At 35.8% G+C, this 69607-nt stretch overlaps 8 protein-coding genes across 14 annotated transcripts in view; 3 read left to right on the plus strand and 5 right to left on the minus strand.

Moving 5' to 3' along the window:
- Positions 1-5883, plus strand: part of LOC130231739 (serine/threonine-protein kinase pim-3-like) — a 6123-nt gene extending 240 nt beyond the window's left edge. Inside the window, exons 2-8 of the mRNA XM_056461139.1 lie at positions 2924-2973; positions 3195-3452; positions 3570-3652; positions 3766-3816; positions 3889-4261; positions 4386-4565; positions 5801-5883. Coding sequence (XP_056317114.1) covers positions 2924-2973; positions 3195-3452; positions 3570-3652; positions 3766-3816; positions 3889-4261; positions 4386-4565; positions 5801-5883 — 1078 coding nt within the window. The remainder of the gene's footprint in view (positions 1-2923; positions 2974-3194; positions 3453-3569; positions 3653-3765; positions 3817-3888; positions 4262-4385; positions 4566-5800) is intronic.
- A 2999-nt stretch (positions 5884-8882) lies between these two features.
- On the minus strand, positions 8883-11190 carry LOC130231763 (uncharacterized). 3 transcript variants are annotated; one of them, XM_056461178.1, is made up of 5 exons: positions 11019-11190; positions 10560-10940; positions 9826-9987; positions 9268-9311; positions 8883-9158 (listed from the first exon to the last, which is right to left on the minus strand). In XM_056461178.1, the coding sequence occupies exons 1-5, from the start codon at positions 11047-11049 to the stop codon at positions 9045-9047; spliced, it is 732 nt and encodes a 243-aa protein (XP_056317153.1). In that variant the 5' UTR covers positions 11050-11190; the 3' UTR covers positions 8883-9044. The 3 variants fall into 3 exon arrangements, with proteins under 3 accessions (XP_056317153.1, XP_056317161.1, XP_056317146.1); XM_056461186.1 differs by having other exon boundaries at positions 9826-9984; positions 10560-11190; XM_056461171.1 differs by having other exon boundaries at positions 10560-11190.
- Positions 11191-19615: 8425 nt separating this feature from the next.
- Positions 19616-21586, minus strand: LOC130231747 (uncharacterized). 2 transcript variants are annotated; one of them, XM_056461159.1, is made up of 5 exons: positions 21541-21586; positions 21018-21398; positions 20753-20906; positions 20005-20054; positions 19616-19755 (listed from the first exon to the last, which is right to left on the minus strand). In XM_056461159.1, the coding sequence occupies exons 2-5, from the start codon at positions 21087-21089 to the stop codon at positions 19627-19629; spliced, it is 405 nt and encodes a 134-aa protein (XP_056317134.1). In that variant the 5' UTR covers positions 21090-21398; positions 21541-21586; the 3' UTR covers positions 19616-19626. The 2 variants fall into 2 exon arrangements, with proteins under 2 accessions (XP_056317134.1, XP_056317125.1); XM_056461150.1 differs by having other exon boundaries at positions 20753-20902; positions 21541-21580.
- Positions 21587-29724: 8138 nt separating this feature from the next.
- Positions 29725-34277, plus strand: LOC130221223 (serine/threonine-protein kinase pim-3-like). Its single transcript, XM_056453597.1, has 7 exons — positions 29725-29821; positions 32456-32500; positions 32729-32986; positions 33104-33186; positions 33300-33350; positions 33423-33795; positions 33919-34277. Exons 1-7 carry the CDS (start codon positions 29725-29727, stop codon positions 34275-34277), a joined length of 1266 nt encoding a protein of 421 aa, XP_056309572.1.
- Positions 34278-34375: 98 nt separating this feature from the next.
- LOC130221231 (uncharacterized) lies at positions 34376-36649 on the minus strand. The gene is made up of 5 exons (XM_056453609.1): positions 36478-36649; positions 36009-36386; positions 35326-35481; positions 35193-35221; positions 34376-34411 (listed from the first exon to the last, which is right to left on the minus strand). Exons 1-5 carry the CDS (start codon positions 36647-36649, stop codon positions 34376-34378), a joined length of 771 nt encoding a protein of 256 aa, XP_056309584.1.
- A 2081-nt stretch (positions 36650-38730) lies between these two features.
- LOC130215676 (uncharacterized) lies at positions 38731-48098 on the minus strand. 3 transcript variants are annotated; one of them, XM_056447613.1, is made up of 5 exons: positions 47987-48098; positions 47464-47844; positions 46720-46881; positions 39013-39056; positions 38731-38903 (listed from the first exon to the last, which is right to left on the minus strand). In XM_056447613.1, exons 1-5 carry the CDS (start codon positions 48021-48023, stop codon positions 38790-38792), a joined length of 738 nt encoding a protein of 245 aa, XP_056303588.1. In that variant the 5' UTR covers positions 48024-48098; the 3' UTR covers positions 38731-38789. The 3 variants fall into 3 exon arrangements, with proteins under 3 accessions (XP_056303588.1, XP_056303647.1, XP_056303522.1); XM_056447672.1 differs by lacking the exons at positions 38731-38903; positions 39013-39056 and adding exons at positions 45901-46052; positions 46162-46205 and having other exon boundaries at positions 46720-46878; XM_056447547.1 differs by lacking the exons at positions 38731-38903; positions 39013-39056 and adding exons at positions 45901-46052; positions 46162-46205.
- Positions 48099-57260: 9162 nt separating this feature from the next.
- On the minus strand, positions 57261-67381 carry LOC130215881 (tyrosine-protein phosphatase non-receptor type substrate 1-like). Of its 2 annotated transcripts, XM_056447777.1 has the most exons (5): positions 59205-59244; positions 58678-59058; positions 58413-58562; positions 57665-57714; positions 57261-57417 (listed from the first exon to the last, which is right to left on the minus strand). In XM_056447777.1, the coding sequence occupies exons 1-5, from the start codon at positions 59239-59241 to the stop codon at positions 57289-57291; spliced, it is 747 nt and encodes a 248-aa protein (XP_056303752.1). In that variant the 5' UTR covers positions 59242-59244; the 3' UTR covers positions 57261-57288. The 2 variants fall into 2 exon arrangements, 1 of the variants encoding a protein (XP_056303752.1); XR_008835754.1 differs by lacking the exons at positions 58413-58562; positions 58678-59058; positions 59205-59244 and adding exons at positions 66948-67100; positions 67240-67381 and having other exon boundaries at positions 57344-57417.
- Positions 67382-67436: 55 nt separating this feature from the next.
- LOC130221236 (serine/threonine-protein kinase pim-3-like) overlaps positions 67437-69607 on the plus strand; it is a 4584-nt gene continuing 2413 nt past the window's right edge. Inside the window, exon 1 of the mRNA XM_056453624.1 lies at positions 67437-67542. Within this exon, the coding sequence (XP_056309599.1) occupies positions 67437-67542 (106 nt within the window). The remainder of the gene's footprint in view (positions 67543-69607) is intronic.

Raw genomic sequence — 69607 nt, forward strand, 5'->3', positions numbered from 1 at the left:
CAGAAGTTATTTCTTACCTGCATAAGAGAGACATGTTGTTCGGTTTCCATTATAGTACACTGCAGATCCAGAGATGACGCCTCTTTCATCCTTATTTATGGAGTTTTTAACATTTGCACAGTAGTACAGGCCCAGATCAGAGACACTGATGTTAGTAATAGGTAGATCATGGGAATCTAATCTGAAAGCAGTTCAAGTATAATTATTCTTACACATGAGTGCGATGAGATTAAGTCGTGGCCTCTCCATGGCAGTGAGTGATTGTGAATTACTGACACTGCTGAGGGTCTTCATGCAGACCAACGGCTCTTATCTGATTGGTTCACGTCAATGGAAAGTTTTACTTAAAAACATCCTGCGTCAGGAGGGGTTGGCTTCCCATTGGGTTGATCATTGATGTACATTGAACAATGACAAATCACAGCTGCCTTAAACACATCTTTTGGCTTTGTGATCAGGCACTTGATTAACTCATGAAATAAAATGAAGTCAACAGGAAATAAAAATACTGCTCAAACCTTTCATCAGTAAACAGAGACAGATTTAGTTTGTATGACCACAGATGGAGTCGGCATCAGAAATGTTTGATTATAATCACTAAAATAAGTCTTTTACACTGGAATGAAATGATATAATTGATCTTTTTCATTGTGTTGCTGCTATAATTGATGGTTTTTATGTTTGTTTAATTTAATAGGTCAAAACTGGAAGCGATGAAGGAACAGCATCTGAACATGTCAAAACAGGAAACCCACAAGCCTCGTTCAGAGCCTGTACAGTTCATCCTCTTCACATTAGCTTTTACATTTCACTGATCTGATAAGATCTCTTAGATCATTGTCACAAAGCACAGATTTTCCATTAGGCTTTCTTCAGTCTTGTGTATTGATTAATGTGTGCGAGGGCAACTGTTTGTTTAATGAGGGAGTTTTCTGAGAGATAAAGAGCTGTAAAGTGAGTGTTCAATTACAAAAAAAAACAATTTTACAAACTCAGTGTTTCCTTTTTATTAAGATTAACTAAACTGTATTACTAGAAATGTAATTATTAAAGCATAGTCTCCGAATGAAAAAGCCCAACAGGGTTTTTTAATGTAATCGTATTTCATTTTAATTAATTATAAAATAAATATTTAATTAGTCATCACTATTGATGGGTTTGATTTTCAATATTTAACATTTCCAGCAATTATTCAGCAGTAATTAAACATCTCTGTAGCATTTCCTCCTGCAGATGTGCTTCAGTCAGTTGAGCACTGCAGGGAGCTGTCCATTGTGCTGAATTTACTCCACACTAAACTCTCTTCTCACATTAAATTCATTACATTTCATAAGTGTCTGATCAGTGAACAGATACTGTCCTTTCTCAAGAACTAAATGTCTAAAGTAGTAATTAAAACATAATAGAAAACACAAATAGATGGATTTGCTTTATAAAATGATGTTTTGTTCGCAAAAGCATTCTTGGATGATTATTACAGATGGGTTTAAAATGTCAAATGCTGCACACTTATATGTTGCATTGCTCTGCTCTTCTTTAAATAAAACAAACCCCAGTTGGTGGTTTTTTAACTAAGCTGAAAATATAGAAACCTGTTTACCTTTAATATATTTTTACTACAGTAAACTAGTGTCTAAAATCAGGCCGCTGCGATGCACACTAAGTTCAGAAGCACAAAATTAAATCATCAAACGTAATGACAAACGAGAGATGTTTTTCTAAAAAAAAGGAACCTGTTATGTATTTATTTTTGACATAAACAAAGCTAGATAGGTTATAGGAAAATTCTATGCTAATGTATAGGCTAATTGTCATTAGCTAACTTATAGGTTAATTTCTTGGACAGACATTGTGATAGTAACTTAACATATTGAAAGCTGTATATTGGTAATGAAAACAGACATTTAGATTCATACAAACGAGAAATAATGTATTTAGAAACTTGAACCTTCTCTGTTGTGGACGCCATCTTGTGGTCACACGCGGGAATTCATTCGGCGCGTGTACACTTAGAAAACCTTCACATTCATCTAAAATATCGAAAACATTAATAAAATTTAATAATAAAAAATATGAAAACAAGAGCAAATGAAGTACACGACTGTACCATGTACCAGTTGATATCTACGTACGGTCATGTGATCTGAAATCGTGCGTGAACTAAGAAATGGTAAGCGATATAATTTACTTTATATTATTTACAATAATAAACTATTTTGAGCTTATACTTATAGTCCTAATATCTTTATGAGCAGTTAACACTGTACATAAAATTAACTAGAATTGCATTTACATTGTTTAAGCCACCAATAAAAAATATTTCAGTTATTTTATTATTTTAGTTATAAATACACGAAATACATGAAAATTTGACAGAATATTAAAGTTAGTCAAAACGAGTTCTGCTCATTTAGCATTATTATTACAGTTTCGTGAATTATAAATTAATTTATTTAAATTTACTAATATTATAAGAATTGTTATTATTACTACTATATTAATTATAATTATTACATATTTAATATTATTTATATGTTGAGATGAGATGTATCGTTGTTTACTCGCGTGATTCAGACTAGCGATTTAAATTGTGGTTGCTATAGCAACGCGTGTTATGATTTGACTCAATATATAAACACCGAGACTCGACGCTGTCTGTTGATTGAGGAGAGGCGAATTTCTGAGACATTTGCTGGGGATTTCTGTGCTGATACTGCGATTCTTTAAGGAGACTAGAGGATTTCTGACAGAAGACTTTTATTTTACAAGAAGATCGACGCTCAGAGCTGAAATTGCTTCTTTTGACACGTTTTGTTGCTCTTTTGTTGTGTTTTTTTTATTTTGATCTTGTTTTTAGCTTCATTTTCTTTTGTTTTCTCATTTTTATTTACATTTTTATTTGTATTTTATCTTTGTTCTTGTTTTCAGGTTTGCTGGAGTTTGGAGGAGTTTGTCAGATGGGTGAAAACCGCAGTGAGTGAATTAGATTTATATCTGTTTATGATCAATAATGATATGATGTTGTATAATATTTGGGGAAATGTGATGTAAATAAACTAGTACAAATGAAGCTATTTCAACACTACTGTTCCCAACTATAAGTGATCAGATGTCTTTTATTTTCTGTAAATGCAGCTACTAAAATTGATTAATTGTTATAATCTTATAATAAACTTGTTTTGTTGTTGCCTCAGGCCGCTCCAGATCCAGGAGTACTGCTTTCATCCAGGCAGCTGTTCAGGACGTCTGGACACATGATGGTGATGGTGAAACCCAGACCGTGAGCCAAGAGCTTGACGGATTTCTCGCACCTCTGCCTTCCCTGTTGGCCGAGTCTGTGTCCACAGATCAGGGTAACAGGAAGAGGAAGCGGCAGAGCGGCAGCCAGCAAACGCCAAAAGATGAACGTCCGTCCACCTCATCTAGAAGAGCTTTCAAACGCTCTCGCAGAGGTCAGAGTGGCTTATTCAAGAAGTGATCATGATGTTTCATTAATGTTCTTGTACAGTTTTCTCTACTGCAGCATGTTTTCTTTGAACACACATTTCTACTGCTCCTCTGTGTTGCAGACGCGTATGAAAAGGGCCCACTGCTGGGAGAAGGTGGATTTGGCTCTGTGTTTGCTGGGATGCGCAGGTCTGATGGACTGCCAGTAAGACGTTTTCTCTGCTCTTCATTCAAACAGCCTTTAGAAATGCTGATATCAGTAAATGTGATGTGTGATGATCAGGCAGGTGTGATTTATTATGCTTTATCTGTCTACAGGTCGCCATCAAGTATGTGTCTAAAGAGCGGACAGAGAGGAGACTGAGAGTTGTGAGTTCAGTGTGATCCTGTTGTTGTGTTTGATGTTTCATTGGGTCCTGAATCCAATCGTTTGTCCTGCAGGAAGGTCAGGGTCGGCTGCCGCTGGAGGTGGCACTGATGACCCGCGTCACTTCAGCTCCTGCCTGCCCCAATGTCCTGCAGCTGCTAGACTGGTTTGACAGTCCCAGACGCTACATCCTGATCCTGGAGCGTCCGGATCCCTGCCAAGACCTCCAAAGCTTCTGTGAGGAGAACGGCTGTCTGGATGAGCGTCTGGCCAAGAAAGTGCTGGTGCAGCTGATTGCGGCTCTGAAACACTGCGAGAGCCGCGGAGTCCTGCACCGGGACGTCAAGCCAGAGAACCTGCTGATCTCCACAGAGTCCCAGGACATCAAGCTGCTGGACTTCGGCTGTGGAGATCTGCTCAAGCGCTCGGCCTACAAATACTTCTCAGGTGGGTTTGTGTTACAGAAGGAAACACTCTGTGGGTGTTTGTGAGCTTTTGATGATCCACCAAAGGGAATTTGTGTGTACTGGAGTGTTGTGAATGGGTGTTTGTGTCTCCTTATGTCTCTCAGGAACTCTTCAATACGCTCCACCTGAGTGGTTCTGCAGACAGCGCTATCATGCGGCTCCAGCTACCGTGTGGTCAGTAGGAGTGACCCTCTTCAACATCCTGTGCGACCGTTTCCCTTTCAGAGGTGCACTGAGGGTCACGTCCAGAAGCAGACTGACCTTCCCCAGAAATCTGTCAACAGGTAAGAGACTTGCTGAGAGATCAGCAGAAGTGTGTTGCTCTCTGTTTCTGAAGACGGTGTTGTGTGTATCAGAGTGCCGTCAGCTGATTTGCTGGTGTCTCAGTCCAGCGGCGGCTGATCGGCCCAGTTTGGACGATATTGAGCGCCATCCCTGGTTACAGTGAGCAGGTGGCCAGTGACATGACACTTATCTGAGTGACGCACTCATAGCTTTGATTGTGTTGTTAGGGTCAGTCTGGATTAATGATCCTAATGATTTGTGTAGGGTGAGCAGGAGTTACACAGGAAGTGCAGAGAACTGCTTCCTGATCACCTGCAGAATGAGGAGTGGGCATAAACTAATGGCCGACTCACCCAGCGCCCCCTCACCTGCACTAACCCACCGCTTCAGATGACTTTAATGTTAATAGAGATTTTAATAATAAACTTATTATTTAGAAAAATAATCCAGGTGTAGCGTCTTCTAGAGTGACTTGAGAGAGCTCAAATAAAGGGAGAGTTTAGACAGAAATCCAGATTTTCTCACTGTTTACTCAAACTCAAGCGGCTCCAAATCTTTGAGTTTGCACAAAAGAAGATATTTGAAGAAAGCAGTTTTTCAGATATTCATGCTTCACACACATTTATACATTCTGAACAATCAAGAATGTAATTTGAGGATTAAAAAAATCAAATGCAGATGTCAGAACACTGCCATTAACACTCTATTGTAAAAGCACATATTGCATATTAGAACAATTACTTTAGTTTACTCTACTTTACATTCTGCTGGTTCTGACATTAGAATAAATACTGAAGTCTGAACTCTGAACTCTTTTATTCCTCTGCCTTTGTTGCTGTGTGGAAGGCATGTCTAATGAAGCATAACACACTTCATCACCAGCCTGAAACAGAATATATTTCATTAAATTAATAAACAAACAAAAAACTATATTATATTATATTATATTATATTATATTATATTATATTATATTATATTATATTATATTATATTATATTATATTATATTATATTATTTTATGTTGCTGCCAAACAAATGCAAATAAAATATATTAAAATTATTCTCAAAATGTGCTCATACCTCAACATGTCTGTTCTCATATGCAGAACCTACAGCAAATTAACAAAACATAAGAATAATTCACATTTGGTTCATCATGAAATCTAAGGCAGGCAGTCTAAGGCCGTAAAAGTGTTCAGGAGTAAATGATTACCTGTAGTTTTCTTCTGACAGAGGCAGTAGATGCAGATGGAGAAGAAGAGAACACACACCGAACACACACTGAACAGCAGATTCCAGCAGAAAACACACTGTGATGCAGGTGATGTGGAGGTGCTGTTAAACCGTTCAGCACAAGGAGACTCTTGCTCTAAAAATGAACAATAGGCCATGTTTAAAGTAAATAAAAAAATACATTGATTTTATTTTATCTTACTGATTACACAACTCAAAATAATGAAAAATATGAGTTTAACTCTGATGAATTTGATAAAAGTGGTTAGAAAATCAGGAGGTAAAGATTCTGATATAAAAACACATTATAAATCATCGTTTTACAAAATATAATTAATTTGCTGTTAATTTAATTTAAAATATTATTAGAAACTAAGATACACTTTAAAAAACTAATTATAGATAGACTTATTTTACTAATATACTTTTAAATATACATTATTTCTGTATTTAAAGTTGGACTATGGCTGCAGGATTGTGTTGCTTATTTATTTGCAGGACTGCATTAATTATCATGAAAATTCATTGAAATAATATTAAAATAATAAAGCTTTGGTAAACATGTAAACTTTTCATTAAAGCACAACTATATTATGAAGAGATAAACTATAATTTACACTATTATTATAATAAATGACACTATAATTTACACTGTAGATGTTTGCATGTCTCTTCATCAGCTATATTAGAAACACATTTAAAGAATTTGTCTACACAAAACAAAGCAATGAAAGCAGCAGTTGTTTCTCACCCAGGACAGACAGTCTGGTTGTCTTGTTTCGATATTTATACTCAGTGTTTGGTTTGATTCCTTGTTCATTTTTATATATTTTTGTTTCTCTTTTCCCACAGTAGTAAAGTCCCTCATCAGAGACACTGACATTCTCTATATGCAGATCATAGGAGTTACTGGAGCTGTTGGGCACAAAACTGAACCGTGGAAACGTCTCCTTGAAGAGTGTTGAGCGATCTATTGACAGAGATGGATGATTCTCATGTGAGCAGTTTCTCATCCAAATAATGTCTGATCCAGAAGGTAAAGCACAGTAGAGAGTGACGCTTTCTCCTGGTTTTACTCTCATGTCCACTTCTGTCCCAAACACTTTCTGCTCTTCACACAACAAAACACCTGCAGAACAAATGCAAGAGTGTGTTAAATTAAATCTCTAGCACATCATAAAGAATACATCACGACATTCAAACACACAGAAATATTGACTCACACAGAAGTATGATGACTGTAAGTCTCGCTCGCTCCATCTCAGAGACTGTGAATGTGAGGGTCTTCAGCTGCAGTGTGAAGGGTCCGGTTCATTGTGGTGGGAGGAATCTCTGTGGAAGAGCTCTGAATGTTGTTTGTTTTTAGGGTTATAATCTGGTCTGTTCCCTCTCATCTGTTCCTTTAAACACACTTTAAAAGCTCTTTTAGATGTTCAAGTTTAATTATAAAATGCAAGAGTGAACTCCGTTTCATAAATTGTTGGGACTTTTGTTTTGGACAACGTGATGTTTAATGTTGTAATGGAGATGACCTGAAGTGTTGAGCGTCTTTATGACTTTCTTGTTTCGCATCGTTCATCTACATGCTTATTGTTTTCTTTGGCTTCTAAACCTCCAGAATGAATATATTTACTCAAAGTTTCTTTTGCTGTTGGTCTTTAAAAGTTGCTAGAAACTTATTTTTGCTTTTGTCTGTAACCGCAAAGCTTTCCATTCCATATGTGCTCTCTATACAAGCTCAAGTCACAACTAGTGCACTGACACAATCACGAGGCTGTGGTTTCCTGTTTTAGCTTGTCTAAAAATTCCATGGTGAAACAAGAGCGATCATGGTCAGTTTTATCATATCAGTTTAATATGAGATTGATTGATTGATTGATTGATTGATTGATTGATTGATTAATAAAGTGTTTGTGCTAGTATGGTGGTCCTGGTGATAATCTACAGACACTTTACTGTTAAATGTAAATGAATAATGTGTATCAGAGTTACAGTGTGTATTTGATCAGTCTGGATTTGACATGAAATGAGAAATTTACTAAATTGTAAACACAGAATCTGAAAGTGAAAAATATCAAATATATAATTTTAACTTGATCAAAACTCATAAAAACAGAGACGTAAACATTCACAAGAGGACCGTGACAAAGGCCACTGGAAACATTTGTGGTTTGTGTCGTACCCTAGAAAAACAAAGAGCAGGGTGGACTCTCTCCATCACCATAACTAACACTTCAGTCACACATGAAAAGCTCTTCTCACATCCTGTGGCATTTAACAGAATAACTCTTGCACTAAATGACTACAGTACATTTCTACATCAGTGTACTGTAATGATGGCTGGCTCAAAATCACGTACTGTAATTTCCTACTATATAGGACAAATGGAGTCAGGATTTCTAGGGCCTGAATCTTGACTATATTCATGCTTGTTCTTTCTTATCACTTATGATCGGGTAAAATACTAGGCTGATATTGGATTTAGTACTGATCATACGTATATTTTACATTATGAACAATAAGAACTTTGTGTACCAGTTTGAGCTTATTATTACATTATTTTTAATATTTATTATTATTAAAGTCTTAATCCAATTTTACTTAAATCTGAACACATCATATGTGTAGTTTATTGTTGCTGTTTGTTTTGTTTTTGATGAATAAAATAAGAATACAAAAGTAAAGAACCGGTCAGACTTTTTTTCTAATACAGAATCATAAAAACTATCATCGTCATATAAACTGGATGGTCAAGACATCACAGATAGACAAGTGGTCTTGACAAGTAGCTTTGACGTTCCTTCAGCTATTAGCCACCAGATGGAGCCATTGTTCGTGACTCCCTCTTTAAGCTTTATTCATGTTCACAGCAGTCATTGGTTCACAGACGCTAATAACTATTACATATTTTTGTGTTAATATTTGAAATAAAAGTGATCATTCATGAGTGAACATTTACATACTAATTTATTTTGAGATATGCAGATGATCTACAGATACAAACATACACAGCCCTGTGCTGTTATTAACAAAGTGTTTTTCTTAATAACACATACACTCTTATTGAACAGTCTTTGGACACATTAATATTGTCAAAAAATAAAATGTAAAATCCTAAAGAATCAGTGGATCAAACTATTCATTTAAAGACATTTGATTGTAATAGATAATACTGTAAAAACATGTCTAATGATCAAACTCTATCAGAAATAAGACAGAAAGTAGACTAAGAACAGTTCATGTGTCAGATGTTGGTGTAGGGAAGTTTAGATGTCAGTCGTCTATAAGAGACTTCAGTGTGGACGCAGATCTTTCCAGTCTTACTCGCCTCACACTGATGTTTCTCCACACAATCTGCCTGAAATGATTGACAAGGAGAGAAAGGATCATATAAACTAGTCAAAAACCACATCAGTCTACAATTCATCTTTGAAATGGTCAATAGAAAAAGAATATAAAATAGTTACCATAAAAACATTTGCTTTAAGTATCTCAGCACTCATGTCAGAACCTACAACACACAAAATGAAGCCGATTAATATACTGTAGTAATTTATAGTAAATACTAAAGTGTTTTTGATCTATACTATAGTAAAGGACTGAATTAATCTGTTGTGGTAATTCTATAGTTTCTGTGGTTATGCAACAACTATAGTAATGTTAACAAACCAATACTGCACTTAATGCTACTATACACCACAGTTTACTGTAGTAAAAACCAAAGTATACTACAGTATTTGTCCCGGTTGATCAGTTCAGTAGTTGTAGGTTTATATTCTGCTGCAGCATTCATTAACAGTTTTTTTAAATACTATAATATACAGTACAGTATAATACAATTTACAGTAGAATGGTTGAAAAACACTCCAGTATTTACTATAAATTACTGTATTTTCTCATGTGTAAAAGTCTAATAATTACGATTATAGTCAAAATGTTAAAAGCTAAAAGAACAAATGTTTAAAAATGCTCTACAGATTCACTGATTTGTTCAACATGAATGTAAATGTGTCGATGAGCTCTACCTGTAGTTTGAGGACGACAGAAGCAGTAAACACAGATGGAGGACAGCAGTGAGGAGAGGAGAACACACACCGGACACACACTCAACAGCAGCGTCCAGCAGAAAACACACTCTGACACTGGAGGAGAAGTGGAGGCGATGGTGGACTCATGTGCAGAATCTGCTGATAAATAAAACACACAAGACTGAATATACAAATGAAGAGTTTCTGAAGCGTCCATAACATCTAACTTTAGAGGACATCGTCTTATATATTATTTTACAGACATTATATAAGTAAGATCTTTTCTATTTTAATTATAATGTTTAGACCATTTAATGGCATTAATCAGTTGTTGAAGGAATTAATTTCAATTCTGTCTTCAGTTTTTCACTTTCCATTTGCTCCAAACCATGAGTTGAACACAAAATAATAAAACATTTCTGGAATCCTTTAATTTCCATAGTCAGTCAGTGGAAACCAGAAACCACTCAGCTTACCATCATTTATCAAACTATCTGATTCTGTTATCATTTGTGTCTTGAACTAAAAAACTAAACAGGATTAGAGCAATTTTAGAGAGAGTGAGTGATAACAGATCAGAATTATTAGAGTTAGTAATGGTGAATTACCCCTACTTTAGGATTATTTATATCAGATTTACATTTCAGACACACTGAGAAATTCTCAATCACACTGAATTTACCAACATGCATAAAAGCTTTAGATGAGCCACAGCAGGAATATCTCCTCACCCAGGACAGCTAGTCGAGTTGTTTTGTTCCCATATTCATACACATATTTTGTGTTGACGCCGTCTACATCTATAAATGTCTTCTTTCTTTCCGCACAGTAGTAAAGTCCTTCATCAGAGACACTGACATTCTCTATATGCAGATCATAGGAGTTACTGGAGCTGTTGAGCAGGAAACTGAACCGTGGAAACGTCTCTAGGAAGAGTTTTGGGGGATCAATCAACAGAGACGGCTGATTCTCATGCGAGCAGTTTCTCATCCAGACATTGTGAGACCCAAACGGTAGAGCACAGTCACAGTAGAGAGTGACGCTTTCTCCTGGTTTAACTCTCATGTTCACTTCTGTCCCAAACACTTTCTGCTCTTCACACAACAAAACACCTGCAGAACAAACAGGTGAAATAATTGACCTCATAAAGAATAAAGCACAACATTTACAACACTAATAAGTGGACTTACACAGAAGTATGACTACTGTTGGTCTCTCCATCTCAGTGACTGCTGAATGTGAGGGTCTTCAGTGTGGTTAGCTGCTCTTGTCTGATTGGATGACTCTCTCTGCTGGTGGGATGGGTTTCTTCTAAAGGGTTTTGATAAGGATCGGAAATGATCTTGTCTAGTTTCTCACAACCAGGATAAAAAAAAAATGTGTTTTTGTTTTTTTGTAAAACTTTTGCAAACTGATTGATTGACCGACACACATGCACATGTGCATAAGAATGTAGTCATTTGAGGCATGTGTAGGTGTGAAAACCGCAAATCATTCTAATACATTTGTGTGCTCTCTGCAAAAACTGCACACAATGCACATATATAATCACATGGTTGTGGTTTCCTGTGCTTCCTACAAGCAAAGAACATATCTTAAAGATAAGATTACAAATATGGTCGTCCTGTGTGATAATAATAGGGTCTTATTTTGAACCGAATGGACTACAATCAAAATTCTTTTTCCTTCTGATTCCTTGGCTCAAGCAAATTCAAACGGACCCATTGCAAAAACTATTTGTACTAAATCATCCTGAGCAGTTTGTCAGATTTTCACCAAAAATTGATTCACATGATCTACAGACCATGCTGACCAAAAGTTATGGACTTCAAGTTGATTAACTGTTTTCGATTAACTTTAAAAGAAAATGTAACGTAGAGCTTAAAAAAAAATTACTTAAGGTGTTATCTCAGTAACGTATTTACACCAACTTGGTGTGTGTTGTCTCATTTTGCTTATAACTTCTCAACCCTCCCTGTCCAAATATATATAAAATTGCAGAGTCAACATGCCGAGTCGAATGATGTCTGATTTTCCCAGGTCAGCCATTTTGAATTAAGCCAAAAATTGCTATATTTATGGACGCATTTGCAAATTGTTATGAAAGTTGGTATGTGTCTTCGGGACTGTGCCCTGAAGCGCTCAAAAAGTTTCATCACAGCGCCACATTTTAGCCAAACATTATAACAATATTTCTAAAAATGCTAATAACTTGTGACTAATTTTGCATATTGTTATGAAACTTGTCTTGATACATTCCTTGGGTTGTCCTGAGAATATCGATACTAAATATGCCTTAATTAACTGAACTTCCTGTCCACCGTCTAGCCTTAAGTCAAAAACCTATTTTTTCAAACTCCTCTTAAATCGTTTGGCTGATTTGCACCAAATTTGGCTCAGATGATCTTCAGATCATGCTGACAAAACATTATTGAATTTGTGTTGATAGGTGAAACGGTTTTTGTTTACTGCACTGACAAATTGATGGCGTGATACCAAACTACATCTGAGGCTGTCTCTCTGTGATCAAGATAATGAGACCAAATTTTAGGTGTAAAAATATGATCACAGCGCCACCTATGGGGCAACATATAAGACATTCATTAGCCATTATTACAGTTTTTCTCAGTTGCTTTGGTGCATTTCTCACAACACTAGTTACATTTGCACGGCAGTTAATGCATTTCTTAAAACAATTAGTACAAACTGCTAAACCTTGTTGATAACCTGCAAAAGTGCGTCACTTACTCAAAATGGATAGCTCATTCCACAAAAGCAAGTATTCTCGTCAATGAAAGGGTCAGTGTCATCAAGATAAAAAAGTCCATATGATAATGTTATAAAACAGCAGAGCGTTGTATGAACGCAATTAATGCATGTCCAAAAGCATTCGCAAACTCTTGTGCAAATCTAAATAATGTTGTGAGAAATGCACCAAAGCAATTGAGAAAAACTGCAATGTAGCTTACAAATTTGGTAATAACTTTTGACTGCATATGCTTATTTTAGTGAAGTTGGTCTCAAATTATTCCTTGGGTCATGCCGACAACACAGATGCCAATTATGCCATAATCTGCCAAAACTTCCTGTGTATCATTTTGATTTTGTTCAAACCAATATTTTTTTTAACTCCTCCTACACTGTTTATCCAATCTTCACCAAATTTGATTCGGATCATCTTCGGACCATGTAGACCAAAAGTTATGGCATTCATGTCTATATTCTGATGTCATTTAGCACATACGCAAACTTGATGTAATGCTGCCAGATAACATTACAGGCTGAATCACTGCAATGGTTTGAAGTATTGAAACCAAACTTAAAGTGTGTGATTTAGACCTGACTTTGACCAAACCGCATCAGTGTGCTCTACCTTCTGTGTAAAATTGATAAACAAATAATTTCTATCAACAGAAATCATACAAATTTTATCAAATGACTTTTGAATAGTTTTGTCTATTGTCATGAGACTGGTCTAGCTAAATTCCTTGTATCATACAGAGAACATTGACATAATTTATTCCCTAATTGACACGACTTCCAGTCCACCATCTTGAATTAGTTTGAAAATTTGCTGTTTTGAACTCCATAGATTATTAGCCTCATTTCCACCAAATTTGCTCAGACCATGCTGCCAAAAAGTTATAAAAAATTACCCGTTGCTCTAGCTTGTTTATGATGTGGCCGCTGGGCTGCGTGGCCCCGATAATTGCTGCTTGCAGCTATATTTCTTCTTATTATTATTATATAGTATTATATTATACAATTTAACAATACAAATGAGGATTATTATTAGCTTCTCAAACATTGCATGATGAAACAAGGACAATCGTGGTCAGTTTTGTTTAATATCAGTTTAATGTGAGACAGACAGACAGACAGACAGACAGACAGACAGACAGAGACAGACAGACAGACAGACAGACAGACAGACAGACAGACAGACAGACAGATAGACAGATAGACAGATAGACAGATAGATAGATAGATAGATAGATAGATAGATAGATAGATAGATAGATAGATAGATAGATAGATAGATGGATGGATGGATGGATGGATGGATAGACAGATAGATAGATAGATAGATAGATAGATAGATAGATAGATAGATAGATAGATAGATAGATAGATAGATAGATAGATAGATAGATAGATAGATAGATAGATAGATAGATAGATAGATAGATAGATAGATAGATGTGCACACATTCTGGACTGTCACAAAGTCTCTGGAAACATTTGTGGTTTGACCTTAATTGAGCAGGTCTGAGTCTCTTCACTAGAAACGCTTGTTAAAGACAACACTGCTTTCACACAACAAACAAGCTCATATCCTGTGGCAGCTGAGGTCCACTTTATCACTGAGTTTACTTTAATCTGTTTCACAATAAATGAAATTGGCCTGAAGCTTTGCACATTTCAAACAAATGCATTATGCAAACAGAAAGACAAATTCATAAATCAACGAAGGCGACTTTGAATTATTTTTGCATTGTATTAAAAGTACTTTTATAAATTAAAGCACAGGCCTCAACTAACTTGGTGTTAAACATACACAATTTTAGCATTTAGAAAAACTACTTAAATGTAAGAATATAGCTTATTGTGGGAGCCTGTGAAACAACTAAAAACTAAATCTTTAAAACCTTTCTAGGGCCTGTCAGAAATGAACACTTTTTTTTGTTAAATGATTGAATCTGCTTTTTATCACTTAATTGAAAACACCACAACTAAGATATGTAATTCACATATACGGACTACCCTAAGGAAAAAAAAGTTTATTTTTGAGTATTAGGTATTTTAGATTCTAAACACGTCCATCTTCATCCTCACTTGAACACTTGTGTCCAATAGGCCTGGAAATATTGTCAAGCACAAAGACTGGAAGTGTGTCTACACAGATGCTCTGCCCCATGTGGTGAAGTGTAAAATAAAACTGCAGTTCCATTGATATTGATAAATAACCACAATCTCATGTTTAAACTTACTTTGTACTTTTCATGTATATTTATTTATATGTTTATTTACATTAATTCAATTATTGAAATGAATATGTTCCTCAAACATGTTCCTTATCTTTAATACATTTATGATTTGCCAAACACAGTTAGAGACACTCAATTAGTTCACAACATGAATTGATAAAACACTAGTTTACAGCAGTCACATACATAAAATGAATAAATCTGCAGTTTAACAAGCTCACGCTATATTGTTAAAGAAATTAATTGAACAGAAAAACGTTCACTATACAACAAGCTTTTGCAGACGCTGCATGCATACAAACCAATCTGACCACAAAAACACCACATAAGCATTTACACACACTAACCAGCCTCTGTCCGGTCCTGTTCAAGACTCATGCACACAATGAGTCTGAATGGAAACATTTGCGGTTAACAATAATCTTTTGAACACCCTTCCTCAACAATAATAAATAATATTGATTTAACAAAAAACAGACAGGACTCTTGACCAAAACACGTTTAAAGAGAAAATGCCTTATTTAAATATTTTTGAGACTTTTAAGATTTAAATTTAAAATAATGTCTTCTACAGAGGAGCAACTAGATTAAGAAAACTGCAAACATTTTAAACTAAACATCATTTCACACAGGAAAACACACTTCAACATCCTGTTATTCAGACCCTTACTGTGTGTGTGCAAAGACTTCACACTAAACCACTTTTAATTCAGGACAGAGAATGAAACGCCAATTATTCAGGCATGTTTTATGCAGCAGATGCCCTTCAAGCCGCAACCCAGTACTGGGAAACACCCATACACTCTCACATTCACACACATACACTACAGCCAGTTTAGTTTATTCAATTAACCTATAGCGCATGACTTTGTGCAACTCCTCACACGAATGCCAGCTGGCCCAGCCGAGACTCCAGCCGAGAACCAGCGTCCTTCTTGCTGTGAGGCGACATCGCTATCCTCTAAATTATATTTAACTTTTTTTTTTTCCAACTATAAAATGGTAAACGCACAATTAAAAATCAAGAGAAAATGAAACTGAAATTCTTAATTTCTCTATAACTTTACAATTTATAGTTATATGTTTGAGAAGAGAAAAAAAAAAAAAATATATATATATATATATATATACATATTTTTTTTTTGCATAGGATAATAAAAAAAGGACAATCAGAAATGTATATATTTTTTAGCAATCTCAATGCATTTGTTTTTTAACTTTACAAGATTTGAGAAATCAATATTTGTTGGAACATTCCTCATTTTCCATCACAACAAACTCTAATGTGTTACTCTGACCAATCAACATTTTATTGTCTGAATAAGATGGTCGAAATGAAAGATAATTTTGGCCTGAAATTTTAAACAAATGTTATCAGCTCTTAAAAGTACTAAATATATACACTCACAGGCCACTTTATTAGGTACACCTTGCTAGTGCTGGGTTGGACTCCCTTTTGCCTTCAGAACTGCCTTAATCCTTCATTGCATAGATTCAACAAGGTACTGGAAATATTCCTCTGAGATTTTGGTCCAAATTGACGTGATAGCATCTCACAGTTGCTGCAGATTTGTCGGCAGCACATTCATAATGCACATCTCCCGTTCCACCACACCCCAAAGGTGCTCTATTAGATTGGGATCTGGTGACTGTGAAGGCCATTTGAGTACAGTGAATTCATTGTCCTGTTCAAGAAACCGGTCTGAGATTATTTGCGAGTTATCCTGCTGGAAGTAGCCATCAGAAGAGGGGTACACTGTGGTCATAAAAGGATGGAAACGATGTTAAAGGGATGTTGACATGATGCTCAATTGGTACTAATGGGCCCAAAGTGTGCCAAAAAATATCTCCCACACCATTACACCACCAGAACCAGCCTGAACTGTTGATACAAGGCAGGATAGATCCATGCTTTCATGTTGTTGACGCCAAATTCTGACCCTACCATCAATTTCCTGTTCTTAGCTGACAGGAGTGGCACCGGTGTGGTCTTCTGCTGCTGTAGTCCATCTGCCTCAAAGTTCAACATGTTGTGCATTCAGAGATGCTCTTCTGCATACCTGGGTTGTAATGAGTGGTTATTTGAATTACTGTTGCCTTTCTATCAGCTCAAACCAGTGTGGCCATTCTCCTCTGACTGCTGGCATCAACAAGGCATTTGAGCCCACAGAACTGCTGCTCACTGGATATTTTCCCTTTTTCGGACCATTTTTTGTAAACCCTAGAGAAAATCTCAGTAGATCTGCAGTTTCTGAAATACTCAGACCAGCCTGTCTGGCACCAACAACCATGCCACATTCAAAGTCACTTAAATCACCTTTCTTCCCCAAAGTCGAGTAAAGGAGGTCAAGCCTTCTCATTTATAGCTCCTAAACTCTGGAATAGCCTTCCTGATAACGTCCGAGGCTCAGACACACTCTCCCAATTCAAAACTAGATTAAAGACCTATCTGTTCAGTAAAGCATACACTTAGTGCACCACTTAGGGGGCTTCCACACAGGTTATGCATCTTGTTGATATACACTGTGAACATCAGCTACGCTAATTATTTTCTTTATTCTCCATTTCCACCTGGGGATACTCTTCCCGAGGCCCTCAGACTATACAGAGTCACTGATTCGATCCAAGACCAACAACGAGATGATCCCAAGGTTTTTTATATCCTGGACCTGGCCGAATCCTGAGCAGCTACTGTGATGGTCATGGAAAAGTGGAGAACATGAGACTGATTCCTGTGACGCTCCAGAGACAGACGAGTCTTCGCTGAGGCCAGCCTCCGCCACTGAGACTGCAGCTCTGCACAAGACGTTTGGCCAGCGGAAAATTAAAATGATCGTGCCCAACTGAGCCTGGTTTCTCTCAAGGTTTTTTTTCTTCACTTCCGCCTTTAGTGAAGTTTTTTTTCCCTCTCCGCTGTCGCCACTGGCTTGCATGGTTCGGGATCTGTAGAGCTGCGCATCGTTGGATTTGCTCTTCAGTATTTGGACTCTCAGTAGTGATTATTAAACCACACTGAACTGAGCTAAACTGAACTGAACTTAAACACTACAAACTGAACTACACTGTTCCTATTTACTGTGACCTTTTATGTGAAGCTGCTTTGACACAATCTACATTGTATAAGCGCTATACAAATAAAGGTGAATTGAATTGAATTGAATTCCGATGCTCAGTTTGAACTGCAGCAGATCGTCTTGACCATGTCTACATGCCTAAATGCATTGAGTTGCTACCATGTGATTGGCTGATGAAAAATTTGTGTTAACAAGCAATTTGACTGGTGTACCTAATAAAGTGGCCGGCAAGTGTGTTTGTGTGTGTGTGTGTGTGTGTGTGTGTGCGTGTGTATAAATATATATATATATATATATATATATATATATATATATATATATATATATATATATATATATATATATATATATATATATATATATATATATATTACCAAAAGTTTGGGGTCAGTATGGTTTTTAAATGTTTTAAAATAAGCTTATTCTGCTCCCCAAGGCTGCATTTATTTAATCAAATATACAGCACAAATTGTAAAATTGAGAATTTATTATTGCACTATTATTATGAAAAAACTGTTCAAAAGTAGTTTATAATTTAATTTAATCATTTGGGGTTTAAATATTAATTTTCTGCTTTATTACTCCAGTCTTCAGAATCACATAATCCTTCAGAAATCACTCTAATATTAATTATTATTATTATTATTATTATTATTATTATTATTATTGTTGTTGTTGTTGTTGTTGTTGTTGTTATTCTTATTCTTATTATTCTTATTATTATTATTATTATTAATATTATTATTAATGGTAATAGTAATAAAAGCATTAATGACTGTTATAATAATTTCATTTGAAACTACATACAATAAAAAGCAGTTATTTAAATTTTTTATAAATATTTAACAATTAAAAAAAATTTCATTTAATAAATGCCATGTTGATAGACAGAATAAATTTCTTTAAAAATAAAAAAAAAACTGACCCAACACTTAAAAGTAGTCTCTTTTTTATAGCTGTATATTGATTAGCTGAATTAGCATTAAATGCTCAAGAGATAAATATTTGATTGCTTTGTTTTCTATTCTTTTACGAGTTACAAATCTCAAAAAAGATGTTAAAATAATAACTGAATTGCAAATTGAGCATAGTGATCTTACTAGGACATAAATAGTATAGAATGATACTGACACTTCTATTATATAGTCATACCGTCTTGCATTTTAATTGCTGTTTTATTCATTTGACAGATGTTTTTTAATCTTGGACATTGCATTTTTTGTTTTCCCATTTCAACCAATCTGTTGTGTTATAAATTACTTTATATGTATTTTACATTTCATTACAGATTGAGTCAAGAATTTCTTCACACATTTTTATCGTGTTAGTGTACTTTGAATTATTGAATACATTGTATAAGTATATATAATTGAGTTTACTTAAAGAGAGTAAACCTGTTGTTAAATAATTATTAAGTAAACAAGCTATGCGCATAATTATAAAAGGTAAGTCAATGAGTCCACTGACAAGTAAAATCAACTTGTCGGTTTTAAGGCAATGTGTTAACTAATCACTTTTTACAGTATACTTACTGTAAGCACAATTTAAAGCTGTACTTTTTCAAGTTTTAGTTGAAGTTGACACAAGCTGATTATTTTCAAATTTAAGTTGTACTTATTACTATTTTCTGCCGCATTCTTGCACTATTAATAAAGTAAAACTTTGTATTTTTACATGAAAGTTGTTTTGCATATTTTTACATCCCTGAATGCACCTCAGTTGTTGTTGTTTTAGCTCTATTCAGTTTCTGTTCTGACCTGAGCATATGTACTGAAGTCTGAACACTGCACTCGCTTTGTCTTGCGTTGTTTCTGTCTTCTGTTCTTCACATCTAAAGACGCATAGCACACCTCTTCATCTTCACCCTGAAATAAAAGTTATACATAATACATTATTACACTATAATACATTATTATTACATTATAGTATTACCCACTATTCAGGTCTAAACTCTCTCTAAGCTGTTTTATTATCTGTTCTCTCCAACTATGATTTATTACCTGTTAAAAAAAAGTTTTATTCTATAGCATGCTTCTAACAAATAATTTTCAAAAGCACATCAGAAAAAACAGAGCGAGTGTCCATAATGAACGTGAGTGCTTGTATGTTCATACCTCAACTGTATTTCTTCTTTGCTGTTGGACTTTTTGATCCGTTGCAGCATCTAAAATGTGTTAAATACAAACATCACTTACATGCAGTACTTAAATGGATCAGAATGCAGTTGTGCAATTACGGTTGTTTAAATTTTTAACATTAAACTGTACATGCAGCAGAGTGTAAGCAGTGTGTGTGTTTTTTAGCAGCATTAACAGCTTTATTGGAGCTGGGTCTATTTTTAACAACCAAAAACATTGAAAGACAGTAAAAAGTAGGAATTTTACCCAATAAATCCACTGATAATATTTACAGATTTGTACATAATTAATCAAAAGAACTCAAATGATTAAAAATGCAGCAAATTTTAGTTTGGGCTTACAAAACCAAATTGAAAACAATTTTTAGTATCAGGTTTGCTTAAGATATTAATTATTATTAATAATTATTTAATTTGAAATTATAACTATATTAGTATAATTATTATTATATCCATCATGCTAACAATTGAAACAAAATGACATGATATCACAGGCGATTGTCTTCTGGGCACCTGAAAAGAAACGAATGGCACTCCTCATAGAGCTTGAGAAGCATACAGTTCTTTATGACCTACATAATTATTAAAATAAAGACTTGCAGGTCAAGGAAACAGCAGAAGAGGAAGTTACCGCGACCATTGGTGAAGATGAAAAGTAAAAATAAATAGTGTTTATATGGATGGATGAATGATTAGATAAAATGTGGAGATGCAGTGTGAATTACCTGTAGTTTTCTTCTGACAAAGGCAGTAGACACCGATGGAGAAGAGGAGAACACACACCGAACACACACTGAGCAGCAGATTCCAGCAGAAAACACACTCTGAGACACCAGGAGTGGAGGTGTTGTTCAAGAGCTCAGAACAGGACGTCTCTTTCTTAAGATAAATAAACAGAAATCTGTCAATGCATTTTGATCAATAAAACAGCTTTTTCACTGATGAAGTGTCCTTAAGGACATATAAAATGATATAATATTTTTTTCACACCTGCAAGAGAGAGACGAGTTGTTCGGTTTCCATATTGGTACAACTCAGATCCAGAGATGATGCCTCTTTCATCCTTATTTACCTTATTCTCTGTTTTTACACAGTAGTACAGCCCCAGATCAGAGACACTGATGTTAGTAATATGAAGATCATAAGAATTATTGGCAGTGTTGTGGATGAAGCTAAAATGCTTAGTTGTTTCAAATATCCTATAATCCATTACTAAAGAGGGCTGGTTTTCATGAGAGCAGTTTCTTATCCATAAAATGAGGGAACCAGTAGGTATAGAGAGATCACAGTAGAGAGTGATGTTTTCTCCTGCTCTGACTTTCATCTCCACTTCTTCTCCAGAGATTCTTCTCAGACTGCACAACACAACACCTTTAAAGTAAGAAAGTAACAGTGCAAAGTAACTATAAAATACTAAACGATACTGTACATAGATATATTATAAACATTGACAGTTGATACTCATTAAAATACTTAATATTTTTAGCATTTGTAAACAGGTTTATTTTCTTACACATAAGCAGGATGAGAGTAAGTCGTGGCGTCTCCATGTCAGTGAGTGATTGTGAGTAACTGACACTGGTCTGGTGAGGGTCTTAATGCACACAAACAGCTCTTATCTGATTGGTTCACGTCAATGGAAAGTTTTACCTAAATGTCCATGCCTCATGAGGGGTTGGCTTTACAGTGGGTTTTTGTGTGTGTGTGTGTGTGTGTGTGTGTATACAGAGGAAGGAGGACAGCATTAACCAATCACTGTTCCTTTACAGACTTTTTTGCTATGACATCATGTGATTTGTGCCATCTAATTGGTTCACCAAAAAAGAACATCCTCAAATCATCATCATCATCAAACAGATACGCTGTGGAGGTCAAATATAATCTTTTGATTGACAGATCTATGTCACATAAAAAAAAATCTTAATTCACACACAAAATTGTGTAATTTACACTTCAATTGGGGGTCCACACCACAAATAATAAAATAATTGCACAGAGAAATGATTTTGTTGCAATCAATTTTACAAGAAATAAATACAACGACAGGCAATTTACATAATTGAACAACATAACCGGTGTGGATGTTAATACAGTATAGTTACTACTAGATAAATATAACTACTAGAGTTATCTTTATAGTTATCTTTCTTGGTTTTGATGACCCTTAATTCAAAAACATGTCAACATGTCAAAACAGGAAGTCACAGCTTTAGACCTCTGTCAGCAAACACCTTTGTTAAAGACTTCACAGCTCTAAATTTATCATTGGTCAAATATATTTCCTTTATTCTTTGTGTGCTTTCATATGTTGGTTAGGGTGTACACATCTGCACAGGAAGCTTGCTTTAATAACTGTGTTACTGTTACTTGGCAAAAGTACAAAACTATAGCTTTCTTTTTTCAAACATCTCTCATTTTGTCTTCCTCATCATCACAAACAGCTCCTATAAAATAATGCATGTGTCAATTAATTATATTATTTGAATTTAGCTCTCCTGTGAGAGGAAACTTTATAAAGTATGTTTCTGATGATGGGCTGGTTTCGTAGGCAGTGCTTATGTAATTATTGGTCAGGGAACTCGGGATCCATTTTGCAGCTTTTATTATAAATCAGTGTAATAAAGTAAACAGTGGAGCACAGAATGATTGCAGGTGAATGGTAAACACAATACAATAGTGCACATGAGTAATGACGATGATCTAATCAGACAGTAGATAATCGTAGATGATGATACAGGCTATGGTCAGGGGCAGACAGCAAACGCTCACAATGAGGAAACAATCAAGATCAGCAACAGACAAACTAAGAAAGATTGCAGGAGAAAGAGGTCAGTAGTGTTTGCGAGGCAAAACAAGACTTCAGAGTGAGTGAACAGGAGAGAGCAGTATATATGGGGTGAACCATATATATTTATGGTGGACCAGTATATATTGAGTTCAGCTGTGCCCTAATCAGCGCCAGGCACAAGGTTTTGGCACATTTAGTTTATAAATAGTTCAACCCAGTCTCATTCTGAAAACATGACTCTATATACATTTCTGAAGAGCACCAAATACGTTCCAGAAGCTACGTTTTTTTTTTTTTTGCAGTTTTTGTTTACACGAATCCACCAGAGGGCGCTGTTTATGCTTTGAGATCGCAAATTTCTCACGTAAACCTACCAGAGGCCGCTGTCGACTGACTGACTGTGACTTACTGAATGTCCGATCGACTGACCCACCCTCCTCTTTTCCTAAATCCAACCAATTTTATTGATTGACTCGCTCACCCACTTCCCTAAACCCAACCAACAGTTGTCAAAAACAATACGGATAAAAGAAAAGCCTTCGCCAGATTTTTACCACGCTTTCAGATTTTACCACATTCTCACCCTGTTATTTACTTGTTTATTTTATATTTTGGATTCTGTTTTTGTTTTACCTGCTTTCTGGAACCGCTCTTTGTCAGACTCTAACCCCGTCGTCGTGGTCAACTCCTCTTTGCATCTCAAGTTCACCGACGTACATGGCGAGCTAACGGGACAAACAGCAGGAAAGCCGTCTACATGGCTTCTGCTGGTTTTCTATATATAACACATACCCCGTAGCGTTCGTCCTAAAGATGAAATGCAGCCATGTGTACTTCTGGCTACATAATTCGTGATCTCCAGAAACGTGTATAGGGCTACATTTTCAGAATGAGCCTATGTTGGATTGTTGGTATTCTGGAGGGTGACCATCTCTGTACAGAAAAAGTAAATATGGGGCAATAGTTTAGGAAACTGAAGCACCCAGAGAAAACACACGTAGACACGAAAGAAGATGCAAACTCTACACAGAAAGGCCTCCTAGTCCAACCAGGACTCAAACTTGCAACCATAATGCTGTGAGGTGACAGTGAAAACCAATAAGCCACCATGCTACCCCTAGATTATCATCTACAGCAAAATGACACAGATGCTCCTTTTTAACCCAGCAGATGAATAAGTTTACTGAGTCAAACAGTTCCCTGCAGTGTAGCTTGAGTTAAAAGTAGAAGCGTCAAAATGTTATCACCTCTTGCGAAGGGGAGTCATTTACAGAGAATTAACCACTAAACAACAAATGTTTCTTTGACCTTTTTTTGCAACAAGTCTATGCTTCATTCTGAGAAAACTGCGATACTTCCTGATCAATAAATTAATCCTTTGCAGACACTGCATACATGCAAACCAATTTCCCCACAGCATAAACATTTGCACACAACCTAACCACTGTCCTGTTTGTGCATCATAATGTCTGCACACAAGCAAGACTGAGTGGAAACATTTGTGGTTTAGATGTAATCTTTTAACTGAGATCAAGACCCTACCTTCAGAAAAAAAGACCCACATAAACAGTCATAAAGTGTCACATAAACACTATGATAACTCAGAGAACAAAGAGAACAATAAACACTTTAAAATAAGCAAACTTTCACCTTCACTGTGGATCCACTAAGAGTGCACTTTAATACAGAGTTTTATTGAGTTTTCATTCATTCATTGCGGCTTAGTCCCTTATTTATCACGGGTTGCCACAGCAGAATGAACCGCCAACTATTCCGGCATATGTTTTTACCCAGCGAATGCCCTCTCAGCTGCAACCCAACACAGTGCTGGGAAACACCCATACACTCTTGGTGTAAAATTTGGTCGGCCACACCCAGAAGGCCACTTCTAAAAAGTCTCTCCACTGATTCATTTGTAGAAAATTTGGCTCAGACTGTGGTTTACTTCAGTCACAAAGCTTTAGTAATCTATAACCTTTTCCAAACGGGTAGATCTCAATTAATTTCTTTCGCATTTGTTTTTGAATCTTGGATCTTGGCATGATGTCCAGCTTTTGAGTATCTTTTGGTCTACCTCTCTTTGTCCAGCAGGTTTTATTTAAAGGGCACATAGTTTACCTCTTTTTTATGATTTAATATTAATATTATGGTTCTTCTGGGTGTGTCAGTTTAGGTTCAGTTCAAAACACAATTCAGATTGTTTTATTATAATGTGTTAAAAAGTGTCATGTTGGGGGCGTGTCCACAGTTCGCTGATTTAGGGGTGTGTTGCTTCACGTGTAAATTAGTTTCGGCGTCCCGCCCAACGTAACAAGGGGGCGGGGCCATGAGCTCACCCGCTCTGTGTTTGCAACAGAGGCAGACTGAGAGGAGCAGGAGTGAGAGGATCCGCATTCAGTCGTACATGTACGGCTCGGACACAAACCAAGCAGAGAGTGCAAAATCATTTGTGTCTTTGAACAGTTTTACAGCCAACTGTGTGCTAGTTTCAAGTGCCGAGCTTGTACACAGAAACTACTAACCACGCACACTAAATTTACTTTGACTGAGGCACCGGATGCGCCGCTCGAAGCCGCGACACGGCACACCAGACACTCTCTGTGGCGCGGCAGAAACATGAAGTGTCCCGAATCGTCGCGCCACGCATTTTTGAATTCTAAACATAGGTTTCTATCAGGGTACACACAACGGCGCTTCAAGTCTGCAGCGGTCGTGGCCCCCAGACGTCGACTTGAGTGTACCCTTATAGAAACCTATGTTTAGAATTCTAAAACGCATGCTAGTTAAGATCACAGGGAGCTTCTGTGATCGCGAGAAATGCAAATGGCTGAAGTATAAGGTAGACTCAATGAGAAGTACACATGTTTGCAAACCTACCTAAAGATACAACCGATAATTCCGATTAGAGCGATAATGTGGAGAATATTGATCTTGTGTTGAGCCCAATGAGCCGTGCATTTAAAAATAGAGCAAGGGTGTTCCTTTAGTGATATTGCTTCAACTTGCGCTGCAAATGACGGTCGTGAATCAACAAACTTAGGATATAATGACGCGCCTGTCAATCAATATTGGTGGGCGGGGGGACCGCACTCCTATGGAAAGTTGCGGTCGGTTTGAAAACCGCTCCAATTGGTCCACAGTTTTTTATGTTGTTAAATTGAAAAAAAAGCACTGGGTGTGCTTATATCACCCCAATATGACGGTCTATACACCATTCATGCACATATGTCAGTCCAAACAGCTTGAAAAGTAGATTTTTTACCATAGGTGCCCTTTAAGTGGTTTCTTGATTGTAAACTGGTGTGGCAGTAATCAGGTCTGGGTGTAGCTAGAGAAATTGAACTCAACACAGTTGCAATCATTTTCAGAAGAATGTTAAACACTGACGGCCATCTTGCAATCTAATAAATCCAATCATACATTAAAGCTTTCAAGTGTTTAAAAGAATATTGTTATCCAGTATGAATGCTAATATAGCTAGTAATCTTATTGATACAGTTATCTCTATGGTTAGTTCTTTATATGATCAAGACCTAATTTAGCAACAGGAAACCACAAGTTATATTTAGAGCACTGAGAGAAAGCACTGCTATCTTTGGAAAAAAAACAAGTGTTCCATCAGCATTTCAGGGGTTTTATTTGTTGGTTAGAGTGCACATATTTGCATGAAGGAAACTTGCTTAAATAACTGTTGACTATGGTTCTATACCTGGGTTCCCCAAACATGGTCCTGGAGCGCTGGTTTCCTGCAGAGTTTAGCTCCAAATTGCCTCAACACATGATTAGGGATGGAACTAAAATCTGAAGGACACTGCTGTTCTGTGACAACTCTAAATTAGTTTAGAATTTTTATTTTTGTGCATATGGAGAGGAGAAAACGTGTCCTACATGTTGTTTGTGAAGCCCACTCACCTGCATGAAGCAGATTCAGAATTGCATGCTGTTTGCCAGAAATCTTGAGTGTTGATAATAAAAAAGAGAGAAGAGATGAAACAGTAGTGTGTCCTACACCCTAAAAAAATATTGTAAATTTACTATGTGTGTGTTATACTGTCATAATTTTTAAATCGTAATATTAAGAGTCAAGGATGACTAAGTAAAATTGTCAGTATGTACAGGTTTACTTTATGTAGTAAATGAACTGAGAGGAAAGAGTTCAATATTAGTATTCATTTGCTTGTAATATTTAAATGTTTTCTAATCTTTGTAAATTGCAATTGAAAAGTAGCCACTGACTTGGTTGGCATGGCAGAGAACGTCTACAAAAACATTGATGAGTTTTGTGCATATAAAAAACCCTGCTGGTTTGTGGTTTGACCGTCCTCAGACCACTGGTAAAAGTTCAACCCACAACGCCATCACAATCTGGCACTTACTTCAGTAAATAGCATTTGATGCTTTTAATGATTTGATGATTTAATGACCATTTCATCTTATATATACATATATGTATATGTGCATGAATATATATAACACATATTTTAGCTATAGCTGCCATGGACATACTGTATTTCACACTTTAAACTTTATGCACTGAAATAACTCAAATAAAAATAAACTTCACAAAACACTATAGAGACGTAAAACGAAACTACTGACTAAAACATGCAGACAGAAGATAAAAACTTTGACTTAAATAAAAAAGGTGTAAATTCATAAACATCCACAGAAGGTTTTAACGCACATGTAGATTATCCAAACACTTAACCAACAAACAAACACAAGCACACATACTTTTTTCTGCAGAAATACATGTCTGTAGCTCAGCTGGAGCTGTCCAATGTGCTGAAGTTATACTGGGTTTCCTTACAGTTTTAGCATAAAGGAATGATTCATTCTGAAATAAGTTCCATAACTTTTCCTAATCAAGATTAGAGATCAGATATTGTGTTATTTTAGTGACTAATAAAAGAAATTTCCATGTAAGGCCAATTCACAGACAGTTTCACATTTGGCTGTTAGATGTAGACCAATGCACAGAAAAACTTCATAAAATAAACAAGTCATTTAGAGTTGTTGTCCTTGGGTCATCATAAAATATGTTGGTCTCAGGACGACTAGCACTTGGCAAAAACAGGACGAGCGTCAAAGATGTTCCTTTTTACATTCATGGATGGATTTAATCCATTAATAGACTCAGACAGTCCTCTGCAGTGACCTCTGGACTTCAGTAGCTTTAAAGTTGGTATAAAATGTTCAATGTTTTTTTTAATTGACTCCCTCACTGTGTTCCATTCATTAGGGCTCATCCCCATGCCCTAATCTCTTTGAAAGGATGAAGGGTAAGCAAGCACTTCCGAGTCATCTTAACGAGACGATTAAGGAGGTGTGCCTGTTGACTCCCACAAAACATTCTCAGAATGAGGAGTAAAGTGTGCAGGATGCACCATATTGATCTATTAATGCATACATGTACATATAATTATAATAAAATTTTGTAATTATTTTAATTTAGAATTTGTTTATAGTTTTTTATTCATAAATATTACAGTAGTTGCCTATAGATAAATAATATACATTGATAGGTAAAATCAAACTTAGAGACTCCAGCTGACACCAAATAAATTCCTGTGCAAAGGATCATGGGTGCTTGAAGTGTCCTGCAGTTGTACCCTTCCAAATCATTAATTCTGAAGGGCCCTTTGAAGTGGCTACAACACTTCAACATGGTGGTCACGTTTGTGTTCACTCCGAACTGCCCTTCAGGGCAGTATATGCCAGTTGAAACACACCACCTGACAGGAGTTAAGGACTCTTATTTTGAAGAGTTTTTTGGTCCCCTTGCTTCTGTTCTCAGTTCTAGTCTTTAGTTTTTGTTTGGTTCCTGTTCTTAACACCCGCTCTTTATCTCATAGATTTATACCCCAGTAATCTCTCAACTCTGCTGTTGCACTTTTTGTCTTATTTTTTAACTTTTTGAATTTTGAACTAATTTCTATAACTCTTTCTTTTGTCTTTACCATGATGACAGTGCATAGCGTTTTAATAGTTATTCTGCAAGACACTAACCAGTACTATTACAAGATACAAGGTTCTATATACACAGAAATACAGGCACTCTGTTCTGTAGCCAAAAAAAATAAGGGGGATTACAATATTGACCTTAATTTTTTTTTTCTTCATTAAAATCTGCTTTCATTCCAACTAAACTAAAAGGAATAAAATAATAATAAAAGAGAAAATAATAATAAATACTGTTCCAACAAAGTCCCTTGCTCTGTTGAACATCACTTGGAAAATATCTAAAAAATAATTAAGATTTCACAGTACAGCTAATCATTTCACCTTCAACTGTACACTTTTGTCATTACAGGTTATATAACTATACGATGCTTTTCAGTTCCTACATTTTTAAAAGAAAGGGTGTGCATGCACAGACAAAACTACCTCTCTGTATATTAAACCAGGCAGCAAAGTGGATTAATCTGTGATAATTACCTGTAGTTTTGATGGAGAAGAGGAGAACACACACCGAACACACACTGAACAGCAGATTCCGGCAGAAAACACACTCTGAGACACCAGGAGGAGTGGAGGTGCTGTTCAAGAGCTCAGAACAGGACGTCTCTTTCTCAAGATAAAACAAACACAAATAAATCAATGAATGATCATTAAAATATGTTTGTTCTGTTTGTCTTGCGTCTTGAAAGCTCTCCAGAAACTACATAAGCAGAGACAAAACAACTATCAGAAGTTATTTCTTACCTGCATGAGAGAGACGTGTTGTTCAGTTTCCATTATAGTACACTGCAGATCCAGAGATGACGCCTCTTTCATCCTTATTTATGGAGTTTTTAACATTTGCACAGTAGTACAGGCCCAGATCAGAGACACTGATGTTAGTAATGTGTAGATCATGGGAATCTAATCTCAAAGCAGTTCAAGTATAATTATTCTCACATGAGTGCGATGAGAGCAAGTCGTGGCCTCTCCATGGCAGTGAGTGATTGTGAATTACTGACACTGCTGAGGGTCTTCATGCAGACCAACGGCTCTTATCTGATTGGTTCACGTCAATGAAAAGTTTTACTTAAAAACATCCTGCGTCAGGGGGGGTTGGCTTCCCATTGGGTTATTCTTTGATGTACAATGATGTACAATGAACACACACATCTTTGGCTTTGTGATCAGGCACTTGATTAACTCATGAAATAAAATGAAGTCAACAGGAAATAAAAATACTGCTCAAACCTTTCATCAGTAAACAGAAACAGATTTTGTTTGTATGACCACAGATAGAGTCGGCATCAGAAATGTTTGATTATAATCACTAAAATAAGTCTTTTACACTGGAATGAAATAATATAATTAATCTTTTTCTTTGTGTTGCTGCTATAATTGAGGGTTTTTATGTTTGTTTAGTTTAATAGGTCAAAACTGGAAGCGATGAAGGAACAGCATCTGAACATGTCAAAACAGGAAACCCACAAGCCCCGTTCAGAGCCTGTACAGTTCATCCTCTTCACATTAGCTTTTACATTTCACTGATCTGATAAGATCTCTTAGATCATTGTCACAAAGCACAGATTTTCCATTAGGCTTTCTTCAGTCTTGTGTATTGATTAATGTGTGCAAGAGCAACTATTTGTTTAATGAGGGAGTTTTCTGAGAGATGAAGAGCTGTAAAGTGAGTGTTCAATTACAGAAAGAAAGGATTATACAAACTCAGTGTTTCCTTTTTATTAAGATTAACTAAACTGTATTACTTTAAAAGAATTATAATTATTAAAGCATAGTCTCAGAGTGAATAAGCCCAACAGGGTTTTTTATTGTAATCGTATTTCATTTTAATTAATTATAAAATAAATATTTAATTAGTAATCACTATTGATGGGTTAGATTTTCAATATTTAACATTTCCAGCAATTATTCAGCAGTAATTAGACATTTCTGTAGCATTTCCTCCTGCAGATGTGCTTCAGTCAGTTGAGCACTGCAGGGAGCTGTCCATTGTGCTGAATTTACTCTACACTAAACTCTCTTCTCACATTAAATTCATTACATTTCATAAGTGTCTGATCAGTGAACAGATACTGTCATTTCTCAAGAACTAAAGAAGGTCAAATGAAGTAATTAAAACATAATAGAAAACCCAAAATGGTGTCAGCATGAGCAAATGTTATGAAATTAAATGATGTTCGCAAAAGCATTTATGGTTCTTGGATGATTATTACAGATGGGTTTAAAATGTCAAATGTTGCACACTTATATGTTGCATTGCTCTGCTCTTCTTTAAATAAAACAAACCCCAGTTGATGGTTTTTTAACTAAGCTGAAAATATAGAAACCTGTTTACCTTTAATATAATTTTACTACAGTAAACTAGTGTCTAAAATCAGGCCGCTGCGATGCACACTAAGTTCAGAAGCAAAAAATTAAATCATCAAACGAAATGACAAATGAGAGATGTTTTTCTTAAAAAAAAAAAAAGGAACCTGTTATGTATTTATGTATTTATTTTTGACATAAACAAACAAAGCTAGACAGGTTAGGAAAATTCTATGCTAATTTTTAGGCTAATTGTCATTGCCTAACTTAAAGGTTAATTGTTTAAGGTGTGCTGTTCTGTTTGTTGTGATTTCTTGGACAGACATTGTGATAGTAATTTAACATATTGAAAGCTGTATATTAATAATGAAAACAGACATTTAGATTTATACAAACGAGAAATAATGTATTTAGAAACTTGAACCTTCTCTGTTGTGGACGCCATCTTGTGGTCAGACGCGGGAATTCATTCGGCGCGTTTACACTTAGAAAACCTTCACATTCATCTAAAATATCGAAAACATTAATACAATTTAATAATAAAAAATATGAAAACAAGAGCGAATGAAAGTACACAAATATGACTGTACCATGTACCAGATGATATCTACGTACGGTCATCTGATCTAAAATCGTGCGTGAACTAAGAAATGGTAAAAGCGATATAATTTACTTTACATTATTTACAATAATAACCTATTTTGAAGTTATACTTATATTCCTAATATCTTTTTACACTGTACATAAAATTAACTGGTTTGAGCTACCAATAAAACATATTTGAGGTAATTTTATAATTTTATTATTTTAGTTGAATTATTTCCTAAATAGCTAAAAATTTAATAGAATATTAACGTTAGTCAAAACGAGTTCTGCTCATTTAGCAGTTTTATTACAGTTTCGTGAATTATAAATTAATTAATTTAAATTTACTATTATTATAAGAATTATTATTATTAATACTATATTATTTATAATTATTACCTATTTAATATTATTTATATGATGAGATGAGATGTATCGTTGTTTACTCACGTGATTGCGATTCCTATTGTGGTTGCTATAGCAACGCGTGTTATGATCTGACTCAATATATAAACACCGAGACTCGCCGCTGTCTGTTGATTGAGGAGAGGCGAATTTCTGAGACATTTGCTGAGGATTTCTGTGCTGATACTGCGATTATTCAAGGAGACCAGAGGATTTCTGACAGAAGACTTTTATTTTATAAGGAGATCGACGCTCAGAGCTGAAATTATTCCTTTTGACACGTTTTGTTGCTCTTTTGTTGTGTTTTTTTATTTTGATCTTGTTTTTTTTTTTGTTTTTATTTACATTTTTATTGATATTTTATCTTTGTTCTTGTTTTCAGGTTTGCTGGAGTTTGGAGGAGTTTGTCAGATGGGTGAAAACCGCAGTGAGTGAATTAGATTTATATCTGTTTATGATCAATCATGATATGATGTTGTATAATATTTGGGGAAATGTGATGTAAATAAACTAGAACAAATGTAGCCATTTCAACACTACTGTTCCCAGCTATAAGTAATCAGATGTCTTTTATTTTCTGTAAATGCAGCTACTAAAATTGATTGTTGATTAATTCTTATAATCTTATAATAAACTTGTTTTGTTGTTGCCTCAGGCCGCTCCAGATCCAGGAGTACTGCTTTCATCCAGGCAGCTGTTCAGGACGTCTGGACACATGATGGTGATGGTGAAACCCAGACCGTGAGCCAAGAGCTTGACGGATTTCTCGCACCTCTGCCTTCCCTGTTGGCCGAATCTGTGTCAACAGATCAGGGTAACAGGAAGAGGAAGCGGCAGAGCGGCAGCCAGCAAACGCCAGAAGATGAACGTCCGTCCACCTCATCTAGAAGAGCTTTCAAACGCTCTCGCAGAGGTCAGAATGGCTCATTCAAGAAGTGATCATGATGTTTCATTAATGCTCTTGTACAGTTTTCTCTACTGCAGCATGTTTTCCTTGAACACACATTTCTACTGCTCCTCTGTGTTGCAGACGCGTATGAAAAGGGCCCACTGCTGGGAGAAGGTGGATTTGGCTCTGTGTTTGCTGGGATGCGCAGGTCTGATGGACTGCCAGTAAGACGTTTTCTCCGCTCTTCATTCAAACAGCCTTTCGAAATGCTGATATCAGTAAATGTGATGTGTGATGCTCAGGCAGGTGTGATTTGTTATGCTTTATCTGTCTACAGGTCGCCATCAAGTATGTGTCTAAAGAGCGGACAGAGAGGAGACTGAGAGTTGTGAGTTCAGTGTGATCCTGTTGTTGTGTTTGATGTTTCATTGGGTTCTGAATCCAATTGTTTGTCCTGCAGGAAGGTCAGGGTCGGCTGCCGCTGGAGGTGGCACTGATGACCCGCGTCACTTCAGCTCCTGCCTGCCCCAATGTCCTGAAGCTGCTAGACTGGTTTGACTGTCCCAGACGCTACATCCTGATCCTGGAGCGTCCGGATCCCTGCCAAGACCTCCAGAGCTTCTGTGAGGAGAACGGCTGTCTGGATGAGCGTCTGGCCAAGAAAGTGCTGGTGCAGCTGATCGCGGCTCTGAAACACTGCGAGAGCCGCGGAGTCCTGCACCGGGACGTCAAGCCAGAGAACCTGCTGATCTCCACAGAGTCCCAGGACATCAAGCTGCTGGACTTCGGCTGTGGAGATCTGCTCAAGCGCTCGGCCTACAAATACTTCTCAGGTGGGTTTGTGTTACAGAAGGAAACACTGGTGGATGTTGGTGAGCTTTTGATGATCCACCAAAGGGAATTTGTGTGTACTTGTGTGTTTTGAACGGGTGTTTGTGTCTCCTTGTGTCTCTTAGGAACTCTTCAATACGCTCCACCTGAGTGGTTCTGCAGACAGCGCTATCATGCGGCTCCAGCTACCGTGTGGTCAGTAGGAGTGACCCTCTTCAACATCCTGTGCGACCGTTTCCCTTTCAGAGGTGCACTGAGGGTCACGTCCAGAAGCAAACTGACCTTCCCCAGAAATCTGTCAACAGGTAAGAGACTCGCTGAGAGATCAGCAGAAGTGGGTTGCTCTGTGTTTCTGAAGACGGTGTTGTGTGTATCAGAGTGCCGTCAGCTGATTCGCTGGTGTCTCAGTCCAGCGGCGGCTGATCGGCCCAGTTTGGACGATATTGAGCGTCATCCCTGGTTACAGTCAGCAGGTGGCCAGTGACATGACACTTATCTGAGTGACGCACTCATGGCTTTGATTGTGTTGTTAGGGTCAGTCTGGATTAATGATCCTAATGATTTGTGTAGGGTGAGCAGGAGTTACACAGGAAGTGCAGAGAACTGCTTCCTGATCACCTGCAGAATGAGGAGTGGGCATAAACTAATGGCCGACTCACCCAGGGGCCAGAACCCCCTCACCTGCACTAACCCACCGCTTCAGATGACTTTAATGTTAACAGAGATTTTAATAATAAACTTATTATTTAGAAAAATAATCCAGGTGTAGCGTCTTCTAGAGTGACTGGAGAGAGCTCAAATAAAGGGAGAGTTTAGACAGAAATCCAGATTTTCTCACTGTTTACTCAAACTCAAGCGGCTCCAAATCTTTGAGTTTGCACAAAAGAAGATATTTGAAGAAAGCAGTATGTCAGATATTCATGCTTCACACACATTTATACATTATTAACAATCAAGACTGTAATTTGAGGTTTAAAAAAATCAAATGCAGATGTCAGAACACTGCCATTAACACTCTATTGTAAAAGCACATATTGCATATTAGAACAATTACTTTAGTTTACTCGACTTTACATTCTGCTGGTTCTGACATTAGAATAAATACTGAAGTCTGAACTCTGAACTCTTTTATTTCTCTGCCTTTGTTGCTGTGTGGAAGGCATGTCTAATGAAGCATAACACACTTCATCACCAGGCTGAAACAGAATATATTTCATTAAATTAATAAACAAACAAAAAACTATATTATATTATATTATATTATATTATATTATATTATATTATATTATATTATATTATATTATATTATATTATATTATATTATATTGATGTAATTTATGTTGCTGCCAAACAAATGCAAATAAAATAAATTAAAATTATTCTCAAAATGTGCTCATACCTCAACATGTCTGTTCTCAGAAGCAGAATCTACAGCAAATTAACAAAACATAAGAATAATTCACATTTGGTTCATCATGAAATCTAAGGCAGGCAGTCTAAGGCCGTAAAAGTGTTCAGGAGTAAATGATTACCTGTAGTTTTCTTGTGACAGAGGCAGTAGATGCAGATGGAGAAGAGGAGAACACACACCGAACACACACTGAACAGCAGATTCCAGCAGAAAACACACTGTGATGCAGGTGATGTGGAGGTGCTGTTAAACCGTTCAGCACAAGGAGACTCTTGCTCTAACATGAACAATAGGCAATGTTTAAAGTAAATAAAAAAATACATTGATTTTATTTTATCTTACTGATTACACAACTCAAAATAATGAAAAATATGAGTTTAACTCTGATGAATTTGATAAAAAGGGTTAGAAAATCAGGAGGATACACTAATTCTAACTAAGAAAACTAATTATAGTTAGACTTATTTTACTAATATATTTTTAAATATACATTATTTCTGTATTTAAAGTTGGACAATGGCTGCAGGATTGTGTCGCTTATTTATTTGCAGGACTGCATTAATTATCATGAAAATTCATTGAAATAACATTAAAATAATAAAGCTTTGGTAAACATGTAGACTTTTCATTAAAGCACAACTATATTATAAGGAGATAAACTATAATTTACACTGTTATTAGAATAAATGACACTATAATTTACACTGTAGATGTTTGCATGTCTCTTCATCAGCTATATTAGAAACACATTTAAAGAATTTGTCTACACAAAACAAAGCAATGAAAGCAGCAGTTGTTTCTCACCCAGGACAGACAGTCTGGTTGTCTTGTTTCCATATTTATACTCAGTGTTTGGTTTGATTCCTTGTTCATTTTTATATATTTTTGTTTCTCTTTTCCCACAGTAGTAAAGTCCCTCATCAGAGACACTGACATTCTCTATATGTAGATCATAGGAGTTACTGGAGCTGTTGGGCACAAAACTGAACCGTGGAAACGTCTCCTTGAAGAGTGTTGAGCGATCTATTGACAGAGATGGATGATTCTCATGTGAGCAGTTTCTCATCCAAATAATGTCTGATCCAGAAGGTAAAGCACAGTAGAGAGTGACGCTTTCTCCTGGTTTTACTCTCATGTCCACTTCTGTCCCAAACACTTTCTGCTCTTCACACAACAAAACACCTGCAGAACAAATGCAAGAGTGTGTATTAAATCTCTAGCACATCATAAAGAACACATCACGACATTCAAACACACAGAAATATTGACTCACACAGAAGTATGATGACTGTAAGTCTCGCTCGCTCCATCTCAGTGACTGTGAATGTGAGGGTCTTCAGCTGCTGTGTGAAGGGTCTGGTCCATTGTGGTGGGAGGGATCTCTGTGGAAGAGCTCTGAATGTTGTTTTGTTTTTAGGGTTATAATCTGGTCTGTTCCCTCTCATCTGTTCCTTTTAAACACACTTTAAAAGCTCTTTTAGATGTTCAAGTTTAATTATAAAATGCAAGAGTGAACTCCGTTTCATAAATTGTTGGGACTTTTGTTTTGGACAATGTGATGTTTAATGTTGTAATGGAGATGACCTGAAGTGTTGAGCGTCTTTATGAGTTTCTTGTTTCGCATCGTTCATCTACATGCTTATTGTTTTCTTTGGCTTCTAAACCTCCAGAATGAATATATTTACTCAAAGTTTCTTTTGCTGTTGGTCTTTAAAAGTTGCTAGAAACTTATTTTTGCTTTTGTCTGTAACCGCAAAGCTTTCCATTCCATATGTGCTCTCTATACAAGCTCAAGTCACAACTAGTGCACTGACACAATCACGAGGCTGTGGTTTCCTGTTTTAGCTTGTCTAAAAATTCATGGTGAAACAAGAGCGATCATGGTCAGTTTTATTATATCAGTTTAATATGAGATTGATTGATTGATTGATTGATTGATTGATTGATTGATTGATTGATTGATTGATTGATTGATTAATAAAGTGTTTGTGCTAGTATAGTGGTCCTGGTCATAATCTACAGACACTTTACTGTTAAATGTAAATGAATAATGTGTATCAGAGTTACAGTGTGTATTTGATCAGTCTGGATTTGACATGAAATGAGAAATTTACTAAATTGTAAACACAGAATCTAAAAGTGAAAAATATCAAATATATAATTTTAACTTGATCAAAACTCATAAAAACAGAGACGTAAACATTCACAAGAGGACCGTGACAAAGGCCACTGGAAACATTTGTGGTTTGGGTCGTACCCTAGAAAAACAAAGAGCAGGGTGGACTCTCTCCATCACCATAACTAACACTTCAGTCACACATGAAAAGCTCTTCTCACATCCTGTGGCATTTAACAGAATAACTCTTGCACTAAATGACTACAGTACATTTCTACATCAGTGTACTGTAATGATGGCTGGCTCAAAATCACGTACTGTACTTTCCTACTATATAGGACAAATGGAGTCAGGATTTCTAGGGCACGAATCTTGACTATATTCATGCTTGTTCTTTCTTATCACTTATGAACAAGTAGACTGGGTAAAATACTAGGCTGATATTGGATTTAGTACTGATCATACGTATTATTTACACACTATACATTTGATTTGTCACAGTTTCATGCCGTTTATCTCATAAACAACAGCAGAACTTTGTGTACCAGTTTGAGCTTAAACAAGATTGTGTTTACATGCACTTTTATTATTTATTATTATGAGCACAATCCCATAAGTTTAGAAATGAAGTAAAGTCTTAATCCAGTCTTACTTATAAACACATCATGCAGTATGTGTAGTTTATTGTTGATGTTTGTTTTGTTTTTTGTTGAATAAAATAAGAATAAATCTGTAAAGAAGCGGTCAGACTTTTTTATTTCTAATACATAGCATAAATCATAAAAACTATCATCATATAAGCTGGGCTGATTTTTATTTAGTGTAAAAATGTTGATACATCCATGAACACAATCCAGTCATGGAGGTAATGCATGAGGTTTAAACATTTGCAATCAATCATTAAAGTTTCACTCAAAAATAAGATAATTGACCATTGTTTCATCTTAAGCTATGTATATAACATCAATAGGCCTGTGGTTACAATTTAGAGGGCAGAACTGGTGCTGTTAAAATGGTTTGTAGTGGTTTTGACGTCTCTTCAGCTATTAGCCACTAGATGGAGCCATTGCTAGTTCATGACTCCCTCTTAACGCTTCATTTACGTTCACAGACACATTTGACTATTGAATATTCTTGTGTTCATTTTTAAAAATAAAAAGTGATCATTCATGAGTGAACATTTACATACTAATTTATTTTGAGATATGCAGATAATCTAAAAATACAAACATACGCATCCTTGTGCTGTTATTAATAATGTGTTTTTCTTAATAACACACACTCTTGATGAAAATAGTCTTTGAACACATTATTATTGTCAAAAAATAAAATGTAAAATCCTGAAAAATCTGTGGATCATACTGTTCATTTTAAATACAGTTGATTGTAATAAAGAAATTATAAATAAAACCATGTCCACTCAAACTCTATCAGAAATAAGAAAATGTAGACTAAGAGCAGTTCATGTGTCAGATGTTGGTGTAGGGATGTTTAGATATCAGTCGTCTATAAGAGACTTCAGTGTGGACGCAGATCTTTCCAGTCTTACTCGCCTCACACTGATGTTTCTCCACACAATCTGCCTGAAATGATTGACGAGGAGAGAAAGGATCATATAAACTAGTCAAAAACCACATCAGTCTACAATTCATCTTTCAAATGGTCAATAGAAAAAGAATATAAAATAGTTACCATAAAAACATTTGCTTTAAGAATCTCAGCACTCATGTCAGAACCTACAAAACACAAAATGAAGCCGATTAATATACTGTAGTAATTTATAGTAAATACTAAAGTGTTTTTGAATTATACTTTAGTAAAGGACTGAATTAATCTGTTGTGGTAATTCTATAGTTTCTGTGGTAATGCAACAACTATAGTAATGTTAACAAACCAATACTGCACTTAATGCTACTATACACTATACTATACTATACTATACATGTTTTTACATTGAGTATTGAAGAGATCAACAGCAAAAAACTATTTATGAAATATGAAATATTCTGTAAATAAAAAATTTAAATGAACTATATTATCTATTATCTATATTATGTATATATTTATATTATGTTATATTATCTTTTTTTTTTAAATAAGAGGCTGAATAAAACAGAGATCGGACAGAGATGATGGCAATTCTACTGGCCTGCAATGGGTGAAAACCCAATCAAGATATATAGTACAATGTTCCGACTAGCTATCGGCATTAAATCATTTAAACAGTAGAGCATCTTCAAGACAGGACTTTGTAAATATGTACAAAATTTATACTAAAATCAAAGAGAAACACAAGTTAAATGCTTTATAAATACTTATGTACAGTAGGAGTAGAAGTGAACAAGATGGCAGAGAATCTGCTAAAACATGGTCAGATAAAAATGTTGCTATCAAACATTGTTTACTTCACTGAGTCAGATCAATAGTGAAGGGATTGATCCAATAAACCTATTGATGGAGGGTTTGTGAAAAATGTCATCATAAAAGTATTTTGTAGTATTTTTATAAGCATTTTATTTTGATACATGTTGTTGCTGCTATATTTTGTAGTTTATTTCCTTAAATATTTACTTAAAATTGAAGTATTCTGTATTTTATTTTAAAATACATTTAAATGTTTTATGCCAAGCCCTGATAAATCTGAAATAATAATGATAATAAGAGTGCTGACATAATCTGAATAAATGTGATTACATATGTAATACAAATTAATGATGGCATATAAAGCATACAAAAAATGTCTAGGATTAGCTCATGTCTTATTTAGTAGATTAGTGACAAAAATATATCAGAAAATTAAATCTTTATTTCTAAAAAAATATTAAGGGAAAAAATTGTTTAGAATATAAAATTTCATCAGAATAGAGAAGAAAAAGATATATAGTATATAACTAGAAAAGTAAAGTTCGTAGACAAACTTTATGGTGGCTTGAGAAAGCTTCGTCTGAAAGTTTGAAGTAGCTATAAAGTTTAAATACTTGAAGAAAAATTTAAACCGTTAAAACTACATATATGTTAGCATGTTTCTTGCTAGGCTATTGATAGGGGGTTCTGAGTGGTTGCTAATGTGTTGCTAATTGGTTGCTAGGGTTTTCTGAATGGTTGCTAGGGTGTTCTAAGTGGTTGCTAGGTGTTGCTAGGCGGTTGCTAGGGTGTTCTGAGTGGTTGCTAGGTGGCTGCTTAGGCGTTGCTAGGGTGTTTAGACTGGTTGTTAAGGCGTTGCTAGGCAGTTGATAGGATGTTCTGGGTGGTTGTTAAGGCGCTTCTAAGGAGTTGCTAAGGTGTTGCTAGATGGTTGCTAGAGTGTTGCTAGGCAGTTGCTAAGGTGTTGCTATATAGGCGGTTGCTAAAATGTTCAGAGTAGTTGCTAGGCAGTTGCTAACATAAATTAGCATGGTTCTTGTATGAATTAGCATATTGCTAGCATGTTTCTAGCATAAATTAGCATGTTGTTAGCATGGTTCTAGTATGAATTAGCATGTTGCTAGCATGTTTCTAGTATAAACTAGCATGTTGTTAGCATGAATTTAGTACGATTTAGCATGTTGCTAGTATGATTAGTATGTTTGTTGGTATGTTTATAGTATGGACTGGTATGTCATTAGTATGTTTCTAGTATGGATCAGTTTATTGCGAGTATGGATTGGTATGTTGTTAGTATGTCCAATGTAAGGTTAATGGCAGTTTATACAATAGAAGTCCATAGGACAGTTGCTAGGGTGTCATAATGTTTGCTAGTGTGCAGCTAGTAAGTTGAAAGGTCATCAGTGATTGGCAGATTGGTAGCCTGAGTTAAATGAGCCCAACCTTAAGTCTGTGTGACAGTCTGGTGCAAATTTATGAGGTCACAAAGCTTGGTCCAATGTTAAGTCTATGGGACTTTTCCAAATTTCCTCTGTCAGTTTTCGGAAAACCGTAAGTCGGATCAGTTGGAAAAGATATAGCAACTTAACTCAGTATAGTTTGTAGTTAGTTTAGTGGTTTAGTATGAACGGTCTAGGAGGAGATGCGTTCTTAAAATAAAGAAGAAGAAGAAGAAGTTTATGTAGTATAACAGTATGTTGGCTTCAGGGAAACACGGGGCACCTGATTGGCTGGTGACTGGTTATGATGACGTCTTTGGGATTCACACGCTAGTGACTGCTTGCACGGAAAGTTCGTGGTGACCCAATCGCGTCGCAGCGCGGTGTCCGGGCAGGCGAAAGGGGGCAGATAGCAACAGCAAGCTAGAGCCAGCTAATGCAAAAAACAACGTTTCTTTGTTGCAGCGTGTTTTTAAGTGACCTGGTTTGGTCCATCCCCATGACACTGTCTTCCAATATGCCTTTTTCACACTTCCAGGTTCCGGTAAGCGGAACGGCGTATCACAACATCCGGTTCCAATGCAACAGAGTAAGAATAGCGGAGTAGTCTCGTCGCTTTATTTTATAATAAAGATGGTATACTTTTCTAATAACGAATTCCTTTCTCATTACAATATCTCAATAACCCTGCAAGTTTTTAACTGTTATTGGTTCAATTCCTTCAGAGACCCATGTGGTATTAATCAAGACCATCGTCTTTTGATTTGACTAAATCTTATGTTATCAAAACTTGTTTTACAGTAAATACCAAGAGTAATAATACAGCTTTTCGAACTATTTTCCAAATAGAAATCACTACTGTTCCTTATATAAAGTTTTATTGGATGTCTTTATTAAAGGGTGACTTGATTTGCTGAAAAAAAGTGTGGCTGTTACTACAGAAATATTAGGTTAGAAACAAAATTAAAGGAATATCCTATAAACTTCTCCACCGATTTTATCCAGCAAAACATTATGTACAAAAATTAAAAGTGGAATTGATGTAAATTGTATTTCTGTAATGAATACGAGGAGACTCAGAGGTTTTACTCTTATTTTGGCATTGTACATAGTCAAAAGGAAGAGCTGCAAACAATTATGTACAATTTTCAGTGTTCAAAACCTCTTTTATCATTGTGGGAAAATGTACTTTTTGGCTTTACTGTCTAATTTACTAATAAGCAACCAAATTTTAAGGTATTGATCACTGAAATATGCTTGTATATTACCAGTATCAGAGACTCTTTGAACAAGGAAGCATACCCACTTAAAAAAATGTGACCTCTATAATGTATTTATTTAATTATTACATATGTACATTTTGTATATCTGTACTTTATTTATAATTAACCCTGGCATGTATATTTTTTGTGTTGTAAAATGTTATTTGCTGTTCTTTAAATAAACAACAAAAACATTCAAAGCAGATGAACAAAATGAACTGGAACATGAACTAACTTTAACCTGAAGATTCAGAAACACACCCTATACGCTAGAGATGGACTGTTTTGAAGATATCTGCTTTAAAATTAAAAAACTGAGTAATTAGTGGAAAACTGAAGTGCTTTAATAGAATCGTATTCAAACACTGAACACAACAACAAATATCTTTATTTTTTCCGGTGAGTTGGAGCTAAATTATGTTTCCAGACTTGAGTAAACCTTACGAGCATTAAGCAACCTGTCATTATAGGGCTCCTCGTTCTTTTGCATTGATCGATAGCAACTCGCCTGTATATGACCCTGAATACAAAGGAAGGAGGGGGTTAGCACAGCTTACGGACAACTACTAACATAAAACGAATCCTGCTGGATGTTAAATAGTTATTTTTGCTAACGAATGGCTTGAGTTAGCAGATCTTATGCTGTTGGCTGCGCACCTTACTGTAACCTAACGTTGCAAACGCTTCGTGTAAGACGCATTTTCTGCACAAATTCCTTTTAAATGCTGATTTATTTAGGCTACTTCAGTTTTACACATTAACCAAGCGAACAACCTGTTCTTGTCCAAATTACGGAAAAGTTGACAGTGAAAATGTCATCCAATGTCCTGAGGTGGCATGTTTCTGCGACTGTTAACGAAACCGGAAAAAGCGAAACATTGCTTACGAGGGCGCTTCCGGTATTCAATTCCGCTGTGAAAAAGGTCTATGGCCCTGTACCGTCGTAGTAAGGGTCAATCATTAACAGACTACATGTTGATTCCACATGGTTAAATCTCTTGTAAGTTTGTAACTATATTACATCAAATGTTACAAGACGAATACGGTTCGTACTACTGGCTTTTCATTTTCATCATTGTATTGCAAATGTCACTAGCTTTCGTTCAATACCAGACATCATACATTTCAGACACATACAGATCATTTTAATCTGCTATAAGTGTTAAAACAACACATTGATTAACCTGGTTGGTTGGAATAAACACAGCAGATGAGGAAAACTATGGCATATTATTCAAAGATACATCTGCCTTAGTTCTAACATTTAAGAGATTCGTATTTCATTCCTATGCATTAATCTCTCTTTGTCTCTACGAAATTGTACGACTGGCAGGTGTACCACACATGCCCCGGCACATGACCCGGGAGTCATGAAAGAGTCTCATGGGGCAATTAGTTGAGTTTTCCCGCTGAAAATTCTGTAAAGCCCCATTGTGGGTAATTGAATCATTTACTAAGTTGGCTGAAAGGTACCAGAACATCTACGGCCAAAGTATTAGTCAAAATAGTCAAAATCAATTGCTGCTCTGTTATCGTGATGGTATAAGCCCTCAAGCCAGTTCAGTGACTGAGACAATTTGGCGCCCAGTTTCCAAGCCTGATTCGAATTGGTTTTGAGTCCTGCAACATTCTTTGCATTGAGTTCCAACACAGTAGTTATAGAGAGATCACAGTAGAGAGTGATGTTTTCCCCTACTCAGACTTTCATCTTGATTGTGAGTGATTGTGAGTAACTGACGCTGGTGAGGGTCTTAATGCACACAAACAGCTCTTATCTAATCTTACCATCTTATCTGCTTCACGTCAATGGAAAGTTTTACCTTAAAGTTCATGCCTCATGAGGGGGTGGCTTTACATTGGGTTATTTTCTAGTTTCAAAGAGTTATTGCATTAACCAATAACTGGCTTCTTTTGCTGTGACGTGTGATTTGTGCAATGTGATTGGTTCACAGAAAAGAAGATCATCAAATCATCATCATCATCAAACAGAGGAAGTAAAACGTTATCTTTGACAGATCTGTGTAGTATCCAATAAGTTTACTTCACTCTCAACATTGTGTGATTTCCGTTTCAATTGGGGGTCCATACCACAAGTATTAAAATAATGGCACTGAAATTATATTGTGGCAATCACTTTCAGAAGAATTAAATACAGTCACAGCCATCCAGTCATCTAACAAATCCAATCTTACATTACGTTAAAGTATTTACATATTTAGATTCATATTGAACTACATAACTGATGCCAGTGCTATAATCACCGTAGAGTTATCTTTATAGTTATCATTCTTGGTTTTGATGACATGTCAGCAACATGTCAAAACAGGAAGTCACACCTTTAGACCTCTGTCAGCAAACACATTTCCTTCCTGTTGTGTGCACATGCACTCAGGTGGCCAAGAGTGTCAAAGAGTGTTTTCAACATATTGGAGGCTGAGAATGTTAAAATGCCACTGAACCAAACAAAACTCACATATTTTGATGATTATTGCTGCAAAAATGATAAATTATCATCATGTTTTGGGCTGGAATAGTCGATCAGACAAAACATTGAATATTAAAATATTATAATATATAAATATATTGAATATTAAAGACAAAAAGAACAAAAGATTTATGAAATCAAGCAAAAGAGAGAAAAAACTGAGAAACAATAGGTGTTTGTGGTTGGCCTGCAAAAAGCCAGCATGGGTCCTGCAAAAGCTTGTTTGCTGGGGGATTTCCAATACTAGAATCTTGACAATATGGATGTTTGTTCTAATCATTTTCAGTCAATCAGATGAAATATTAGGCATATACCTTATGTAGTACTACTCATACATATCTTTTATTACATATTAAATTTGGTTTGTCAAAGTTTCATGTTTTCAAAATACTGTGCATCAGTTTGAGCTGGAACATTTGTGTTTACGTCACTTTAATGCATTTTAATTCTTCATTATTATAAGCAAAATCCCATCCGTTTAATTTAAGTGTTGTACATGAAAAAAGGTCACTCAAAAATGAATCACAATGAAGTTTATTATTACTGTTGTTTTACATTTCATAAAGTCCTGTCCGATTTTTCTGAGCTCTTATCAAAAACTGGTCCTGATATGGGTTGTGGATCAGTGGTTTGACCTCATTCTTTTTCCACTATAAGCCACTAGATGCAACCATTGAGTGTTCATTGTACCCTCTTCTCTCTCTTTTTTTTAGCTTTATTCGCAATAAACTTTAATAACCTTTTTGTATAAATATTTGAAAAAGAAGTGATTATTCATCAGTGAACATTTACATAAAAATTTATTTGGAGAAAAAAACATGCACAACCTTGTGTTTTTACAAATCTTTGAGTCACCTTAACAATATTTCTCTTAACGAGACACCTATCTTAGAACACAATCTTAGAACACATTAATATTGTAAAATAAAATGTAAAATCCTTAAGAACCAGTGGGTCATACTATTAATTTTAAAGACAGTTGTAATAGACAATGTACTGTAAATAAAACCATGTCCAAAAACAACTCTATCATAAATAAGAAAATGTAGACTCAGAGCAGTTCATGTGTCAGATGTTGGTGTAGGGATGTTTAGATGTCAGTCGTCTATAAGAGACTTCAGTGTGGACGCAGATCTTTCCAGTCTTACTCACCTCACACTGATGTTTCTCCACACAATCTGCCTGAAATGATTGACAAGGAGAGAAAGGATCATATAAACTAGTCAAAAACCACATCAGTCTACAATTCATCTTTGATATGGTCAATAGAAAAAGAATATAAAATAGTTACCATAAAAACATTTGCTTTAAGAATCTCAGCACTCATGTCAGACCCTAAAACACACAAAATGAACCCGATTAATATACTGTAGTAATTTATAGTAAATACTAAAGTGTTTTTGAATTATACTATAGTAAAGGACTTGAATTAATCTGTTGTGGTAATTCTATATTTTCTGTGGTAATGAAACAACTATAGTAATGTTAACAAACCAATACTGTACTAATTACCACTATACACCACAGTTTACTGTAGTAAAAACCAAAGTATACTACAGTATTTGTCCCGGTTTATCAGTTCAGTAGTTGTAGGTTTATATTCTGCTGCAGCATTCATTAACAGTTTTGTAAATACTATAATATACAGTACAGTATAATACAATTTACAGTAGAATGGTTGAAAAACACTCCAGTATTTACTATAAATTACTGTATTTTCTCATGTGGAAAAGTCTAATAATTACGATTATAGTCAAAATGTTAAAAGCTAAAAGAACAAATGTTTAAAAATGCTCTACAGATTCCCTGATTTGTTCAACATGAATGTAAATGTGTCGATGAGCTCTACCTGTAGTTTGAGGACGACAGAAGCAGTAAACACAGATGGAGGACAGCAGTGAGGAGAGGAGAACACACACCGGACACACACTCAACAGCAGCGTCCAGCAGAAAACACACTCTGACACTGGAGGAGAAGTGGAGGCGATGGTGGACTCATGTGCAGAATCTGCTGATAAATAAAACACACAAGACTGAACATCAATACTGTATACTGTATAAGAATAAACACACACAGGTACACACATATTTAATATAATAAATAAACAACAACAAACAAACAAACAAATCAATTGGCAGCGGATGACCTTCTAGCTGCAACATATCACTGGGAAACATCCATACACACTCATTTACACACACACACACACAATTTAGCCTACCCAATTCAACTATGCAGCATGTCTTTGCGCTTGTGTGGGAAACCGGAGCACCCGGAGGAAACCCACGTGAACACAGGGAGAACATGCAAACTCCACACAGAATTGCCAACTGACCCAGCTGAGGCTCGAACCAGTGACCTTCTTGTTTTGAGGCGATCGTGCTACCCACTGCACCACCATGATGCCCCGTCATGCAAATTAATGATAGGAAATTGAAGCATACAGAAATGTCTAAAATGTGTTCTTTTGTAGATTAGTAACAAAACTAAAAATACATCAGAAGATTTAAATCATTCTTTATTTCTGAAAAACAATAAATAAATATAAAATTATTAAGTATATAATTAAATAATGCAATAATGTTTTCTTACCTGCAAGAGAGAGACGAGTTGTTCGGTTTCCATATTGGTACAATTTAGATCCAGAGATGATGCCTCTTTCATCCTTATTTACCTTATTCTCTGTTTTTACACAGTAGTACAGCCCCAGATCAGAGACACTGATGTTAGTAATGTGTAGATCATGAGAATTATTGGCAGTGTTGTGGATGAAGCTAAAATGCTTAGTTGTTTCAAATATCTTATAATCCATTACTAAAGAGGGCTGGTTTTCATGAGAGCAGTTTCTTATCCATGAAATGAAGGAACCAGCAGTTAAAGAGAGATCACAGTAGAGAGTGAGGTTTTCTCCTGGTCTGACTTTCATCTCCACTTCTTCTCCAGAGATTCTTCTCAGACTGCACAACACAACACCTTTAAAGTAGGAGAGTAACAGTGCAAAGTAACTATAAAATACTAAACGATACTGTACATAGATATATTATAAACATTGACAGTTGATACTCATTAAAATACTTAATATTTTTAGCATTTGTAAATAGGTTTATTTTCTTACACATAAGCAGGATGAGAGTAAGTCGTGGCGTCTCCATGTCAGTGAGTGATTGTGAGTAACTGACACTGGTGACGGTCTTAATGCACACAAACAACTCTGATCTGATTGGTTCACGTCAATGGAAAGTTTTACCTAAATGCCCATCTGTCATGAGGGGGTGGCTTTACGGTGGGTTATTATTTGTATATACAGAGGAAGGAGCGTGTAAACCAATCACTGTTTCCCTAAAACTTTTTCGTTGTGACATCATGTGATTTGTGGCATTTGATTGGTTCACAAATAGAGAAATCATCAAAACATCATCAAACAAATACACTGAGAAGGTCAAATGTAATCTTTTGTATATCAGATCAGTGTAGCATCAAAAGAGCTTATTTCACACACAAAATTGTGTCATTTACATTTCAATTGGGGGTCCTAGCCACAAATAATATAATCACACAGAGAAAATACATAGTTACAATCACTTCCATAAGAATTCCATACAACGACAGGCAATTTACATAATTGAACAACATAACCGGTGTGGATGCTAATACAGTATAGTTACTACTAGAGTTATCTTTATAGTTATCTTTCTTGGTTTTGATGACCCTCAATTCAACAACATGTCAACATGTCAAAACAGGAAGTCACAGCTTTAGACCTCTGTCAGCAAACACCTTTGTTACAGATGCTTCACAGCTCTAAGTTCATCATTGGTCAAATATATTTCCTTTAGTCGTTGTGTGCTTTCATATAATCGTTACGTGCACACATCTGCATAGGAAGCTGCTTAAATAACTGTGTTACTGTTACTTGGCGAACTTACAAAAATATAGATTATTATCACCAACACATTCCTGAAATGGTTCAGAAACGGTGTGAGAATAACAAGTGTGAAGCTGTGATTACACTGCACTTTTCTCCCCATAGACTTCTATGCATACACATGCAAATGCAGCAGACAGGAAAAGCTTAAACTCAATGAACTCTGACTAGCAAAATTGCCTCATGTGAACAGAAGATCAAAATGTGACCTCTCTGAACAGACATTTTAAATATGGGGCAATAGTGGGGGAAACTGGAGCACCCGCAGGAAACCCACACAGACACGAGAGAAGATCCAAACTCCACACAAAAAGAACTCCTGGTCCAGCCGGGACTCAAACTTGTGGCATAATGCTGTGAGGTGACAGTGATAACAAATGAGCCACCATTCAGCCTCTAGACTATCATCTATGCCAAAATGCCACAGGTGCTCCTTTTTAACTCAGCAGATGAATTGAATCAATTTACTTAGACAAACAGTTCTCTGCAGTGTAGCTTGAGTTAAAAGTAGAAGTGTGAATATTTGATCATCTCTTGGGAGGGGGACGTGTGAAGTCTATTTCAGAAAATTAACCAATCAACAAATGTTCTTTTTTCTATTTCCTTTTTTTTTTGCAACACGTTTTGCAGACACTGCATGCATGCAAACCAATTTCACCACAGCATAAGTATTTGCACACAACCTAACCACTGTCCTGTTTGTGCATCATAATGTCTGCACACAAGCAAGACAGAGTGGAAACATTTGTGGTTTAGATGTAATCTTTTAACTGAGAACAAGACCCTACCTTGAGAAAAAAGGAGACGAGACACTTGAGTGAAACTTTTATAATCAGTAATTTGCTGCTTTGGATTTATTTTATTAAAATTAGATTTTATTCCAATTTCACATGATAAAATCATTAGCCCACCTATCAGGCCCAGAGAGCTTACATCTCTCATTCAGCTAAGACATTTTAGGTTTAATCTAAAATTGAGTCACATAAACACTATGATCATTCAGAGAATGAAGAGAAAAATGCACACCCTAACATAAGCAGAATTTCACCATCGCTGTGGGTCCACAAAGAGTGCACCTTTAATACAGCCAAAAATAAATAAAAATACACTGAGAACTAAAGTATTGAGTTTTCATTCATTTATTTTCCTTTGGCTTAGTCCCTTATTTATCAGGGGTTGCCACAGAGAAATGAACCGCCAACTATTCCGGCATATGTTTTTACCCAGCAAATGCTCTTTCAGCTGCTGCCCAGGACTGTATCAATACAGTTATCTCTATAGTTAGTTCTTTGTATGATCAAGACTTAATTTAGCAACAGGAAATTACAACTTAAAGAGAACACTGCTATCAAACACTGCTAAAAAAAAGCACAAATGTTTCTATTAGCAATTAAAAGGTTTTATTTGTTGGTTAGTGCACATATTTGCATAAAGGAAACTTGCTTATATAACTGTTGATAATGGTCTATACTAGTGCTCCCCAAACTTGGTCCTGGAGGGCCGGTGTCCAGTAGAGTTTTGCTCCAAATTACCTCAACACACCTGTGTGGAAGTTTCAGATGTTGATTTTCTTGTTCAGGTGTGTATGATTAGGGATAGAACTAAAATCTACAGGACACTGCTATGCAAGTCTAAGTTAGGTTAGAATTTAGTTTATTTATCTTTTTTGTGCATATGGAGAGAAGAATATTTTATTGCTTGTAATATTTAAATGTATTCTAATCTTTGTAAATTGTAACAGAAAAGTATTGTCTTGGTTGGCATGGCCGAGAACAGCCACAAAAACAACTAAACTCTGTGCATCAATGAGCTTTGGGCGAATACAAAACCCTGTTGCTGGTTTGTGGTTCGACCATCCTCAGACAACTGGTAACATTGCAACCTACAAGCCTTGCTGTTTCAAAGATACTTTGACCCAGTCACATTGCCATCACAATTGGAACTCAAAATAAAAATAGCTCAGATTAACTTTCATAACTGATTAAGTGGCAATTAATTCTCTCTCTCTCTCTCTCTCTCTCTCTCTCTCTCTCTCTCTCTCTCTTCATACACTGAAATAACTCAAATTAAAATAAATTATACAAAAAAAAATATAGAAATTTTACAGACAAAACTACTGACTGAAACATGCAGACAGAAGATAAAAACTTTGTATCATGACTTAAATACAAAAGGTGTACATTCATAAACATTCACAGAAGGTTTTAACGCACATGTAGATTCTCCAAACACTTAACCAACAAACAAACACAAGCACACATACTTTATCCTGCAGAAATAACATGTCTGTAGCTCAGCTGGAGCTGGCCAATGTGCTGAAGTTATACTGGGTTTCCTTACAGTTTTAGCATAAAACTGCTTTCATTCTAGCCAAACTGAAAGAAGTATGATTTCTCTATAGAAGAATATAAGACATTTTACTGATCTGATAAGATCTCCTAGATCATTGTCACAAAGTCACATTGTCTTTCTTTAGTCTTGTGTATTGATTAATGTGCGAGAGAGCAACTATTTGTTTAATGGGGGAGTTTTCTGAAAAATGAAGAGCTGTAAGTGTGAGTGTTCAATTACAAAGAGAAACCATAATACAAACTCAGTGTTTCCTTTTTATTAAAATTAACTAAACTGTATTACTTTAAAATAATTATAATTATTAAAGTATGTTTAGAGCGAATAAGTCCAACAGGGCTTTTTATGTAATTGCATTTAATTTTAATTAATTATCAAATAAATATTTAATTAGTAATCACTATTGATGGGTTTGATTTTCAATATTTTACATTTCCAGCAATTATTCAGCAGTAATTAAACATCTCTGTAGCATTTCCTCCTGCAGATGTGCTTCAGTCAGTTGAGCACTGCAGGGAGCTGTCCATTGTGCTGAATTTACTCCACACTAAACTCTCTTCTCACATTAAATTCATTACATTTCATAAGTGTCTGATCAGTGAACAGATACTGTCATTTCTCAAGAACTAAAATGTAGAAATTAAAAATAATAGAAAACACGCACAGATGGATTTGCTTTATGAAAGGAAATTTTGTTGGATGATTATTACAATTTGGTTTAAAACGTCGAATGTTGCACACTTAAATGTTGCATTGCTCTGCTCTTCTTTAAACCCCAGTTGTGTGCTCTTTACACTGTTCATGATTCATGGTATGTATTTTTTTAAATCAGACTTGTGCAGTCTTCAGTTTCTCAACAATTCTAAGTTATGAAAGTAATAAAAGCAACATTTACAGCTGCAGCTTGCACTAAACATTTTCTTACTCTGCTTCTTTCTGTTTTTGTCTTACCACAGTTTTTCTCATGCATTGATGTGTGTGTTGAGCACTTTAAGGACATTCAATCTGTTGCATGCCTGAATGGAAACAATTGTGGTTTGTGTTCTCACCTAGCTTTTCACAGCAACTGCAACATCACTGCACCAGCAGCATCAGTAAGACCAAAAAGAAGAAGAAGAAGAAGAAGAAGAAGAAGAAGAAGAAGAAGAAGAAGAAGAAGAAGAAGAAGAAGAAGAAGAAACAGAGCACTGAGCCTGAAACTGATGTTGGCTGCAAGTAGACTCATTAAGGACCCTGTCCCTGACATAATATAAGATTAAAAACAAAGTTATATTAATATAGTAAATGAATCATATTATTATTCATTTTATTTTATAAATGATTTTTTAACTAGGCTTAAAAAATAGAATCCTGTTTACCTTTGATATATTTTCACTGCTGTAAACTAGTGATCAGGCCACTTCGATGCACAATATGCACCCTTTACAGTAGTTCAGAAGCACGGAATCGCATCAAGTCATCAAACGTAAGCACAAACAAGAGATGTTTTTCTAAAAAGAATCCGTTATTTATATATTTTTAACACAAACATTAAAACTAGATAGGTTAGGAAAATTCTAGCAAACGTTGTAGGCTAATTGTCATAGGTTAACTGTTTAGGATCGCTGTTCTGTTTGTTTTGTTTTCTTGGACAGACCTTGTGATAGTAATTTAACATATTGCAAGCTGTATATTAGTAATGAAAACAGCTATTTAGATTCATACAAACGAGAAATATTTAGAAACTTGCACCTTTTCCGCTGTGGACGCCATCTTGTGGTCAGACGCGGGGATTCATTTGGCGCGTGAATTCTTTTGGGTGCTTTTTAGCCGTTGAGTGTGCACCTATGGTCTACACAGATATTCTGCCCCATGTGGTGAAGTGTAAAATAAAACTGCAGTTCCAATGATATTGATAAATAACCACAATCTCATGTTTAAACTTACTTTGTACTTTTCATGTATATTTATTTATATGCTTATTTACATTAATTCAATTATTGAAAAGAATATGTTCCTCAAACATGTTCCTTATCTTTAATACATTTATGATTTGCCAAACACAGTTAGAGACACTCAATTAGTTCACAACATGAATTGATAAAACACTAGTTTACAGCAGTCACATACATAAAATGAATAAATCTGCAGTTTAACAAGCTCACGCTATATTGTTAAAGAAATAAAGAGTACAGAAGACCCTGCTGAAAAATCCAGCTTAAACCCGCCTAGTCTGGTTGGCTGGTTTTAGCTGGTTGACCAGCCTGGTTTTAGAGGGGTTTTGGCCATTTCCAGGCTGGTTTCCAGCCATTTCCAGCTTGGTCTTAGCTGGTTAGGCTGGAAAATGACCAGCTAAATCCAGCTAAAACCAGCTTGACCAGCCTGGTTTAAGCTGGACATAGCTGGTTTTAGCTGGGCTCCCAGCCTGTCTAGGCTGGTCAAGCTGGTTTTAGCTGGTCATTTTCGAGCCTGACCAGCTAAGACCAGGCTGGAAATGGCTGGCCACCAGCCTGGAAATGGCCAAAACCCCTCTAAAACCTGGCTGGTCGACCAGCTAAAACCATCCAACCAGCCTAGGCTGGTTTAAGCTGTTTTTTTCAGTAGGGGAACTTTCACTGTACATCAAGCTTTTGCAGACGGTACATGCATACAAACCAATCTGACCACAAAAACACCACATAAGCATTTACACACACTAACCAGCCTTTGTCCGGTCCTGTTCATCTCATGCACACAAGCCCTAAGCTGAATGGAAACATTTGCGGTTAACATTAATCTTTTGAACACCCTTCCTCAACAATAATAAATAATATTGATTTAACAAAAAACAGACAAGACTCTTGAAAAGAGGACTCTGTTTAAAGAGAAAATGCCTTATTTAAATATTTTTGAGACTTTTAAGATTTAAATTTAAAATAATGTCTTCTACAGAGGAGCAACTAATTTAAGAAAACTGCAAACATTTTAAACTAAACATCATTTCACACAGGAAAACACACTTCAACATCCTGTTATTCAGACCCTTACTGTGTGTGTGCAAAGACTTCACACTAAACCACTTTTAATTCAGGACAGAGAATGAAACGCCAATTATTCAGGCATGTTTTATGCAGCAGATGCCCTTCAAGCCGCAACCCAGTACTGGGAAACACCCATACACTCTCACATTCACACATATACACTACACCCAGTTTTGATTATTCAATTAAGCTATAGCGCATGACTTTGTGCAACTCCTCACACGAATGCCAACTGGCCCAGCCGAGACTCCAGCCGAGAACCAGCGTCCTTCTTGCTGTGAGGCGACATCGCTATCCTCTAAATTATATTTAACTTTTTTTTTTCCAACTATAAAATGGTAAACGCACAATTAAAAATCAAAAGAAAATGAAACTGAAATTCTTAATTTCTCTATAACTTTACAATTTATAGTTATATGTTTGAGAAAAAAAATTTATATATATATTTTTCTATAAGATAATAAAAAAGGTACAATCAGAAATGTATATATTTTTTAGCAATCTCAATGCATTTTTTTTTTTACTTTAAAAGATTTGAGAAATCAATATTTGTTGGAACATTCCTCATTTTCCATCACAACAAACTCTAATGTGTTACTCTGACCAATCAACATTTTATTGTCTGAATAAAATGGTCGAAATAAAAGATAATTTTGGCCTGAAATTTTAAACAAATATCATCAGCTCTTCAAAGTATTAAATATATACAATCGAAGGCCACTTTATTAGGTACACCTTGCTAGTACCGGGTTGGACCCCCTTTTGCTTTCAGAACTGCCTTAATCCTTCGTGGCATAGATTCAACAAGGTACTGGAAATATTCCTCTGAGATTTTGGTCCAAATTGACGTGATAGCATCATGCAGTTGCTGCAGATTTGTCGGCTGCACATTCATAATGCAAATCTCCCGTTCCACCACACCCCAAAGATGCTCTATTAGATTGGGATCTGGTAACTGTGGAGGCCATTTGAGTACAGTGAATTCATTGTCATGTTCAAGAAACCAGTCTGAGATGATTTGCAAGTTATCCTGCTGGAAGTAGCCATCAGAAGATGGGTACACTGTGGTCATAAAAGGATGGAAACGATGTTAAAGGGATGTTGACACGATGCTTAATTGGTACTAATGGGCCCAAAGTGTGCCAAGAAAATATCCCCCACACCATTACTCCACCTCCACAAGCCTGAACCGTTGATACAAGGCAGGATGGATCCATGCTTTTATGTTGTTTACGCCAAATTCTGACCCTACCATCCCACTGTCGCAGCAGAAATCGAGACTCCTCAGACCAGGCAACGTTTTCTAATCTTCTATTGTGCAATTTTGGTGAGCCTGTGTGAATTATAGCCTCAGTTTCCTGTTCTTAGCTGACAGGAGTGGCACCTGGTGTGGTCTTCTGCTGCTGTAGCCCATCCAACTCAAAGTTCAACATGTTGTGCATTCAGAGATGCTCTTCTGCATACCTTGGTTGTAACGAGTGATTATTTGAGTTCCCTTCTGACCGCTGGCATCAACAAGGCATTTGAGCCCACAGAACTGCCGCTCACTGGATATTTTCCCTTTTTCAGACCATTTTTTGTAAACCCTAGAGATCAGCCTGTCTGGCACCAACAACCATGCCACATTTAAAATCACTTAAATCACCTTTCTTTCCCATTCTGATGCTCGGTTTGAACTGCAGCAGATCGTCTTGACCATGTCTACATGCCTAAATGCATTGAGTTGCTGCCATGTGGCTTATTAGAAATTTGTGTTAACAAGCAGTTGGACTGGTGTACCTAATAAAGTGGCCGGTGAGAGTGTATATATGCATATACATATATATATATTTTATAATATATAATATATATTTATATTATCAAAAGTTTGGGGTCAGTATGGTTTTTAAATGTTTTAAAATAAGTTTATTCTGCTCCCCAATTTATTTAATCAAATATACAGCACAAATTGTAAAATTGAGAATTTATTATTGCACTATTATTATGAAAAAACTGTTCAAAAGTAGTTTATAATTTAATTTAATCATTTGGATTTTAAAGATTAATTTTCTGCTTTATTACTCCAGTCTTCAGAGTCACGTGATCCTTCAGAAATCACTCTAATATTAATTATTATCATTATTGTTATTATTATTATTATTATTATTACTGGTAATAGTAATAAAAGCATTAATGACTGTTATAATAATTTCATTTGAAACTACATACAATAAAAAAGCAGTTATTTAAATTTTTTATAAATATTTAACAATTAAAAAAATTTTCATTTAATAAATGCCATGTTGACAGACAATCTCTTTAAATTTCTTTAAAAATAAAAAAAAACTGACCCAACACTTCAAAGTAGTCTCTTTTTTATAGCTGTATATTGATTAGCTGAATTAGCATTAACTGCTCAAGAAATAAATATTTGATTGCTTTGTTTTCTATTCTTTTACGAGTTACAAATCTCAAAAAAGGTGTTAAAATAATAACTGAATTGCAAATTGAGCATAGTGATCTTACTAGGACATAAATATTATAGAATGATACTGACACTTCTATTATATAGTCATACCGTCTTGCATTTTAATTGCTGTTTTATGCATTTGACAGATGTTTTTTAATCTTTTGTATTTTTTGTTTTCCCATTTTAACCAATCTGTTGTGTTCCTGTCTGACAAATTACTTTATATGTATTTTACATTTCATTACAGATTGAGTCAAGAATTTCTTTACACATTTTTATCGTGTTAGTGTACTTTTAATTATTGAATACATTGTATAAGTATATATAATTGAGTTTACTTAAAGAGAGTAAACCTGTTGTTAAATAATTATTAAGTAAACAAGCTATGCGCATAATTATAAAAGGTAAGTCAATGAGTCCACTGACAAGTAAAATCAACTTGTCGGTTTTAAGGCAATGTGTTAACTAATCACTTTTTACAGTATACTTACTGTAAGCACAATTTAAAGCTGTACTTTTTCAAGTTTTAGTTGAAGTTGACACAAGCTGATAATTTTCAAATTTAAGTTGTACTTATTACTATTTTCTGCCGCATTCTTGTACTGTTAATTAAGTAAAACTTTGTATTTTTACATGAAAGTCGTTTTGGATATTTTTACATCCCTGAATGCACCTCAGTTGTTGTTGTTTTAGCTCTATTCAGTTTCTGTTCTGACCTGAGCATATGTACTGAAGTCTGAACACTGCACTCGCTTTGTCTTGCGTTTTTTCTGTCTTCTGTTCATCACATCTAAAGACGCATAGCACACCTCTTCATCTTCACCCTGGAATAAAAGTCATACATAATACATTATTACACTATAATACATTATTATTACATTATAGTATTACCCACTATTCAGGTCTAAACTCTCTCTAAGCTGTTTTATTATCTGTTCTCTTCAACTATGATTTATTACCCGTTAAAAAAAGTTTTATTCTATAGCATGCTTCTAACAAATATTTTTCAAAAGCACATCAGAAAAACAGAGCGAGTGTCCATAATGAACGTGAGTGCTTGTATGTTCATACCTCAACTGTATTTCTTCTTTGCTGTTGGACTTTTTGCTCTGTTGCAGCATCTAAAATGCGTTAAATACAAACATCACTTACATGCAGTACTTAAATGGATCAGAATGCAGTTGTGCAATTACGGTTGTTTAAATTTCTAACATTAAACTGTGCATGCAGCAGAGTGTAAGCAGTGTGTGTGTTTTTTAGCAGCATTAACAGCTTTATTGGAGCTGGGTCTATTTTTAACAACCAAAAACATTGAAAGACAGTAAAAAGTAGGAATTTTACCCAATAAATCCACTGATAATATTTACAGATTTGTACATAATTAATCAAAAGAACTCAAACGATTAAAAATGCAGCAAATTTTAGTTTGGGCTTACAAAACCAAATTAAAAACAATTTTTAGTATCAGGTTTGCTTAAGATATTAATTATTATTAATAATTATTTAATATGAAATTATAACTATATTAGTATAATTATTATTATATCTATCATGCTAACAATTGAAACAAAATGACATGATATCACAGGCGATTGTCTTCCGGGCACCTGAAAAGAAACGAATGGCATTCCTCATAGAGCTTGAGAAGCATACAGTTCTTTATGACCTACATAATTATTAAAATAAAGACTTGCAGGTCAAGGAAACAGCAGAAGAGGAATTTACCACGACCATTGGTGAAGATGAAAAATAAAAATAAAAAGTGTTTATATGGATGGATGAATGATTAGATAAAATGTGGAGATGCAGTGTGAATTACCTGTAGTTTTCTTCTGACAAAGGCAGTAGACACCGATGGAGAAGAGGAGAACACACACCGAACACACACTGAGCAGCAGATTCCAGCAGAAAACACACTCTGAGACACCAGGAGTGGAGGTGTTGTTCAAGAGCTCAGAACAGGACGTCTCTTTCTCAAGATAAATAAACAGAAATCTGTCAATGCATTTTGATCAATAAAACAGGTTTTTCACTGATGAAGTGTCCTTAAGGACATATAAAATACTTTAATAATTGTTTCATACCTGCAAGAGAGAGACGAGTTGTTCGGTTTCCATATTGGTACAACTCAGATCCAGAGATGATGCCTCTTTCATCCTTAATTACCTTTTTCTCTGTTTTTACACAGTAGTACAGCCCCAGATCAGAGACACTGGTGTTAGTAATATGAAGATCATAAGAATTATTGGCAGTGTTGTGGATGAAGCTAAAATGCTTAGTTGTTTCAAATATCCTATAATCCATTACTAAAGAGGGCTGGTTTTCATGAGAGCAGTTTCTTATCCATAAAATGAGGGAACCAGTAGGTATAGAGAGATCACAGTAGAGAGTGATGTTTTCTCCTGCTCTGACTTTCATCTCCACTTCTTCTCCAGAGATTCTTCTCAGACTGCACAACACAACACCTTTAAAGTAAGAAAGTAACAAGTAGTGCAAAGTAACTATAAAATACTAAACGATACTGTACATAGATATATTATAAACATTGACAGTTGATACTCATTCAAATACTTACTATTTTTAGCATTTGTAAATAGGTTTATTTTCTTACACATAAGCAGGATGAGAGTAAGTCGTGGCGTCTCCATGTCAGTGAGTGATTGTGAGTAACTGACACTGGTCTGGTGAGGGTCTTAATGCACACAAACAGCTCTTATCTGATTGGTTCACGTCAATGGAAAGTTTTACCTAAATGTCCATGCCTCATGAGGGGTTGGCTTTACAGTGGGTTTTTGTGTGTGTGTGTGTGTGTGTGTGTGTGTGTGTGTGTGTGTGTGTGTGTGTGTGTGTGTGTGTATACAGAGGAAGGACAGCATTAACCAATCACTGTTCCTTTACAGACTTTTTTGCTATGACATCATGTGATTTGTGCCATCTAATTGGTTCACCAAAAAAGAACATCATCAAATCATCATCACCATCAAACAGATACGCTGTGGAGGTCAAATATAATCTTTTGATTGACAGATCTATGTCACATCAAAAAAAAATCTTAATTCACACACAAAATTGTGTAATTTACACTTTAATTGGGGGTCCACACCACAAATAATAAAATAATTGCACAGAGAAATGATTTTGTTGCAATCAATTTTACAAGAATTAAATACAACGACAGGCAATTTACATAATTGAACAACATAACCGGTGTGGATGCTAATAAAGTATAGTTACTACTAGATAAATATAACTACTAGAGTTATCTTTATAGTTATCTTTCTTGGTTTTGATGACCCTCAATTCAACAACATGTCAACATGTCAAAACAGGAAGTCACAGCTTTAGACCTCTGTCAGCAAACACCTTTGTTAAAGACTTCACAGCTCTAAATTTATCATTGGTCAAATATATTTCCTTTATTCTTTGTGTGCTTTCATATGTTGGTTAGGGTGTACACATCTGCACAGGAAGCTTGCTTTAATAACTGTGTTACTGTTACTTGGCAAAAGTACAAAACTATAGCTTTCTTTTTTCAAAGATCTCTCATTTTGTCTTCCTCAACATCACAAACAGCTCCTATAAAATAATGCATGTGTCAATTAATTATATTATTTGAATTCAGTTCTCCCCTGAGAGGAAACTTTATAAAGTAAGTTTCTGATGATGGGCTGGTTTAGTAGGCAGTGGTTATGTAATTATTGATCAGGGAACTCGGGATCCATTTTGCAGCTTTTATTATAAATCAGTGTAATAAAGTAAACAGTGGAGCACAGAATGATTGCAGGTGAATAGTAAACACAATACAATAGTGCACATGAGTAATGACGATGATCTAATCAGACAGTAGATAATCGTAGATGATGATACAGGCTATGGTCAGGGGCAGACAGCAAACACTCACAATGAGGAAACAATCAAGATCAGCAACAGACAAACTAAGAAAGATTGCAGGAGAAAGAGGTCAGTAGTGTTTGCGAGGCAAAACAAGACTTCAGAGTGAGTGAACAGGAGAGAGCAGTATATATGGGGTGAACCATATATATTTATGGTGGACCAGTATATATTGAGTTCAGCTGTGCCCTAATCAGCGCCAGGCACAAGGTTTTGGCACATTTAGTTTATAAATAGTTCAACCCAGTCTCATTCTGAAAACATGACTCTATATACATTTCTGAAGAGCACCAAATACGTCCCAGAAGCTACGTTTTTTTTTTTGCAGTTTTTGTTTTCACGAATCCACCAGAGGGCGCTGTTTATGCTTTGAGATCGCAAATTTCTCACGTAAACCTACCAGAGGCCGCTGTCGACTGACTGACTGTGACTTACTGAATGTCCGATCGACTGACCCACCCTCCTCTTTTCCTAAATCCAACCAATTTTATTGATTGACTCGCCCACCCACTTCCCTAAACCCAACCAACAGTTGTCAAAAACAATACGGATAAAAGAAAAGCCTTCGCCAGACTTTTACCACGCTTTCAGATTTTACCACATTCTCACCCTGTTATTTACTTGTTTATTTTATATTTTGGATTCTGTTTTTGTTTTACCTGCTTTCTGGAACCGCTCTTTGTCAGACTCGAACCCCGTCGTCGTGGTCAACTCCTCTTTGCATCTCAAGTTCACCGACGTACATGGCGAGCTAACGGGACAAACAGCAGGAAAGCCGTCTACATGGCTTCTGCTGGTTTTCTATATATAACACATACCCCGTAGCGTTCGCATAAAATGCAGCCATATGTACTTCTGGCTACATAATTCGTGATCTCCAGAAACGTGTATAGGGCTACATTTTCAGAATGAGCCTATGTTGGAATGGTTGGTGTTCTGGAGGGTGACCATCTCTGTACAGAAAAAGTAAATATGGGGCAATAGTTTAGGAAACTGAAGCACCCAGAGAAAACCCACGCAGAAACGAAAGAAGATGCAAACTCTACACAGAAAGGCCTCCTAGTCCAACCAGGACTCAAACTTGTGACCATAATGCTGTGAGGTGACAGTGAAAACCAATAAGCCACCATGCTACCCCTAGATTATCATCTACAGCAAAATGACACAGATGCTCCTTTTTAACCCAGCAGATGAATAAGTTTACTGAGTCAAACAGTTCCCTGCAGTGTAGCTTGAGTTAAAAGTAGAAGCGTCAAAATGTTATTACCTCTTGTGAAGGGGAGTCATTTTCAGAGAATTAACCACTAAACAACAAATGTTTCTTTGACCTTTGTTTGCAACAAGTCTATGCTTCATTCTGAGAAAACTGCGATACTTCCTGATCAATAAATTAATCCTTTGCAGACACTGCATACATGCAAACCAATTTCACCACAGCATAAACATGTGCACACAACCTAACCACTGTCCTGTTTGTGCATCATAATGTCTGCACACAAGCAAGACTGAGTGGAAACATTTGTGGTTTAGATGTAATCTTTTAACTGAGATCAAGACCCTACCTTCAGAAAAAAAGACCCACATAAACAGTCATAAAGTGTCACATAAACACTATGATAACTCAGAGAACAAAGAGAGCAATAAACACTTTAAAATAAGCAAACGTTCACCTTCACTGTGGATCCACTAAGAGTGCACTTTAACACAGAGTTTTATTGAGTTTTCATTCACTCATTACGGCTTAGTCCTTTATTTATCAGGGGTTGCCACAGCAGAATGAACCGCCAACTATTCCGGCATTTGTTTTTACCCAGCGAATGCCCTCTCAGCTGCAACCCAACACAGTGCTGGGAAACACCCATACACTCTTGGTGTAAAATTTGGTCGGCCACACCCAGAAGGCCACTTCTAAAAAGTCTCTCCACTGATTCATTTGTAGAAAATTTGGCTCAGACTGTGGTTTACTTCAGTCACAAAGCTTTAGTAATCTATAACCTTTTCCAAACGGGTAGATCTCAATTAATTTCTTTCGCATTTGTTTTTGAATCTTGGATCTTGGCATGATGTCCAGCTTTTGAGTATCTTTTGGTCTACCTCTCTTTGTCCAGCAGGTTTTATTTAAAGAGCACATAGTTTACCTCTTTTTTATGATTTAGTATTAATATTATGGTTCTTCTGAGTGTGCCAGTTTAGGTTCAGTTTAAAACACAATTCAGATTGTTTTATTATAATGTGTTAAAAAGTGTCATGTTGGGGGCGTGTCCACAGCTCGCTGATTTAGGGGTGTGTTGCTTCACGTGTAAATTAGTTTCGGCTTCCCGCCCAACGTAACAAGGGGGCGGGGCCATGAGCTCACCCGCTCTGTGTTTGCAACAGAGGCAGACTGAGAGGAGCAGAAGTGAGAGGATCCGCATTCAGTCGTACATGTACGACTCGGACACAGACCAAGCAGAGAGTACAAAATCATTTGTGTCTTTGAACAGTTTTACAGCCAACTGTGTGCTAGTTTCAAGTGCCATACAGAAACTAATAACCACGCACACTAAATTAACTTTGACTGAGGCACCGAATGCTCCGCTCGAAGCCGCAACACGGCATACCAGACACTCTCTGTGGCGCGGCAGAAACATGAAGTGTCCCAAATCGTCGCGCCACGCATTTTTGAATTCTAAACATAGGTTTCTATCAGGGTACACACAACGGCGCTTCAACTCTGCAGCGGTCCATGGCGCTCAGCCGTCGACTTGAGTGTACCCTGATAGAAACCTATGTTTAGAATTCTAAAACGCATGCTAGTTAAGATCACAGGGAGCTTCTGTGATCGCGAGAAATGCAAATGGCTGAAGTATAAGGTAGACTCAATGAGAAGTACACATGTTTGCAAACCTACCTAAAGATACAACCAATAATTCCGATTAGAGCGATAATGTGGAGAATATTGATCTTGTGTTGAGCCCAATGAGCCTTGCATCTAAAAATAGAGCAAGGGTGTTCCTTTAGTGATATTGCTTCAACTCGCGCTGCAAATGGCGGTCGTGAATCAACAAACTGAGGATATGATGACGCGCCTGTCAATCAATATTGGTGGGCGAGGGACCGCACTCCTATGGAAAGTTGCGGTCGGTTTGAAAACCGCTCCAATTGGTCCACGTTTTTTTATGTTGTTAAATTGAAAAAAAAGCACTGGGTGTGCTTATATCACCCCAATATGACGGTCTACACACCATTCATGCACATATGTCAGTCCAAACAGCTTGAAAAGTAGATTTTTTACCATTGGTGCCCTTTAAGTGGTTTCTTGATTGTAAACTGGTGTGGCAGTAATCAGGCCTGGGTGTAGCTAGAGAAATTGAACTCAACACAGTTGCAATCATTTTCAGAAGAATGTTAAACACTGACGGCCATCTTGCAATCTAATAAATCCAATCATACATTAAAGCTTTCAAGTGTTTAAAAGAATATTGTTATCCTGTATGAATGCTAATATAGCTAGTAATCTTATTGATACAGTTATCTCTATGGTTAGTTCTTTATATGATCAAGACCTAATTTAGCAACAGGAAACCACAAGTTATATTTAGAGCACTGAGAGAAAGCACTGCTATCTTTGGAAAAAAACAAGTGTTCCATCAGCATTTCAGGGGTTTTATTTGTTGGTTAGAGTGCACATATTTGCATGAAGGAAACTTGCTTAAATAACTGTTGACAATGGTTCTATACCTGGGTTACCCAAACATGGTCCTGGAGCGCTGGTTTCCTGCAGAGTTTAGCTCCAAATTGCCTCAACACATGATTAGGGATGGAACTAAAATCTGAAGGACACTGCTGTTCTGTGACAACTCTAAATTAGTTTAGAATTTTTATTTTTGTGCATATGGAGAGGAGAAAACGTGTCCTACATGTTGTTTGTGAAGCCCACTCACCTGCATGAAGCAGATTCAGAATCGCATGCTGTTTGCCAGAAATCTTGAGTGTTGATAATAAAAAAGAGAGAAGAGATGAAACAGTAGAGAGAGTGTCCTACACCCCAAAAAATATTGTAAATTTACTATGTGTGTGTTCGTGTGTGTCAGACTGTCATAATTTTTAAATCGTAATATTAAGAGTCAAGGATGACTAAGTAAAATTGTCAGTATGTACAGGTTTACTTTATGTAGTAAATGAACTGAGAGGAAAGAGTTCAATATTAGTATTCATTTGCTTGTAATATTTAAATGTTTTCTAATCTTTGTAAATTGCAATTAAAAAGTAGCCACTGACTTGGTTGGCATGGCAGAGAACGTCTACAAAAACATTGATGAGTTTTGTGCATATAAAAAACCCTGCTGGTTTGTGGTTTGACCGTCCTCAGACCACTGGTAAAAGTTCAACCCACAACGCCATCACAATCTGGCACTTACTTCAGTAAATAGCATTTGATGCTTTTAATGATTTGATGATTTAATGACCATTTCATCTTATATATACATATATGTATATGTGCATGAATATATATAACACATATTTTAGCTATAGCTGCCATGGACATACTGTATTTCACACTTTAAACTTTATGCACTGAAATAACTCAAATAAAAATAAACTTCACAAAACACTATAGAGACGTAAAACGAAACTACTGACTAAAACATGCAAACAGAAGATAAAAACTTTGACTTAAATAAAAAAGGTGTAAATTCATAAACATCCACAGAAGGTTTTAACGCACATGTAGATTATCCAAACACTTAACCAACAAACAAACACAAGCACACATACTTTTTTCTGCAGAAATAACATGTCTGTAGCTCAGCTGGAGCTGTCCAATGTGCTGAAGTTATACTGGGTTTCCTTACAGTTTTAGCATAAAGGAATGATTCATTCTGAAATAAGTTCCATAACTTTTCCTAATCAAGATTAGAGATCAGATATTGTGTTATTTTAGTGACTAATAAAAGAAATTTCCATGTAAGGCCAATTCACAGACAGTTTCACATTTGGCTGTTAGATGTAGACCAATGCACAGAAAAACTTCATAAAATAAACAAGTCATTTAGAGTTGTTGTCCTTGGGTCATCATAAAATATGTTGGTCTCAGGACGACTAGCACTTGGCAAAAACAGGACGAGCGTCAAAGATGTTCCTTTTTACATTCATGGATGGATTTAATCCATTAATAGACTCAGACAGTCCTCTGCAGTGACCTCTGGACTTCAGTAGCTTTAAAGTTGGTATAAAATGTTCAATGTTTTTTTTAATTGACTCCCTCACTGTGTTCCATTCATTAGGGCTCATCCCCATGCCCTAATCTCTTTGAAAGGATGAAGGGTAAGCAAGCACTTCCGAGTCATCTTAACGAGACGATTAAGGAGGTGTGCCTGTTGACTCCCACAAAACATTCTCAGAATGAGGAGTAAAGTGTGCAGGATGCACCATATTGATCTATTAATGCATACATGTACATATAATTATAATAAAATTTTGTAATTATTTTAATTTAGAATTTGTTTATAGTTTTTTATTCATAAATATTACAGTAGTTGCCTATAGATAAATAATATACATTGATAGGTAAAATCAAACTTAGAGACTCCAGCTGACACCAAATAAATTCCTGTGCAAAGGATCATGGGTGCTTGAAGTGTCCTGCAGTTGTACCCTTCCAAATCATTAATTCTGAAGGGCCCTTTGAAGTGGCTACAACACTTCAACATGGTGGTCACGTTTGTGTTCACTCCGAACTGCCCTTCAGGGCAGTATATGCCAGTTGAAACACACCACCTGACAGGAGTTAAGGACTCTTATTTTGAAGAGTTTTTTGGTCCCCTTGCTTCTGTTCTCAGTTCTAGTCTTTAGTTTTTGTTTGGTTCCTGTTCTTAACACCCGCTCTTTATCTCATAGATTTATACCCCAGTAATCTCTCAACTCTGCTGTTGCACTTTTTGTCTTATTTTTTAACTTTTTGAATTTTGAACTAATTTCTGTTACTCTTTCTTTTGTCTTTACCATGATGACAGTGCATAGCGTTTTAATAGTTATTCTGCAAGACACTAACCAGTACTATTACAAGATACAAGGTTCTATATACACAGAAATACAGGCACTCTGTTCTGTACCCAAAAAAAATAAGGGGGATTACAATATTGACCTTAATTTTTTTTTTCTTCATTAAAATCTGCTTTCATTCCAACTAAACTAAAAGGAATAAAATAATAATAAAAGAGAAAATAATAATAAATACTGTTCCAACAAAGTCCCTTGCTCTGTTGAACATCACTTGGAAAATATCTGAAAAATAATTAAGATTTCACAGTAGAGCTAATCATTTCACCTTCAACTGTACACTTTTGTCATTACAGGTTTTATAACTATACGATGCTTTTAAGTTCCTACATTTTTAAAGGAAAGGGTGTGCATGCACAGACAAAACTACCTCTCTGTATATTAAACCAGGCAGCAAAGTGTATTAATCTTTGAAGATTACCTGTAGTTTTCTTCTGACAGAGGCAGTAGACACAGATGGAGAAGAGGAGAACACACACCGAACACACACTGAACAGCAGATTTCAGCAGAAAACACACTTTGAGACACCAGGAGGAGTGGAGGTGCTGTTCAAGAGCTCAGAACAGGACGTCTCTTTCTCAAAATAAAACAAACACAAATGAATCAATGAATGATCATTAAAATATGTTTGTTCTGTTTGTTTTGCGTCTTGAAAAGCTCTCCAGAAACTACATAAGCAGAGACAAAACAACTATCAGGAGTTATTTCTTACCTGCATAAGAGAGACGTGTTGTTCGGTTTCCATTATAGTACACTGCAGATCCAGAGATGACGCCTCTTTCATACTTATTTATGGAGTTTTTAACATTTGCACAGTAGTACAGGCCCAGATCAGAGACACTGATGTTAGTAATAGGTAGATCATGGGAATCTAATCTCAAAGCAGTTGAAGTATAATTATTCTTACACATGAGTGCGATGAGAGTAAGTCGTGGCCTCTCCATGGCAGTGAGTGATTGTGAATTACTGACACTGCTGAGGGTCTTCATGCAGACCAACGGCTCTTATCTGATTGGTTCACGTCAATGGAAAGTTTTACTTAAAAACATCCTGCGTCAGGGGGGGTTGGCTTCCCATTGGGTTATTCTTTGATGTACAATGAGTGGAGTATAGTGTTGACCAATCACAGCTGCCTTAAACACATCTTTTGGCTTTGTGAATCCGGCACTTGATTAACTCATTAAATAAAATGAAGTCAACAGGAAATAAAAATACTGCTCAAACCTTTCATCAATAAACAGAGACAGATTTAGTTTGTATGACCACAGATAGAGTCGGCATCAGGAATGTTTGATTATAATCACTAAAATATGTCTTTTACACTGGAATGAAATAATATATTTTATCTTTTTCTTTGTGTTGCTGCTATAATTGAGGGTTTTTATGTTTGTTCAGTTTAATAGGTCAAACTGGAAGCGATGAAGGAACAGCATCTGAACATGTCAAAACAGGAAACCCACAAGCCCCGTTCAGAGCCTGTACAGTTCATCCTCTTCACATTAGCTTTTACATTTCACTGATCTGATAAGATCTCTTAGATCATTGTCACAAAGCACAGATTTTCCATTAGGCTTTCTTCAGTCTTGTGTATTGATTAATGTGTGCGAGGGCAACTATTTGTTTAATGAGGGAGTTTTCTGAGAGATGAACAGCTGTAAAGTGAGTGTTCAATTACAGAAAGAAAGGATTATACAAACTCAGTGTTTCCTTTTTATTAAGATTAACTAAACTGTATTACTAGAAATGTAATTATTAAAGCACAGTCTCAGAGTGAATAAGCCCAACAGGGTTTTTTTATTGTAATCGTATTTCATTTTAATTAATTATAAAATAAATATTTAATTAGTAATCACTATTGATGGGTTAGATTTTCAATATTTAACATTTCCAGCAATTATTCAGCAGTAATTAAACATCTCTGTAGCATTTCCTCCTGCAGATGTGCTTCAGTCAGTTGAGCACTGCAGAGAGCTGTCCATTGTGCTGAATTTACTCCACACTAAACTCTCTTCTCACATTAAATTCATTACATTTCATAAGTGTCTGATCAGTGAACAGATACTGTCATTTCTCAAGAACTAAAATGTAGTAATTAAAACATAATAGAAAACCCAAAATGGTTTCAGCATGAGCAAATGTTATGAAATGAAATGATGTTTGCAAAAGCATTTATGGTTCTTGGATGATTACTACAGATGGGTTTAAAATGTCAAATGCTGCACACTTATATGTTGCATTGCTCTGCTCTTCTTTAAATAAAACAAACCCCAGTTGATGGTTTTTTAACTAAGCTGAAAATATAGAAACCTGTTTACCTTTAATATAATTTTACTACAGTAAACTAGTGTCTAAAATCAGGCCGCTGCGATGGACACTAAGTTCAGAAGCACAAAATTAAATCATCAAACGTAATGACAAACGAGAGATGTTTGTCTAAAAAAGGAATCTGTTATGTATTTATGTATTTATTTTTGACATAAACAAACAAAGCTAGACAGGTTAGGAAAATTCTATGCTAATTTATAGGCTAATTGTCATTGCCTAACTTAAAGGTTAATTTGTTTAAGGTGTGCTGTTCTGTTTGTTTTGATTTCTTGGACAGACATTGTGATAGTAATTTAACATATTAAAAGCTGTATATTAATAATGAAAACAGACATTTAGACTCATACAAACGAGAAATAATGTATTTAGAAACTTGAACCTTCTCTGTTGTGGACGCCATCTTGTGGTCAGACGCGGGAATTCATTCGGCGCGTGTACACTTAGAAAACCTTCTTCACATTCATCTAAAATATCGAAAACATTAATAAAATTTAATAATAAAAAATATGAAAACAAGAGCGAATGAAAGTACACAAATATGACTGTACCATGTACCAGATGATATCTACGTACGGTCATCTGATCTAAAATCGTGCGTGAACTAAGAAATGGTAAGCGATATAATTTACTTTATATTATTTACAATAATAAACTATTTTGAAGTTATACTTATATTCCTAATATCTTTATGAGCAGTTAACACTGTACATAAAATTAACTGGTTTGAGCTACCAATAAAACATATTTGAGGTAAT

The sequence above is a fragment of the Danio aesculapii genome, chromosome 1 (assembly GCF_903798145.1).
Source record: "Danio aesculapii chromosome 1, fDanAes4.1, whole genome shotgun sequence".
Taxonomy (NCBI): domain Eukaryota; kingdom Metazoa; phylum Chordata; class Actinopteri; order Cypriniformes; family Danionidae; genus Danio; species Danio aesculapii.

What these genes read in the sequence shown, in the direction of transcription:
- LOC130231763 (XM_056461171.1), bottom strand. Translation starts at nt 10,974, where the DNA reads ATGAGGTCAATTATTTCACCTGTTTGTTCTGCAGGTGTTTTGTTGTGT. An exon ending in AACTCGACTAGCTGTCCTGG is followed by an intron (nt 9,988 to 10,559) that starts GTGAGGAGATAT and finishes TTTATTTATCAG; the next exon opens with CAGATTCTGCACATGAGTCC. An exon ending in CTGTCGTCCTCAAACTACAG is followed by an intron (nt 9,312 to 9,825) that starts GTAGAGCTCATC and finishes TGTGTGTTGTAG; the next exon opens with GTTCTGACATGAGTGCTGAG.
- LOC130231747 (XM_056461150.1), bottom strand. Translation starts at nt 21,577, where the DNA reads ATGGAGACGCCACGACTTACTCTCATCCTGCTTATGT. An exon ending in TTGTCAGAAGAAAACTACAG is followed by an intron (nt 20,055 to 20,752) that starts GTAATTCACACT and finishes AACACATTTTAG; the next exon opens with ATGCTGCAACGGATCAAAAA. An exon ending in AAAGAAGAAATACAGTTGAG is followed by an intron (nt 19,756 to 20,004) that starts GTATGAACATAC and finishes CTTTTATTTCAG; the next exon opens with GGTGAAGATGAAGAGGTGTG.
- LOC130221231 (XM_056453609.1), bottom strand. Translation starts at nt 36,649, where the DNA reads ATGAGAGGGAACAGACCAGATTATAACCCTAAAAACAAAACAACATTC. An exon ending in TACAGTCATCATACTTCTGT is followed by an intron (nt 36,387 to 36,477) that starts GTGAGTCAATAT and finishes TTTGTTCTGCAG; the next exon opens with GTGTTTTGTTGTGTGAAGAG. An exon ending in CTGTCACAAGAAAACTACAG is followed by an intron (nt 35,222 to 35,325) that starts GTAATCATTTAC and finishes AATTTGCTGTAG; the next exon opens with ATTCTGCTTCTGAGAACAGA.
- LOC130215881 (XM_056447777.1), bottom strand. Translation starts at nt 59,241, where the DNA reads ATGGAGACGCCACGACTTACTCTCATCCTGCTTATGT. An exon ending in AACTCGTCTCTCTCTTGCAG is followed by an intron (nt 58,563 to 58,677) that starts GTATGAAACAAT and finishes ATCTTGAGAAAG; the next exon opens with AGACGTCCTGTTCTGAGCTC. An exon ending in AAAGAAGAAATACAGTTGAG is followed by an intron (nt 57,418 to 57,664) that starts GTATGAACATAC and finishes CTTTTATTCCAG; the next exon opens with GGTGAAGATGAAGAGGTGTG.
- LOC130221223 (XM_056453597.1), top strand. Translation starts at nt 29,725, where the DNA reads ATGAGAGCAAGTCGTGGCCTCTCCATGGCAGTGAGTGATTGTGAATTA. An exon ending in TCAGATGGGTGAAAACCGCA is followed by an intron (nt 32,501 to 32,728) that starts GTGAGTGAATTA and finishes TTGTTGCCTCAG; the next exon opens with GCCGCTCCAGATCCAGGAGT. An exon ending in CAGAGAGGAGACTGAGAGTT is followed by an intron (nt 33,351 to 33,422) that starts GTGAGTTCAGTG and finishes TTTGTCCTGCAG; the next exon opens with GAAGGTCAGGGTCGGCTGCC.
- LOC130215676 (XM_056447613.1), bottom strand. Translation starts at nt 48,023, where the DNA reads ATGGAGACGCCACGACTTACTCTCATCCTGCTTATGT. An exon ending in TACTCTCATCCTGCTTATGT is followed by an intron (nt 47,845 to 47,986) that starts GTAAGAAAATAA and finishes CCTACTTTAAAG; the next exon opens with GTGTTGTGTTGTGCAGTCTG. An exon ending in CTGTCGTCCTCAAACTACAG is followed by an intron (nt 39,057 to 46,719) that starts GTAGAGCTCATC and finishes TGTGTTTTGTAG; the next exon opens with GTTCTGACATGAGTGCTGAG.